This window comes from Callithrix jacchus, chromosome 7 (assembly GCF_049354715.1).
Source record: "Callithrix jacchus isolate 240 chromosome 7, calJac240_pri, whole genome shotgun sequence".
In the NCBI taxonomy this organism is placed as follows: Eukaryota; Metazoa; Chordata; class Mammalia; order Primates; family Cebidae; genus Callithrix; species Callithrix jacchus.
This window is the reverse complement of record NC_133508.1, coordinates 76,943,836-77,015,924: the sequence shown is the minus strand read 5'-3', so window position 1 is coordinate 77,015,924 and position 72,089 is coordinate 76,943,836. Positions and strand designations below refer to the sequence as shown.

The following is a 72,089-nucleotide window of genomic DNA, read 5'->3' as shown; positions in this document are numbered from 1 at the left end:
GTATTTGAAGGTGAGGCCTTTGGGAGGTGATGAGGTCATGAGGGTGGCGCCTTCGTGGGTGGGATTACTACCCTTATAAAAGAGGCCCCAGAGAGCTCCCTGTCCCTTCCTTCTACCATATAATGACACACCCAGAAGATGGTCTTTGGGAACCATCTGCTCAAACCTTGATCTTAGACTTCCCAGACTTTAGAACTGTGAGAAATAAATTCCTGTTGTTTATAAGTCACTCAGTCTATGGTCTTCTGTAATAGCAGTCCAAGCAGACTAAGATATTACTTCTAAGAAAGACTGTTTACAAAATAAATAAATAGCAAATGGTACTCTAAGTAGTTTAACAATAAAACCATTTCAAATAAAATCAGAAACTTGCCATCATATTAGTTTTTAACATTGCATTAGAGTATTTATCAAATAAAATAAGAAAACTAGCACAAATACTGGAAGAGATAGAGCTATGTCTTTTTGCTGATGACATGATACGGTATCTAGAAAAACCTGTCTCTAACAAAAACTGCTGGAATTAATAGGAGAATAGGTCTGAGATAGCTGCCTCCATAAGAAATACACACAAAATAAATATCTTCCTTGCTTTAGAAATAAGCACCTAGGGCCAGGCACTGTGGCTCATGTCTGTGATCCCAGCACTTTAGGAGCTGAGGCAGGCAGATCATGAGGTCAGGAGTCTGAGACCAGACTGACCAACATAGTGAAACACTGTCTCTGCTAAAAATACAAAAAATTAGCAAGGCATGGTGGTGGGCGCCTGTAATCCTAGCTACCCAGGAGACTGAGGCAGGAGAATCGCTTGAACCAAAAAGGCAGTGGTTTCAGTGAGCCAAGATTGCACCACTGCACATCTGCCTGGGCAGCAGTTCAAGACTCCATCTCAAAAAAAAAAAAAAATTCCATCCTCAGTAGCAGTGATCCTACCAATAACATATTTAGAACAAATTTAATAATAAGAAAATAAAGGTGGCTGGGCACAGTGGCTCAAGGCTGTAATCCCAGCACTTTGAGAGGCCAAGGCAGGAAGCGCATCACAAGGTCAGGCGATCAAGATCATCCTGCCCCACATAGTGAAACCCTGTCTCTACTGAAAATACCAAAAAATTAGCCAGGTGTCATGGCACACACCTATAGCCCTAGCTACTGGGGAGGCTGAGGCAGGAGAATTGCTTGAACCTGGGAGGCAGAGGCTGCAATAAGCTGAGGTCACTTCAGCCTGGCAACAGAGCAAGACTCCGTCTCAAAAAGAAAAAAAAAAGAAAGAAAAAGAAAAGAAAATTAAGGTGAAGAAAATACAAATAAAAAATTATTAAAAGACATAAAACAAGATTCATATAAATGAAAATGCATATCATTCATAGAGAAGATTTGCTATTATAACAATGTCAGAAAATATAAAATGATTATGATTCTCATTAGAGTCCCAACAGGGTTTTGTTTTGATTTTGGAACTAGATTTTAAAATCTTAAAATTTACATGCAAGAATAAAGGTCCAAGACAAGACAAGAAAAGTAAGGAAAAGAACAGTGAGGGGGGGACTTGCCTTACCACATAACACAACATACTAAAAATTTGGTTTCTCAGTCCATTTTGTACTGCTATAGTAGAATATCTGAGACTGGGTAATTTTTTAGTACAGATTTATTTCTTACTGTTCCGCAGTCTAGGAAGTCTGAGATCGAGGGGCCCATATCGGGCAAGGGCCTTCTTGCTGTCATCCCATGACAGAGGGCAGAAGTGCAAGACAGCTGGAGACAGCAGGAGATTGAACTCATAGCCTCAAGCTCTTTCATAATTGGCATTAATCCATTCATGAGGGGAACACCCTCACGACATACACACCTCCCATTAGAACCTACTTCCCAACACTTGCACTGGGAATGAAGTTTCCAACACCTACTTTCTGGGGGAAATTCAAACCATAGCAGTCACTATAGCCATATAATTATGATTCTGGTATGAAGGATGACAAAGAAACCAATAAAACGGAGTAGAGAATAATCCAAAATTGGTTCTAGTAAATCTGAGAATGTATTAAATGACGAAGATGGAGTCTCAATTCAGTAGGAAGTGAATGAATTGCTTAGTAAGTGAAGCCTACAGAATTTTAGTATTTATCAATCTAGAAGAAAATAAAGTTTTGACATGGGCCATCTTAAACTGTATTCAGAAATAATTCCAGTTAGGTTAATTCTAAAATATAAAATATAAAAATAGATCAAAAGTCTTTGAAAATCTAGTGGGAGAGATGCTTTTTACAGGCAAAAATGTCTTAAAGTCAATATACAGATGACACACTTGAAAAAAAATCTGTAGTGCAGATGTAGACAAAATCAGTACTTAATTGACTCTAAAACATCATTTAATTTGAGAAACATTATTATTTTATGTACTACTAAAAAAGAAAATTGCTAGGCTGTGCACAATGGCTCATGCCTGGATGACAGAGTGAGACCCTGTCTCAAAAAACAAAACAAAACAAAACAAAATAAAACTAGGCCAGCCACAGTGACTTATGTCTGTAATCCCAGTACTTTGGGAGGCAGAGACGGGTGGATCACCTGAGGTTAGGAGTTCGAGACTAGCCTGACCAACATGGAGAAACTCTGTCTCTATTAAAACTATAAAAATTAGCAGGGCGCAGTGGCAGGTTCCTGTAATCCTAGCTACTTGGGAGGCCAAAGCAAGAGAATTGCTTGAACCTGGGCAGCAGAGGTTGCAGTGAGCTGAGATTGCACCACTGCACTCCAGCCTAGGCAACAGAGTAAGACTCTGTCTCAAAAAATTAAACAAAAAATAAAAATAAAAATAAATTTAAAGGAAAAGTAAATTTTTTAAATGCTACAATTTAATTAATGCACAATATTTTCTTACAATTTAGAGTTTTATATCTAAAAAAGAGTTATTTTGGACTTTCAGGTAGAAATATTATCACATCTCATGCTGCTCTGCTTCTGTGTGTTTTAATGTACATGATTGTAGGAAGTAGAAAAGCAAAAAGTTCCTCTTCAAAGTTTCCTCTCTTATTAAAGAATAAATCATAAGTGTTAGAAATGATAGTTTGTTTTGAAGACTTTCTTCAAAGCCTTCTTGCTTTTTGCTAATAACTCTTGTTAAGCCCTATCCTACGTACCTGTTAGACATGCTCACACGCACGTAGTACATTCTATGTCCTTGTACTTTAACCAAGATATTTATGCTATTACTTCTGTAAGTCCTTTCTCAAGCAACTTCCTTTCCCTTCCTTATTTGGACTTCCTCTTTCCTTTTGTTCTCCATTGCTTTTACCTATTCAAGAAAGTTTTAAATTATTAGCCAATCAGCTTCAGTTTTAGATTGTGAGGTCTAGCTCCAGCCAACGGAGATCAGACACAGCAATAAGTACAACCCTGAATGTGTAAGGGATAAATATGTCTGGCTGCTTCTCCTTTGTTCGTTGTACTCTCATGGCAAGATGGCTAACAAGAGCACCCTTTCTGCAGAAAGTAAAATTGCCTTGCTGAGAGATCCTTTGTCTCAGTGCTGATTTTTCTTTGTGGCACTGAGCATCTGTTTCAACAATGATCTTTTTTTGTTGTTGTAATGTCAAGTCACCCTGTAACTTTTTTTGATGATTTGTTTTGAGACCAGAGACTCTGTCACTCAGGCTGGAGTGCAGTGGTGCAATTATGATTCTCTTAAGTCTCAAACTCCCAGGTTCAAGAGATCCTTACAGTTCACCCTCTGAGTAACTAGGACTCTAAGCACGTGCCACCAAGCCTGGCTAAATTTTTAATTTTTTGTGGAGATAGAGTCTTACTATGTTGGCCAGGATGGTCTCAAATTCCTGGGCTCAAGCAATCCTCCCACCTCAGCCTCCCAAAGTGCTGGGATTATAGGTGTGCCCAGTCAAAAAATATGTACTCTTTTTTTTTTAAGACAGAGCCTCACTCTATCATGCAGGCTGGAGTACAGTGGCATGATCTAAGCTCACTGCAACCTCCCCCTTCTGGGCTCAAGCAATCCTCCCACCTTAGCCTCCCAAGCAGCTGAGACCACAGGTATGTGCTACCTCACCCAGCTAAAAAAAATATATAGTTTTGACAAAGCAATCCCATTCCTAAGAATGTACCCCTTGGAAACAAAAGCATTTTTTCAAAGGACAGTTGTACAAAGGTGATTATTACAGAATTGCTCCTTCAAGCAGAAAATAGGAAAGTAAATGCTCATTCATAAGGGATTTGCTAAATATATGATACAGCCACATTAAGGACTTAAAAAGGGCTTTCAAAGGAATCCATTAGAACTATGCCATCACTTGGCAGGATTTCCATAAAATCTTTTCCAAGTAAGAAAACCAAATTGTAGAAAAATGTGTTAGATTAAACCATATGAACTTCCTAATATTGAATCAGTTTTAACATACAAAAGGGGCCGGGAGAGGTGGCTCAGGCCTGTAATCTCAGCACTTTGGGAGGCTGAGGTGGGCGTATCACTTAAGCTGAGGAGCAAACTCCAGCCTTGCCAGTAGATTGTGAAACCCTGTCTACTAAAAATACAAAAAATTAGCTGGGCGTGGTGGCACATGCCTGATATCCCAGTTACTTGGGAGGCTGAGGCAGGAGAATCTCTTGAACCCCGGAGGTGGAGGTTGCAGTGAGCCAAGATTGTCCCACGGCACTCCAGCCTCGGCTACAGAGCAAGACTCTGTCTCAAAAAAGCAAAATAAACAAAAAATAAACTTACAAAAGAGACAATTTCATGTGATTCAACCTAATAATTACCCCACAAATATGTATACTTATTATTTGTGTGTGTGTGGTGTGTGGATTATCTGAATACAGAGGCAAATACAAACTAGATTGTTCACATGCACAACATTTTAAAAATAAATACATTATCTGAAATCAGATTATTTTCTCAGAATACAGACTTTAGGGATTTATGCCAAATGATGTTGGCCGTATCATGATGAAGCTCTAGATTCCCTTTTTAATTTTAATAAATGTATTTAAAAGAGAACAATTTGTCTACTGTACATAGGAAACCATTACATGACATTAAAAAATACAAAATAAATCCAATAAATTCAACTTGTAAATAAAATAATGAAAAGAAGTATTAATAAATCCAATCAATTTACAAAAGCATATATCTGAAAACAAATTTCTCATTGAGAAGAATAAAACTTTATCAGTTTAAGGCTGGACATGGTGGCTTATGCCTGTAATCCCAGCACTTTCAGAGTCTGAGAAGGGTGGATCACTTGAGGTCAGAAGTTCAAGACCAGCCTGACCAACATGGTGAAACCTCATCTCTACTAAAAATACAAAAAAAAAAAAATTAGCCAGGCATGGTGGTGCATGCCTGTAATCATGGCTACTCTGGATGCTGAGCTGGGAGGATTGCTTGAACCTGGGAGGCAGAGGTTGCAGTGAGCCAAGATCACACCACTCCACATTCTAGCCTGGGCAACAGAGTGAAACTAAGTAAGTTTTGTAAGTATTTTTTTTCTTTTAAGATAAAACAAAACAAAATCTTTATCAGTTTTAAAGGGGGAGAGACAGCTTATTATCACTTATTTAAAACAAAACAGAAAAAGATAGGCCTTATTTAAGAAAAAAAAAAGATGGGCTCAAGCTAAGGTGAGAGGATCACTTCAGCCGAAGAGTTTGAGACCAGCCCGGGCAACACTGGGAGACCCTATCTCTAAAGAAATAAACAAAATTATCCAGGAATGGTGGTGCATGCCTGTAGTCCCCGCTTCTCAGAGGCTGAGGTGGGATGATCGCCTGAGCCCGGGAGGTCTAGGCTGTAGTAAGTCAAGACTGCACCACTGCACTCTATCCTGGGCAGCAGAGTAAGATTCCATCTCCAAAAAAAAAATGAGCTTCTATGTTTCCATTTTTCACCACTGGAAACCTTAATTTATAAGTATGTAAAGCTCATAAAGGCAACATACTAAACTGTATTCTCTGATAATTATAAACTAACCAAAATTATGAGAAATTTTTGTTTAATAAGCTATTTCAATAGGACATCTAATACAATATCTAGAATCTGTTCTTCAAAACGTGTCTATTTATTTGGTTATGTCTACAAACATAGTGAGGAAAGGGTTCCTTATTGACTCATTTTTGCCACTGGATTCAGAAAACCCCTATGATGACATTTTATGAAGTCATTTAAGTGTCTCTTTGTAATGTTCAAAAATACAGTTTCAGGGAGTAGTTCAGATGAGTTAATAACCATTATCATTCAAGCAAACGGAGCCCAACTCACCGCTATAAAGAGGCATGCACCACAACTCCAGTTACACAACACTGTAATTTAATGCACTTGATCTCTCAAGTGGAAAACTGGTTTAAACCTTGCCTTGCAGGACTAAATTTAGGTTGTTCACATGATATACATTTGCACCAGAGCCAGTTAGGCACATTCTCTTACAAAGGGTATGTAATCACGAAAGATGAAGATATTTTAGCATCTTGAAGAGTTAAATAGGAATGCTTCTGAACAAAAAGAGAAGCTGCTTGAAATCATTTCCCATCTCTTCATAGAACTGAGAAAAAAAGAGAAATCAGTAACTCACTCTTATATAACAGGCAATTTTAACAGCTTTATTAGATATTTGTCTTAAACCTTCATGCCCAGGTTCTCCCTGTGCATAATCAGTAAACTTTATTCAAATCACCACCTTGTTCAATTTCCATTACAATCTCCGGCTGTATCCTTTAGAAATACCATTTTCACCACTGATTCATGATACAATCAAAAGGAAATTAATATTGTCAATACTGATAGTTGTAGGGCTGTTGGGCCCCACAGGGTCGTGGGTGTTCCTTATGCTGTGCTGAAGTACGGGATCCAAGAAGTAAAGAGACAGGACACTGAAGAACTGGTGAAGAGCATCTGGATTTGGGAGCCATGAAACCTATGAGCGGAGAACAGTGAGAGCCCAAACGCACAGAAGCGTCTGTATTTATTAGGTACAGGCAGTGGGGAAGGGTCGTAAGTGAGGTCATCATCTATAGGCTTAGTGATGATAGAGCACACATAATCATGTGAGTCACAAGCGAGGAGGCCACCCCATTATGTCACCTGGGCAGAGAAGTGGGCCATGTGCGCCGTGCTGTACACAGTAGCAGAGGGTAGTGTACAGAAAAGGGGTCCACCCCCATTCGGTCACCAAGGCAAGGAGGTGGGCTGTGTGCAACAGGTGTTGTGTGCAACAGGTGTCATGTGCAACACTTCTTATCTGGGGACTGGAGACTTCAAAGGATTTCTAACAGAAGGATACTGTAAGCCAATGCAGTGGGAGCTGACAGACTTATGCTATTCTCTTAAGATATTTATGGGAGGATGATTTGACCTAGCACAGAAGCGAGAAAAGAATGACAGGGTGTATAGCCGCTGTGGCCGCTGTGACTGGTCACACCAAAGGGCTTCTTCTCCTTTGGTTATTTCCAGGATCTCAGGCCTGAGGCCTACTTTCCACAGGAACTGGATGCAAGGTACTGCAACTCCTTTTTCATGAGGAGAGGCTCTTGCTCTAAGCCTGCCATACAGTGTATACCCTTTCAGGCAGGGATGCCACCGCCTGGGTCTTTGGTTCTTGTCCTGTTCTGGCTGTTTTCCCATATACTGCTTCTGTTCTGTGACTGCTCTAGGCATTCCTCCTACTACAAACTACTATATGGTTATATAGAAGGATTATATAAATCAGCACTAAATGTGTCAGCACAGCTCCGACTACAATACCTAAATGATTACACAGAAAGATTATATGGGACTAAGTATGATTATATATACAAGCCAGATATAAGTAAGCAGTGAGTTATACCTCAGGCACTAATTGTGCCTGGGTCTGCTCAGCTCTCCTTCCTCGGTAATACCAGTAGCGGGTATTAGCCACAGATAGTGAGGTCCAGGTCCAATTTGCAATTATATATCCTCCTACATATTTTCCATGACTAATGATTGTCAACTTTCAGCAGAAGAATGCTGAAAACAATGCAGAAGGAATTCGCACTAGCACTCGGCATCATCTATACTGTCCATACTTCTGAGCACGTATCATGGAAGGTTTAATTACAGTAATCAATGCTGTTTCTGTCCTGTGCATATCCTTGAGACCGTCCAGTGCCTCCAGCAAATGCCAGAGGCCAGTATCTGTATCTCTCTGCCAGAAGCTGGGCTGCCCCAAATATCAGAGAATTAATACTGACCATTCCACCCTAGTGCCACCAACAGCCCTCAACCAACGACATTTGGTAGTTGGTATGAGAATGCCCAGTCTGCTCACCACTAGGTGGCATAACTCTGAATATTGTATTTTGCAGTTTGCTAGTTTCACTGAGATTAAGCTCTGGTCTCCTGTGATGGTACTAACTTCAAAGGGTAGCCTTTACTGGTCATTTTCCTTTCCCTGTCTCATTTCCCCTGCTCCCTATTGGTATTTCCTGTGTTTCCCAAATAAACTACTTGCACTGCAATCCTTGTCTCAGGGTCTGCTTCTGAGAAACATAAACCGGGCAGCCACTGAATGCATGACCAATGAGCCTGTAAGATATGGAGCTCTTGTAAAGTGAGTTATCATGTCTTACCAGCCTACACTACCCTCATCCCAAGCAATGACATCCTTGAAATGTCATATTTAAGGTGCCAGTTACATTTATCTGAGTACACATTAAAAATGAATACACAGACAATTCATCAAGGTATATATTTATAATTTGTATGCTTTCCCATATGTAGGATACACTTCAATTACACGGTTAAAGACATAAATATGCAATAAATGAAATCATCTTTCGGAGTCACAGTTACCTCTGGTTCTGAGCTTCTGCTTTCAGTGAGTTCATTCAGTTTACAGATCATCTTGCCAACCCACTTTAGCTAGAATTTTGCTGGAATCCTCTCTCTTCAAACAACCTTCACTAACACATGAAGGTAAACAGAAACTTACTGCTATTCTCTTGTCCTCCTCTCTGGAACAATCTACCAGGATCTTGGGTCACTTTGTAGCTACTGCTTTCACTCAGGATGGATACTCAAAGCTGATACCCTTCTCTCCTGAGAGACAATGGAACAGAACAAAGCCACAATCATCTTTCTTACCTTAAGCCCCCACAAAATTAATAAAGCAGACTGCAGTTTTTATGCTAATTTTAGAAGAAAATCAGGGGAATTCAGAATTAAAGCTATAGTTAACTTGGACTTTCCTAAAGAGAAAGTCCTACTCAATGATGTAGGACTTCACAAGGACCACAGTCCCCACCCTCAGCCCACAGGTGCCCTTTTTTTCTTTCTCTCTTTTTTTTTTTAGGCACAGTCTCCCTCTGTTGCCAAGCTGGAGTGCAGTGATGCTATCTTGGCTCTGCAATCTCCGCCTTCCAGATTCAAGCGATTCTCATGCCTCAGCCTCTTGAGCAGCTGAGGCACAGGCCACCACGCCCAGCTAGTTTTTGTATTTTTAGTAGAGACGGGGTTTCACCATGTTGGCCAGGATGGTCTCAATCTCTTGACCTTGTGACCTGCCAGTCTCAGCCTCCCAAAATGCTGGGATTAGAGGCATGAGCCACTGTGCCCAGCAAGTGCCCTTTTCTTTGAGGGACTTTCAGTCTACAATTCCCCTCCTTGGAAAACTGAATTCCTTCTCAAAAGAAGGGTCTCCTTCCCTGGCCTGTCTTCCTTCCTAGTCTGTCTTAAATTCTTTTTAAAGGGAGTAGTTGGAACATATGCATTTTGTTCCCTCATCAGATTCCATCGTTACTATAGAAAAAGGAATTTAAAGGCCAGACACAGTGGCTCACGCCTGTAATCCCAGCCCTTTTGGAGGCCAAGGCAGGCGAATCATAAGGTCAGGAGTTTGAGACCAGCCTGATCAACATGGTGAAACTCCGTCTCTACTAAAAATACAAAAATTAGCAAGGCATGGTGATATGTACCTGTAATCCCAGCTACTCAGGAGGCTGAGGCAGGAGAATCACTTGAACCTGGGAGGTGGAGGTTGCAATGAGCCGAGATTGCACTACTGCATTCCGGCCCGGGTGATAGAGTGAGACTCTGTCTCAAAAAAACAAAGCAAAAGAAGAAGAAGAAGAAAGAAAAGGGGATTTAAAGCCAGAGGCATGAACCCACAGGGACACATCGAATGGAAGAGAAGAAAAATAACAAAAACTTTGGGAAACTAGAAAAACAATAGATGAATGGTGACGGATTTACGAGAGCTGAAAAGGCTGAATCCTAACTGGGCAGAGGGGAAGGCCAAGAGGAACCCAACTTCCCTTGCAGAATCCTGAAAAGCAGAGAAATAAGTTGCCTGGAGTACCCCCTAAAAATGCAGAGTGAAAGCGATGCTAAAAACAGAATACAGGTTGCGTGCAGTGGCTCACGCCTGTAATCCTAGCACTTTGGGAGGCCGAGGTGGGCAGACTGCCTGAGCTCAGGAGTTCGAGACCAGCCTGGGCAACATGAAAAAACCCCATCTTTACTAAAAACACCAAAAAATCGCCAGGCATGGTGGTACGTGGATGTACCTCCAGCTATGCTGGAGGCTGAGGTAGGAGAATTCATTGAACCCAGGAGGCAGAGGTTGAAGTGAGCCGAGATTGAACCGCTGCACAGCCTGGGTTACAGTGCGAGACTCTGTCTCCTAATAAATAAGTAAATAAAATAAAATAAAAATTGAATACAGGTGGCAAATCTGCTGAGGAAGCAGCTTTTTTAGTAGAGACGGGGTTTCCCAGTGTCCCTCCACTACTCTATAGGTGACTGTTGTTCTTTTGCAAGGAGATTGGACGAGTAGTTTCAGGAGAGAATAACACAGAGGAGTCTCTGAACAGCAGGACACCAGGCACAGCTGAGGACAGGCTACTACACTGAAAAAGGTGGATGGGATGGGGTGAGGATAAATGAAAATTCACAGCCTCCTTGCCAGAATGCTCCCACCCAGGTCCACACTCTCTGGGAAGCAAATCTGAAGAAACATCTCCAGTGACTCCAGGTGGCCTAACAGAAAAGAGCTAAGCACACTGACACTGGGGTTTCCCTAGGAACATGGCCCACCCAGTTCATATGGGCAGCTCTGGTCCCAGGATACCAAGAGTGACAGTCTCCCCAGGGCCAGGTGGGGAAGTAGTTACTTGCCAAAGAAGGCATGACTTCAAAAATCGTAGTTGCCTCTTTTGTGATTCTTTCTTTGGGGCTTGTAAGAGTCTCTACAGCCTCCAGATCTGCTACTGATTTACTGAATCATCAGGGCTGGGTGGAAGAGCTGCCTGTTGCCTAAACAAGAAGAGACTTCCATCATTCTGTGCTCCACTTGAAGTAGGCAAGTTGTCCAAAAAATTGTTGGAGTCAACACACTCAAATATGACACATATGCTTCACAAATCCAGAAAGACTCACCACATACTGTACTTCTTTTTTAATAGAAAAAGATAAAAATTTCAGCAACTTGTCCCTCACTTTAAAGGGGTTAGCCTAACATGCCTAAGATTCTTCACTGGTGTGACAAGACTCCTTATAGATTATGACATATTATAGATTGCCCATTACTTCCTGCTTAAAATAATAATCATTTAATATCTCTCCCAGTTTCCATGAGACAGGGATTAGACAGGGCACTGTGCAGACAACTTGTCTTTGCTCCGTGATGTTGGAAGCCTAGCTGGAAGCCTTGAAGGCAAAGAGCTGGACTAATCTGAAGGCTTACTCATTACCGTGTTGGCCTTACTAAGACTGTTGGCCAGAACACCCACACATGACCTCTTCATGTGGTCTGGGCTCTCTGAATTTGGTGGCTGGGTTCAAAGGCAAGAGTCAGGCCTGATGTGGTGGCTCACACCTGTAATTTCAGCACTTTGGGAGGCCAAGGTGAGTGGATCACCTGAGGTCAGGAGTTTGAGACCAGCCTGGCCAACATGGTGAAACACGTTTCTGCTAAAAAACAAAGACAAAAATCAGTTGGGCATGGTGGCAGGTGCCTGTAATCCCAGCTACTTAGGAGGCTGAGGCAGGAGAATGGCTTGAACTCAGGAGGCAGAAGATGCAGTCAGCTGAGATTGTGCCATTGCACTCCAGCCTGGGCAATAAGAGCGAAACTCCATCTCAAAAATAAATAAATAAATAAAAATAAAAAGGCAAGAGTCCTGCGACAGAGAGAGGCAGGAAGAAGCCATCCTGCCCTTTTCTAGCCTAGCCTCAGAAGTCATGCAGTGTCATAGCTGCTGCATTCTATTGGTCAAGACAGTTACAAAGGTCCACTCATGTTCAGGGGGAGAGAAAAGAGACCCCCACCTTTCGGTCTCTTTTCTTTTCTCATAACGGCCAATGTCACGTTATGAGTATGAATGACGGGACATATATTAATGTGGCCATCTATGGAAAATACAATATGCCATAGTGAGAACCGAAGCCTCCATAGACTTACGGCATAGATCCAAGAGCTGACATATTCCCCAGATGGGATGGAAATCACACTGCTTTTCTACCAAGTGGAAGCAAACTGCGTCTGATTTCTTTTTATCAGGATAGACTGTCCCCCACCCAAACTGTCATATTAATAGCTGTATATCAGGTGTCTCACACTATCCTGATTTGATTCAATAGGAAATGTCTTCTGGAACAGCAGTGGCAATGGGTATCTGCTCCTCATGAAGTTACAGATAATCTACTGTTGTCCTCCCAAACCCACTCATCTTCTGCACCAGCTAGACTGACAAGTTAAAAGGCCATGTGATAGCAATCACCACTACCACACCTGTGAAGTCTTTTAAGCCCTGCAATTCCCCCAGAGATGCAGTACTATACCCATTTATTGTTTTGATGTGGAAGAGCTCCAGGAGCTTCCTCATCTCCATTGCTTTCTTTTTTATTTTTTCTATCAGCTACAGAAGACTCACTTAATCCATTCCTTTCTTAACAGGCTTCCCTTCACAGGTGAGCAAGCCAATGTGGGGATTCTATCACATGCTGAGGACATCTTTTCCAACTAGATGCTCAGGAACTTGGGGAACTTTGATATGTTAGGAGAGGTTTAAGTTTCCACTGGACCAACGGTGAGGCTGACTTAGGTAAAAACTCCATCATGGCCGGATGCAGAGGCTAATGACTGTAATCCCAGCACTTTGGGAGGCCAAGGCAGATGGGTCACCTAAGGTCAGGAGTTCGAGACCAACCTGGCCAACATGGCAAAACCTGGTCTCTACTAAAAATACAAAAATTGGCCAGGCATGGTGGCGCACACCTGTAATCCCAGCTTACTGGGGAGGTTGAGGCAGGAGAATCACTTAAACTTGGGAGGCAGAGGTAGCAGTAAGCCAAGAATGTGCTACTGCACTCTATCTTATGTGACAGTGTGAGATTCGGTCTCAAAACAGACAGACAAAACAAAACAAAATTTCATAATTACCTTGTCCCCATAGGAACTCTCAGAAGCAGACAATGACATGTGGGTATCTGGGAATGAGTAATAGCTAACAGCTAGTGTCCCCTTGTTGCCCAAGTGTTTGCACAGTTTCCCTAGTATACAGTTATCCAGACAAAATGGTAACATATATTTATCAGTAAAATAGTCATGATATACATTCTGCACTGGCAGCACTTTTACAAGCTCCCTCCTCAGGATACGTGGCCTCTCCATCATTTAAGAGGCTGTAAACTAGCTTAAGTCTAGCAATAGAATGCAGAGCTGAGTTTCCGTCCTGATGATATCCGCCTCCAAAACCAGAGAAATTTCTGGCTAGACAGACCAAGGAGGACTTCAGTGATCTGCCATTTATCTAGGACCCTATCTCCAATTAACCACCTCCAAAGATCTTTGTATTCATTTTGAATGTCATAATTGCATGGGGGTCATTGTGAAAGGCTACTGCTGGAATCATTACAGTGATACTGAAAATAGGAAATACATGGGCATGGGCATGTAGGCCCACACCTGTAGTCCCAGCTACTCAGAAGACTGAGGTGGGAGGATCCCTTAACCTCAAGAGTTTGAGGCTGCAGTGAGCTACTGCACTTCAGACTGGGTGGAAAAAAAAAAAGAAGAAGAAGAAACATTTGCCAACATTCTGTGAACTTGTACTAAATCATGTCATGATCCCAGTACTCTTGTGAACAAAGTATGCCTCAAGACTTTGGTAAACGGAATGTCTTCATCCTCCTGCCCGGAAGGGATAGGTTGGGAAAAGGTATAACATATTTGATAATTTGTCCCAGAATTCTTCTAAAATTCATTTCTTCACATTATACAAAGGCATTTCTGTCATCTCAGCTTTTAGAATAGTAGGTCAATATTATGTTCAGCTTTCTCTATGAAAAATATGCCCAGCAGCTAAACATAGGACATTAAATCCAAAATCTGTAGTAGGTGCATTCATACCTATACCGCCAGACCTTACATGATATCTGTCTCTTCTTGATTGAACACTCAATATTTTCATAAGAATTCCGTATGTTTTTTCCAATGACTCTGTAAGTCTCCTCCCTGTGTGCTTCCTGTTTGTTTCCTAGTGTGTACCCAAAATAAACTCAGACATTCTTGACGAAAATATTTAGCCTTAATCAAATCAAGTTTCTAGACCTAACCTCCAGCTTCCAGGAAGATTAAAAAACACAGAACTTTCTACCAAATTATTGGCCTGAGCCCTTCTAAAAGTCATTCTCACGAGGAAAAAAAAAAAGTGAGAGGCACTGTTCCAAACTTAAGGAAACCAAATAGACATAACAATCAAATGCCATGCATGAAGCTAGGCTGTATATTGATTTAAAAAGAAAAGCATCAAAAGACATTCTTGGGATAAATGCCAAAATTGAAAATGGACAGATTTTAAGTGATATAAAATTAAAGGGTGCAGGCTGGGTGCACTGGCTCATGCCTGTAATCCCAGCACTTTGGGAGGCTGAGCTGGGCAGATGGCTTGAGGTCAGGAGTTTGAGACCAGCCTGGCCAACAAGGTGAAACCTGGTCTCTACAAAAATACAAAAATTAGCCTGTTGGACCAGCTACTCCGGAGGTTGAAGCAGGAGAATTGCTTAAATCAAGGAGGTGGAGGTTGCAGTGAACTGAGATCGCCCCAGTGCACTTCAGCTCTGGGCCACAGAGTGAGACTCTGTCTCAATAAAGAAAAGAAAGAGAAGAAGTATGTTTTTTAATCTTCCTAGAAGCTGGAAGTTAGGTCTAGAAACTTGATTAGATTAAGGTTAAATATTTTTGTCAAGGATGTCTCAGTTTATTCTGGGTACATCATATCACTCTAGGAAAAAAAACAGGAAGCACACAGAGGTGGAGACTTATACAGCCGTTGGAAAAAAACATGAGGAATTCTTAAGAAAATATTGAGTGTTCAATCAAGAAAAGAAAGATGTCATTTAAGGTCTGGTGGTATTTACTGATATGAATGCACCTACTACAGATTTTGGATTTGATGTCCTATGTTTAGCCACTGTGGCCAGCCAACTATAGTTCGACCATTCCCATTGCTGTATAGTATTCTATTGTAGGACTATATTATAATCTATCCATTTTTCTCCTTATGGGCATTTGGATTGTTTCCAGTTTGAAGCTATTATGAATAATGCTTCCAGAACATTCTTGTGCATGTCTTTCAATGCTCAAGTGCATCTATTTTTATTTGGTATATACCTAGAAGTAGAACTGTTGGGTCATAGGTTTGTCTATCTCGCAAACAATACTATTAAACCATTCTCCAAGTAGTCATGTCAATTTACACTCTACTAGTTTCTGTTGCTCTACATTTGTCAACACTTAGAATGATCTTTTATTTTAGCCATTCTGGTAGGTGTTTCAGGATGTTTTATGTTTTGTTTTGTTTTGTTTAATTTCCCCAACTACTAATGAGATTGAGCATTTCTTCAATGTTAGCCATTCTTCAAAGTCAGTCTTCGTTAGTCTTCTTGAAGTGCCTATTTGGGTCTCCATTGTATATTTTTCTAATAAATTGTCTTTTTCTTATTTTGCTGGCATTCTTCATATATTCCAGATACAATGCCTTCATCACATGTTTCAAATATCTTATTTTACTCTGTGCCAAGTCTTTCTGCTCTCTTAATGGAATCTTTCAATAAATAGTTCTTAATTTTAATCTAATCAACTTTATCAATGTTTCCTTGATGATAAGTGCTTTTTAACCCTTAAGGCTTCTCCACACAGACATGAAGATATTCTCTCCTATTATCTTTTGGGAGCTTTATTATTTTAAGTTTCATGCTAGATCTACAATCTGCATAGAATTTATTTACTTATTTATTTATTTAATTGAGATGGAGTCTTGCTCTGTTGCCCAGGCTGGAGTGCAGTGGCGTGATCTCAGCTCACTGGAACCTCTGCTTCTGAGTTCAAATGGTCCTCTCGCCTCAGCCTCCTAAGTAGCTGGGATAACAGGCGCGTGCTACCACACCTGGCTAATTTTTGTATTTTTAGTAGAGACGTGGTTTCACCATGTTGGCCAGGCTGGTTTCAAACTCCTGGCCTCAAGTGATCCACCCACCTTGGCCTCCCAAAGTGCTCGGATTATAGGTGTGAGCCACTGTGTCCAGCCTAGAATTCATTTATTGTTATGGTATGAGATAGGGGTCAACTTTCATTTTTCTCTATGCTTATCTAATGTCCCAGTGTCCATTCTTCAAAAGACTACCTTTAATCCACTGTTTTGCACTGCCATCTTCACAAATCAATATGTGCCTGGGGCTGTTTCTGGGTCCTGTATTCTATTCCAGCGGTTTTTGTCTATCCTGCACTGATTCCCCACTATCTTAATTACTGTAGTTTCATAAGAAATCTAAAATCCAATAGTGTAATCCCCTCAAATTTAGTTTTCTTTTCCAACATTGTCACGGCTACTTTAGATCCTTTGCATTTCTATATGAATTTTGGAATCAGCTTTTCAATTTCCACAAAAAAAAAAACTGGTGGAGAATTTTCACACACTGATCTTCATTAAAGGAACTTCCAAAAGATATACTTCAGGTGAAGGAAAGTGATCTTAGATACCAGAAGGAATGGATTTTATTTTATTTGAGATAGGGCCTCACTCTGTCACTCAGGCTGGAATGTAGTGGGGAGATCTCGGCTCACTGCAGCCTCAACCTCCGGGCTCAAGAAATCCTCCCCCCTCAGCCTCCCAAGTAGCTGGGACCACAGGTCCATCACACTCAGCCAATTTTTTTGTAGATAATGGTTTTCACTACATTGCCCAGGCTGGTCTCAAACCCCTAAGACTCAAGTGATTGGCCTGCCTAGCCTCCCAAATTGCTGGGATTACAGGTGTGAACCACGGCACCTGGCTAGGAATGGATTTTTGTTTTTTTGAGACACAGTCTCACTCTGTCACCAAGGCTGGAGTGAAGTGGCATGATCTTGGCTCACTGCAACCTCTGCCTCCTGGGTTCAAGCGATTCTCCTGCGTCAGCCTCCTGAGTAGCTGGGATTACAGGCATGCGCCACCATGCCAAGCTAATTTTTGTATTTTTAGTAAAGACGGGGTTTCACCATATTGAACATGCTGGTCTCGAACTCCTATCCTCATGATCCACCTGCCTCAACCTCCCAAAGTGCTGGGATTACAGGCGTGAGCCACTGCGGCCAGCTAGGAATGGATTTTTATTTTATTTGAGATGGAGTCTTGCTCTGTTGCCAGGCTGGAGTGCAGTGGCACCATCACGGCTCACTGTAACCTCTGCCTCCCAGGCTTAAGCAATTCTCCTGCCTCAGCGTCCCCACTAGCTGGGACTACAGGCATGTGCCACCATGCCCAGCTAATTTTTGTATTTTTAGTAGAGACAGGGTTTGACCATATTGGCCAGGATGGTCTCAATCTCTTGACCTCATGATCTGCCCACCTCTGCCTCCTACAGTGCTGGAAGGCATGAGCCACTGCGCCCAGCTTTCTTTTCTTTTCTCTTTATTTATATTTTTGAGATGGAGTTTCGCTCTTGCTGCCCAGGTTGGAGTGCAATGGCATAATCTTGGCTCACGGCAACCTCCGCCACCTGGGTTCAAGCGATTCTCCTGCCTCAGCCTCTTAAGCAGCTGGGACTACAGGTGTGTGCCACTACACCTGGCTAATTTTTGTATTTTTAGTGGAGATGGGGTTTCACTATATTGGCCAGGCTGGTGTCAAACTCCTGAACTCGTGATCCATCTGCCTCAGCCTCCTAAAGTGCTGGGATTACAGGCATGTGCCACCGTGCCGGGCTAGAAATGGATTTTAAAAGTACAACTGACAATCTCAGTATTCCAACTGTATTCCATTTACATTGTATTTTTTGTATTTAGACTTTTTCAATCATATTACTTTCTAATTCAGTTTCGTCCACTTTTCTGAGCTTTAAAAAAAAAAATTGTTGGCCAAGCACGGTGGCTCACACCTGTAATCCCAGCACTCTGGGAGGTCGAGGCAGGCAGATCACCTAAGGTCAGGAGTTCAAGACCAGCCTGAACACCATGGTGAAACCCCGTCTCTCTGAAAAATACAAAAATTAGCCAGGCATGGTGGTGTGTGCCTGTAATCCTGCCTATTTGGGAGGCTGAGGAAGAATTTCTTGAACCTGGGGGCAGAGGGTGCAGTGAGCTGAGACTGTGCCTCTGCATTCCAGCCTGGGTGAAAGAGTGTGACTCTATTTTTTTTTTTTTTAATCTTATTCTGCCTTTTTCTTGGAGGTTAGGAAGATGGTTGATTTTTTTGCTTATTTGCATTTCTTATTCTAATTTTTTCCTGTTTATTGGTTTGGATTTACATACTCTATTTCCAGATTTTTTTTTTTTTGCCAATCAGTTTGAGCTTATAAGGTTGCTGAGGTTAGCCTTGAACTCATGACCTCACCTTCGCAAGCACCACGACCTCTGGTGGGAGCCACTTTGGACCCCTCTATTTCCATTCTTAAGGGTAACCCTTAAATCTTACCACCATGTATATTTGATTTTATAGAGCCTGTTTCTCTACTTTACAACTGCTTCAATTCACTCTTAACTCACTATCATCTGGTTTCTGGCCCTAGCACTCCAACAGAAGTTTGCAGTTTCCAAATGCTAAGTTCAGTAGTCCTTTTACCAATCCTTATCTCACTGAATTTTCCTACTGATCTGATGTTTGTGATCACCCCTTCTTCTAGATATTATAGTTCCTAGAGTTCCTTGACATTGTGCTTTCTTAGAGTTTTGTTTTGCATAACTTTCTGACTATTCCTCCTCATCCCCATTCCACCTGCTCTCCTTCTTGGGCCTTTCCTCCTTAGCTTCTACTAAAAATAAATTTTTCCCCACAAATTGTCCCAGCCCACTGCTGTTATTTTACAAATCCACCTATGTGATTCCCATCCATCTCCTATGGAATCAGTTGCCACCTCCATGGGCTAATTCCTAAATTAATTTCTCCAGCCTGACTCTTCCTTGAACTTCAGACTCTTAATTCCAGTTTCCAGCTGGCCAACCAGACCTGGATATAACACAGGCAACCCATATTCAACAAGCCTAAAAACAAACTCTTAATTATCTAATTCTCCCCTCCTAGAGAGAAAAGCCAGCTTCTCTTCCTTCTGTACATTCTTTCACATCATCTAGAAACATGGGAGATTTGACTGCCTCCTCCCTCTCCAGCCCACATCTTATCCAGTAATGACACCTCCCAATTCTACCTCTTAAAGCACGTTGTCTAGCCCTCAGCCCACTGGCCCAATGTGGCCCAGGATGGCTTTGAATGCAGCTCAACACAAATTCGTGAAACATTATGAGATTTTTTTTTTTTTTAGCTCATCACCTATCATTACTGTATTTTACATGTGGCCCAAGACAATTCTTCTTCCAGTGTGGCCCAGGGAAGCCAAAAGATTGGACACTCCTGTCCTATTCTTCTGGTTCTTCTGGTTGTTTTTTCCCCAAACAGAATTCTATGGTTATTAGATATACCAGAAAAATTGACTCTATGGTAAAGTAAGTGTTGGTAAGTGCTAGAAAACTAAGAAAAATGTTTATTACAGGACCTTTCAAACAGATAACTATGTAGATATTATATTCTAGATATCAGGTGATATAACTTAGTCTTTTCCACACTGGTTTTAGCATTTCTGTGGAACACCATTTAGCATCTCACATGCCTCATGATCAATCATTAACTGCTACTCTAAGGCCCTCCATTCTCCCCTACCCTCACCACCATGGCCCTAGGTCAGCTCTTGCCATCTCTGGTTCCCTAGCTCTGGTCTTGTTTCCTCAAACATGCTGTTCACAGTGATGGAAGAGTGAGCCACCTAAAACTCAAATCCACCATGTCTCTCTACCACTCACACTTGAGGCTAGGAAAGGCTCCGCGACCTGGTCCAGCTCCACCTCTCTCACTGCACACCACATTCACATCATACCTTAGAAACATGCTTGTGCCTCCCAAAATGCTCCATGCTCTTTTAGGTTTCTGCGTCTTTGTTCATATGATGCTATTTGTCTGGAATATTATTATCCACACCAATTCACTGGTTAACTGCTACTTCTCCCTTTAAGACTCAGCTTGAGTGCCACTCTGCTCAGGAAGGTTTCCTAACTGGGCTAAGTACCCCCTCACCTCAGCTCCCATAATCCACCTGTATAGGAAATTCTAGGCCAAGCACAGTGGCTCACACCTGTAATCCCAGCACTATGAGAGGATGATGCGGGAGGATCACTTGAGCCTAGGAGCTCGAGACCAGCCTGGGCAACATAGGGAGACCCTGTCTCTACAAAATATAAAATTAGCCCAGTGTGGTGGTGCATGCCTTTGGTCCCAGCTACTTGGGGAGGCTGAAGTTGGAGGAGTGCTTAAGCCCGGGAAGTTAAAGCTGCAGTGAGCCATGATCACACCACTGAACTCCAGCTTGAGCAACAGAGCAAGACCCTGTCTCAAAAACAAAAACAAAAAAAAAGGAAAAAAATTATAAATTTGCTGCCCCATGAGCTTCTTAAAAGCAGAAACTATGAGATATTCATCTTATTTCTCTTATTTATCCTTCCCAAACTCTAAATGCTGATGGGTTCCAAGACTCAGTTCTCTTCTATTTTCTCAAGTGACTTTCCATAACACCTGTACCCTCAGGACTCCCCAATTGATGCCCCCAGTCAAACTATTTCCACCTCTTTCCAGATCTCTATGGACTGGCTGCTTACTCAGGTCTCAGTCCAAATGTAACCTTCTACTGACCACTCCATCCAAATGGGCCCATATTCACTCTCTCCCTTACTTTGTCTTATACTGTCTGAATTAACTCTATTTGTTTATTGTCCATTTCTCCTTTCACACTATCCCATGAAAACGAAGAGTTTTTATTCACTGCTTTGGTTCTAGAGTCTAAAAGTGTTTGGCATATTAATGATACCTACTAAGGGTTTGTCGAATCAGCTACTGCCTAACACAGATCTGGCATGTAATACTTGCTTATACCTGAGCGCTTACTAAGTGCCCAATAGTGTGCTAAATACATCACAGGAACTGCTTCTTATCTAAGTATTACCGTCGTCTCTGTTTTACCCAGAGACACAGGAGTTCAGTAGCTTGCTCAGGTTCCAGCGTAGGAAGGGATAGGAACACTGGAGGCCTGATCCAGTGACTTTCTTAGCCACTGCACTGTCCTCCCACTTACATCTTTAAGGACTTAAAGGGTGTACTCAAAGAAAAGCAGGGAGGAAGGGTCCAAAGATCACATTTGTTGAAAGCAGAAAGGGAGTCAGAAGAAGAAGGAAACAGATTAAAGAAGGTCTCTGCCTTTTGTATTTCACACTGCCCCCAGGACCGAATGTTCTGTTTCTAATTCCTGACACAGATTCGGAAGGCTCAGTTCCAATAGCTCAGAGAGGGCTGAATTACCTTTACCAGCCAAAGCTACTGCTCTCTTGGACAAGAGAAATTTCAGCTCGCTAGTTAATTGCCATAGTATAGGGAAAGAACAAGGGGCTGGAAATCCAGACACTTGGAGGCTACTGCCGGCTCCGCCCAGGGTTCTCTAGTGGACATCTGGCCAAGCATGTCCTTTCTCCGAGTCTCAGTTTCTCCATCTGTGGGGGAAGAGGCATGCTGCTCTGATGATCTGTGACTCTAGCAGGTGCCGATCTCCGGAGTTCCCTCAGCTCAGCTCAGCTCTAGACGCCAGTGGAGAGAGGCCTCCTTTCTGATTGCTGGAGCCTGGGCCTCACCCTTGGGTATGACAAGTACAGAATTTTCTAAAATACAGGAAGTGAAAGAATTGCCTTTGGAAAACAGAAAACCTGAATGTAATGCACCCTCCTCCAATAGTGACACACAGTAATGGCCAAGCAAACAGTCCTTCCCTGCAACATTTATTAAGGAATTTACACATACAGAGGAGAAAGGCAGCCAGGAACTGTGGTTCCCACACATGAAATCTTGTAAGCAAAGTTTTCTTGTCTGAATTTTCAGGTGGGGTGAACAATGACTGAGGGGAATGCCGTTCCGGCCCTCTGCCTCATACACCTGGGAAAGGTGGGGAAACAGAGCACCTGGAATACACAGGCATGAGAGGGTGATCTGCAGACTGGAGGAAAGGAAAGGAGAAAGGGAGTTATTGATGACATGGCATTTTTTAAAAACCCTAAGAAAAACACAGCAGTTTTAGGCTGCTGATAAGTTAACTCCTCTCTGTTGTAAACCTAAAACTAAACAAAAACAAAAATACCCAGAGCAGATGGGGAGAGGGTGGGAGGCGGGACACACACCCATACACGCACACAAACACACAGGTGCACACACGAGCAGTACACGTTAAGCTCTGCATTCCCACTATAGGCTTGGTCCTCCAGCCATGGAGCCAGATCCTACTGAAGGTAGGTGGGAGGCGGGAAGGGATGTGTGTCTGTGTGTGAGATCTTCACAAAGTCTTTGGTGCTAATAAAGGCTGACTGAAGCAGCAAGTCCTGAAGCCCCAGATCCGGAAAGCAACTCAGGGCGAAGAGAGTAATATTTTTGCTCATCCTCACAGGAGGGGGCTTGCCTCACCCCAGGGCTAGGGTCAAACTGACCCAGGACCCAGGGAGTATTTAATATGATTTCGGTACTTGCTTCATTCCTATAAATCATGAGAACATGATGTCTCCTCTTCAAATGTGAAAACTTAGAAACAGCTTATTAACACATAGAGAAGGACCTCTAAGCTTTCCCCTCTTTGGCTAATACATAACACCTACAGACCCTTCTGAGAGTCTGATAGGAGTTTTAACCTTGAGGGAAGTTACTCAAAGGTATGCACATTTCTCCCACAGTTTAAGTGCCTTCTGCCAACAACTTCTAAGGTGCTGGTGCCAGGAGAGGACTGGGGAGGACGAGGGGATGGCTATGGGGCATGTACAACATAAAGCAACAGAGAGGTCTTCATGTTTGGGAAGTGGCTGGGCAGACTACCAAACCCCAAATGACTTATTGAGCAATTTTTAAAACAGAGAGGTAGGAAAAGAGGATGGGGGTCAGGGGTGGAGGCTGTGGAAAGGGGAGAGCGAGGGCTGAAGAGAATGGCAGCCTGGCAGCCACACAGGTGTTTGTTTTTATTTCCACATCTGAGGACTCAGAGTCTGATTTGCTGCCTGTCCATTTCCGCCACTCATTGACTGTCCATAGTTCATCATGCCGTTGGCTCCATAGAAGTTCATCCCAGCCATCTGCTGGGTCATCTGAAAGGGAGAGAGGAGACTTTCAGACCAGGCTGTGAGCATTCTGCCAATTAGTGCAAAAGGCAGGGTAGGACTCTCTTTCTCTCCCAGGATGGGGAGAATGAGACAAAGGGAAACTCTGTTATGGATAGTAAACCCTGGACCTTAGCAGTCAGATAATTTCAAGACCATGTACATGAACAACTTTTCAGGAGTGCCAGTTGATGGAGACTAATGCTCAGGGAGGGAAAGAAGGCATCCTGGCATCTGGATCCAGTGGACAGAAAATCAGCACACAATTTCCAGTCCCTCATCCTAAATAGAAGGGGCCTATTGTTAACTTGCCTGGCCAACCATAAAAGCGGAAAGAAAAGCCCCCTCCCCAATGCTCCCGCCTCATCTTCAGCACAGCTGTTACCGTCAGTGTCAGGGAAAGCACATGAGCAGGCTCGCTAGTTTGCAGAAGGGGAAAAAAAGGAACTGGACTGTTGAGAATGAACAAAGGCAGGGTCGGGGAGAAAGACCACCACCCTGTGTCTTCAGTGTATGAGACGGGAAGGAGCTGGGAGAAAGTCAGTGGAATAAGGCCTAAGGCAAGGGGGAGGATGGGTCCTTCATGAATTCAATTGAAAGACAGGCCCATAGCAGTGAACAGAAAATTACTTCATTGAGAAAAACGCCTTGAATTTCCTGAGCCTAGTATATTTTCTACATAAATTCTTTTTCTTTAGGAGAAAGTATTATGTTCTTGTACCAACTTTTAAAGTAAATTTCAAACTTACATAAAAGTTTAAAGAATAGTACAATAAAACCTATATATCTTCTTCCTGAAATTCACCAACTGTTAACATTTGCCATATTTTCTCTCCCTTCCTACAAAAAAAACTTACGTTTTTTGATGAGCATAAAAAGTTGCAGATATCAAAAGAAAAAAAAAAGCTGCAGCTGTCATGACATTTCACTCCTAAGTCAGGAGGCACCTCACAAGAATGAACGCTTTACCAGAATCACAAAACAAGGACACAGTCAAGAATCCTAACATTAACACGATAGTCTAACGTACATGGCATTTCAGTTTCAGATTTCCTTTAATCTAGAACAGCTTCCCTACCCCTTCCTTCCATTTCTTCCTGACACTGACAGTTTAAAGAACCCAGGACAGTTATTCTGTAGCATACTCCTCAATGTGGATTCATCTTATGTTTTTTTCATAATTGGATCCAGGTTAAATACTTTTGGCAAGATCTATGGAGGTGATATGATGTCTTTCTTAGTATGAAACATCAGGAAGCATATGATATTAATTTGTTCCACTGTCAGTAATTTTATGTTTGATCACTTGGTTAAGGTAGTGGCTATATATTTTTTCATTATAATTAATAAATAATCTGAAGGGCATTTCTTTGCAAATGTGTGAATCCCTTGTTCTTTTTATAATTACTATCATTCTTCTGTAAAGAAGGCTTTTCCTCCCTCCATTCCACACCCGGTTTTTAAAAAAATATCACCATGGACTCATGGTTATTTTTTTCCATTCAATGTGTCATAATCCATTAGTGTTGTTACTCTTTTTGGTGTTCAAATTGTCTCATTTGGCCAGTCAGAGCCACTGGAAGTTGGCTCATGTGCCACTCTGACATATTCACATCAGACTTATAGCACTCCACTACCTATACAAATAAAAATGAAACAATGAAAATACGTGAATGTAAGTCTCCACTGTGAAAGCCAGAAAATAACAAGGTAAACCCATAGAAAGCAAATGGAAAGAAATACTAAAGATACACCAGAAATTGAGGTAGAAAACAGAAAAATGTTGCACCAATACATCAAAATCCTGGTTCTTTGAGAAAAATTAGTGAGGCTGCTTGGCATAACTTTTGATAAATTTGAAAACCTTGGTGAAATGGAAAATCTAGGTAAATACACTTTTCCATAATTAACTTCCATAGAAGACACAAAAAACTATCAAAGATTTGCTACAAAAGAAAGCAAATAGGGCCACACAACTCCACATGGAAATTCTACAAAACCTTCAAAGACTCACACTACATAAATTATTCCAGACTACAGAGAAAGAAAAACATAAAAATACTTTTTCTAAATCAAGTATAACATTGATACTACGCTGATAAAGATAGCATATGCTGCTGGGCACGGTGGCTTACGCCTGTAATCCCAGCACTTTGGGAGGATCACGAGGTCAAGAGATCGAGACCATCCTGGTCAACATGGTGAAACCCCATCTCTACTAAAAACACAAAAAATTAGCTGGGCATGGTGGCGCATGCCTGTAATCCCAGCTACTCAGGAGGCTGAGGCAGGAGAATTGCCTGAACCCAGGAGGCAGAGGTTGAAGTGAGACGAGATCACGCCATTGTACTCCAGCCTGGGTAACAAGAGCGAAACTCCGTCTCAAAAAAAAAAAAGAAAAGAAAAAAAGACAGCAGCATATGCATGCACATGTGCAGTACACATGCACCACCTCTCTGGTAATCCTTTGCCTGTCTCCTGGTTGTCACATTAAATCACTTTGTATTGCTTTGTACCTAGTACAGAAGTAGTGTTGCTTTGTGAACCAATTTGAACATCATTTTCTTTTGATAGAAGAGTTGCCTACTGATATGATTGGTATGTTTGGTCTTAATTCCATCATATTATATTTTTACTGTGTTTATTGTATTTGCTGCACTTTGTAGTCTGTTTTTACAAATTCTTAGCTGGGCCGCTGTGGCTCATGCCTGTAATCCCAGCACTTTGGGAGGCCAAGGCAGGTGGATTACCTGAGGTCAGGAGTTCAAGACTAGCCTGGCCAACATGGTGAAACCCTGTCTCTACTGAAAATACAAAAAAATTAACAGGGCATGGTGGCGGGTGCCTGTAATCCCAGCTACTCAGGAGGCTGAGGCAGGAGAATCACTTGATCCTAGAAGTCAGAGGTGGCAGTAAGCCGAGATTCTGCCACTACACCCCAGCCTCGGTGACAGAGTCAGACTCCAACTCAAAAAAAAAAAAAAAAAATTCTCTTGGTATTCAGAACATTTCACATGTTTGTTCTAGTGATTACTTTTAGCAATGTCCTTGGTCTCCTTTTTCCTTATTCAAGCTTCCATGATTTGGTTTGTCAGCTTATTACATCCTTTGACTTCTACTTATTTCCTATACAATATTTATTATTCAACTTTTCTCCCTTCTCCTTCCATTATTTTTAGTTGTATTTGTTTGCCAGGATATAAGATATATCCTGCAACCCTTGTCATCACCTTTGTTTTAGTCTTAGATTCTCAATTAAACATTCAATTCTCACCATCAGTTCTTTTGCCAAAAATGAAAATGACCCCAGTCATCTCTTAGATGGATGAAACTTATCTTCTGTTAGATTCCCCAGGAAAGCCTTGTAAGTGTGATATTCGCTGAGTTCTTTCATATTTTTTACAGCCTTGATACCTTAAGGGTAGCTTGGCTGGGTTGGCCGTAAAATGCTTGTCTTGTCCTGCATATACTGGAGTGTCTTTAAACTACTACTCCCCTTGTTGTTCTTTTTGAATTTTGCTATTTGGAAGTCTGATGTCAACCTGGGTATTTTTTATTTGGTGTAAGTGACAGATTTTTGTGGGTAGGAGGTATGGAAAAGGCTGGAGCCCTAAACATTTTTAATGTTCTTTAAAGTCTGTAGGTTTACTGGGATATGTTTTAGAGTTGACTGTTCTGGGCCAATTTTCCCAGATACACAGTGGACTCTTTCCATACTATATCCAAGTCTTTTATTTCTAGAAAGCTTTCTTGTGTTATAGTTTGAAATACATTAATTCTGTCCCACGTTTTGTTTTGTTTATTTTGTCTTTATTTCTTTGGACATCTCCAAATACACATGTTAGGTTTTCTTTGCTTAACTTCCATATTAATTTGTCTGATTCTTTTTACTCTTTTCTATATTTAGTTTTCATACTCTTAGCTGTTTCATGCCTTTCCTCAATGCCAAGTATGTTTTCAGCTCAATCTATTGTTCTTTGGTTAACTCGTAATTCAGTCTTTATATGATAATTTTGGCTTTTTCTTCAATTTCTTTTCTGAGTTCAGTAAACTTTCATTTCACATGTTCAGTTTTTTATCCATTTTGGCTCTAAATTTTTCAATTTCTGATTTAAGGTGTTTTGTCTTACCTGCAAACATTTGTTTAGGGACATTTAGTTCAGGTTGGTAGATTGTGTAACAATTTTCTCTTGCTTCATGACTGTTTTTTGAGGGAGAATATTCATTATGTGAAATGTTTTGATTTTCATTTTCTATTTTCTTCTTGTAGTAGTTTTGCACAAATGTCAGCTGCCATGTTTGGGTTATTTTGTAAGGGCTTATTTTTTTCTCAATCAGCAATGAGAGGTGTAAGGGTTTGGGAAGGCTTACTAAATTTCTTAGATTAGGAGCATCATCTTTTGTTAGTAAAGTGGTTATTTTGGAAGAGGGAGGACACTGTATATCTGATTTTGTGATTTTCATTTTCATTTTCATTTCTAATGTCTTTCTTTCCCTTCACCACCAGGTCTTCCTAAGGGTACCTCCTTCTTTTAAGTCATGCCCATCTCCCCAAGAAGCAATGCTTTCCTAAGGTTACTACCTATACTCCTATAGATCTCAAGTCTCTTATTTTTGATACTCCAAGTAAACAGAGTTCTAACCTACCACATCTCATACCTGTTTTCAGTATGTCTCTAATAAGGGTAGGTCCTTTTCCTTCTGGGGAGTTACTTTATCTGTGCTGTTACTGCTAGGCCCCTGCTCCTTCTTTTCTTTTTATAGTCTCCTCTGTGATGCTGGCTCTGCTAGATTTGGTGTTTATATGCCCCTTGCCATGCCATTTAACCTTGTAGTATTCTGCCTGCTAAGTGAGACTGTTATGAGAATATCTGCCTTCATTGCTTGTATAGGGTTTATGTGTTTGTTTTTGCTTTTGAGAATGTGTGGAGAGATTCAGATTTAGGCAGTTGCCCTTATTCTACAGGAACCCAGAACTCCTCAGAAAGTCTGACTTTAGACAGACCTTCTAGAAAAAAAAAAAAAAGCAAACCTAACAGTGTCTCTGGCATTATCTCTTTTACACGGAAAGGATTCAAAGGATAGCAGAGACGTACAAAGTGAGACAACCTTGAGGAAGCTCAAAACTCTTGCCACAAGTAAAATGGGGTAGCTTACCTGAGTAAGGTTCCACTGCAGTTGCTGAGCTGGCTGGACCCCATACACAGTCTGGGGCATAGCTGCCATGCCTGCCATGTAGCCAGCCTGCTGGGTGGTCATCATGCCATTTGGCACACCCATCATTGATGCCTGCATGCCACCCATATATCCTGCAGGCATGGCCATGGGGGCAACCATCCCAGAAGCTCCTGGCTGAGCTACCATGCCTACTGGTGGGGGCATCATGCTCCCCATTATGCTGTTAGGAGGTGTAACCCCTGGAAAGCTGGGATAGGCTGTGGGATATGCCATCTGAGCGGGGGCCATGAACATTGCTGCCAAGAAAACACACATACAGGTCTGTTAAATAGGAAAAAACATACAGTCAGCCCAAAGTCTTCCTGGCTACCCTGTTCCAGCTGGAATTCTCAGGATTGCTCAACTCACAATGCTCTTTTACACAGCAAAGTAGTTAAAGTCTCTCCAAGACCTGCTATGGCTTACCAATGGGCTGCTGACCTAGCCACTTTCCCATTAGGGTCCAGATGCAGACCTTGAGTTAGACTTCATAGAAGTGTGACCCCAGACTCCACAGAAGTACGACTCTGGGTTACATAATTTCCATCTGCTGATACTTTGGTCATGTTCAGATTTGTCTGGTGTATGACATCCTGGCACCCAGAGCAACTGTCACAGTAAGTAATTCCTGCAAGGAAGCCCTCATGTGTCTACCTTGTACATGGCCATGACACCCATGAAATCTACCTTGAGTAGGCATCTGAGGCGTCTGGGATCCATACAGTGAAAGAATGGAGTCTTTAGAGAGCTGTTTCTTGCCTATTTCTTCTGATTTGCTCCCTGGTTCTGGAAACAGGTTCAGGTTTTCGGGAACAGAGCCAGCACTCCCTGCAGTTGGCATGGAACCTACAACCTTAGGGCAGAGAGGTCAGGGGGAGAATTGAAATGGTTCTGATGGGGGTCTCCTTAAGGATCTCCTAACATCTGCAATAAGAATTCACGACTTGAGTTAATAGCTTCCTGACATTTTTACCATTCAAATATCTGAAAACTCCTAATAGTTAAGCTCTCTTACAGTTCTTTCCTTTCACCAAAACATGTGATTTGGTAGAAACAAACAGATAAAACAACCCACAAATGATGCAGCAGAGGAACTGAGTTTCGATCCCACTGGAGCCATTTAGCAATAGAACCAGAGGCTAGTCACATAACTTTTATGAACTCATGTTTCCACATCTGTAAAATTCCTACTTTGCAGATTTGTGGTGAAGATGTGAAATTATTAATGAAATATACAAAATGATATTGAAAAACCACCCCACACTGTGCCTGAGGCATATCAGGCATTTCACAACTGGTGGCCATTAAGTTTCAAGTCTTTCCTACCTACAATTGGCAGTAACTCAGGCCGAGGAGCTAGCCTCAAGTATCAGCCTTCACAATATCACACACTCCATAGAGGCAATTCGAAGGGCCCACTCTTTTTTGAGCAGGAGACAAAATGATGAACAACCATCTTAGAATCTTAAGACTGTGACAGAAATGATAAAATGTTAAGGGAAGAATGAAGAATCAAGAAAACCGAAGTCCAGCCCCACCAAGGAAGTATGACTTGGTTCCATGATTAAGATACTGAAATCACTCATTTCAGAATGTTCTTTAATCCTCAGGAGCCCATAAGACTCACCTTTCTGGAACCTGAAGAAGGGGAGGGAACAGAGGCCAACAGATCTAAATCCTTCTCTAGAGTATTGCTGGTCTTACTATTTGCAATGGAGCAGGCCACAGGAGCATCTAGAAAGAGAGATCAAAGTTAAGATGCAGCACTGCTTATTAAGCCCATGCCTTCCTTCGATTCTAGACATAAAGCAAAGGTGGCCCATAAGCTCATGGACCTAGAAATCTAGACTTTTGGAACCATCTAGCGTGGATGGGGCTTCTCAAAAGAAGCTTCCCCCCACTATTCCCAGAGTGCTCTGGGGAAGCCTGTAGCCCAGCTATCAGGCACCAGGCAGCAAAAACCTAGGCCTGAAGGTTACTTCAGCACCACAGTGGGGGGGCTGGCTCCCTTCTGGCTATTTGAAGGGCAAGGTATGGAGGGTTCATTTTCAGAGAGCACGGAAAGGTACAGAAATTAGAAGCCTAAGTAGCCAATAACCTAAATCAGCAGAAGTGGATGGAAACAAAGTGCAACCATCAGTGCTGTGAAAGGTAGACAATAGGCTTGCTTTTTGAAAGGGCAGAATCACTAGTTCAGGATTTCAGGGATTTGGAGAAAAATGACCACAGGCCATCTCAGAAACAGTCTGCATTTGAAAAATGAAAGGAATCGGGGCAGGGAGTGGAGTACAGGTAAGTGACATGAGGCTCAAAGGTGCTGTTTAGCAAAACTGCTAACATTTATGGAGGGCTCAGTAGGTGCCAGGCATGGGGCCAAGAGCTTTAGAGGCATCATCTCATTAAACCCTTCCCACACCACCTTTGAAGTAGAGACTCATTCTCACTGCACAGATTAGGAAAGCAACAATCAGACGTTAAGTCAACTACCCAAGGTCACACAGACAGAAAGTAACACAGCAGGACACTGGCTCCAAAGGCCATGCTCTAAACCACTACACCACACTGTCGCTCTGAAAAGTGGCACAGTAAACACTTCCTTAGAGCATCTGCTCAGATGTGAAACATACCAGGAAGAACGTGAGAGAACAGTCTTAGCCATGAAGACAAAACTGGAGAAGCCCATCTCTACCTATCTGCCAGGGTCACTGAGAATTCATCAAAATGTGTAAGAACATGGAAGCTGAAAAGTCCAACCTTACCAAGGCCCAACAAATCCATGACAGGTGCTGTGGATTTCGGGGAGCTTTTCCGAGGTAGCTGTGGGTCTTCTTTTTTCTGTGGCTAAGGTGAAAATATGTTATAGAAAGAAATAAGCAGGTGTTTTTAAACTCTTTTTCTCCCATCTTCACTGTAAAGCCACGGTTTTCTTGTGGGTAGGGCTGCTGTTATTCAAAGAGAGTTACTGAAGAAACGAAACTCAGGAAGTGTCAGGTCAAAGAATCAAGTCAGGAGGCAGAAGTACATAAATCAAACCTAAAGTGAAAAACAAAGATATTGCCCGTGATTGTCTGGCTTCCTGAAGAGACAGATCTTTCTGAAACCAAGACAACCGCAGAACAGGGGATCCAACAGAAGCAATAGTTTTTGGTCCCAGGAAAAGCCAAGAATAAAGGTAGATATCTGATGGTCCAAGAGCCAAGAGCCAACACATCTCCCAGTGGTTAGAAAATCTTTTACTATAACACCAAAAGGGAGGTCGGTTTAAAGATTACCTAATTGACTCTGCCAATATCACTAGTGACTGTGTCCACAGACAATGTGATTCAGAACGATGATAAAAGACTCTTCCTTAAGCAACAATAAGTAAAGTTCTCTCTCCCAAGATTCCAAGTTTTTATATTAGAGATTCTACTACTACAGCCACAATACGTCCTGTGGAAAAAGAAAGGTGTCTGTTTCAATATGACAAAGCAAGAATATAAGAAGGGATCATGTAAAATGGACTAGTATGGCCTGACTTCTGGACTGTTCTAACAATAGAAGGACTAATGTGGAAATAGCATCTGTTCAGAAGGTGTCCCACAGCCTTGGCATTCTGCCTCTTGCTTAGATGGAACAGATGCATTTCCCAGGCTCCCACCTGGCCCCAAAGAGAAGCTCTTACAGAACAGATTTAGGCAACAACAGGTAATGGGAAAGAAACAGAGATGGCAAAAGGCAATCCAGTCCAGATGCAGAATCCTTTAGCCCAGGTGTGATGCTGCAATGGTACTTACCGCAGGGCCTCTTACTCGCCCTTTCACAAATATACACATACCTGAGGCTGCACATACAGTGCAAATACTTTCCAACTTACCATTTTCACCTTCTCAAAAACAACAGGTTCCAATTTTTTTTCTGGAACTGGTTCACTCCCTCTTTTCCACTTGTCATCTTTTTCTTTCTATAATTATTTAACAAAACAAGACAAAGAACACAGGGCCCAAGGTGACTAATAGTTCGATAAATCGTAATTTCAAGTGTCCAAAAAAGATACCCCAAATCCCTATTGATTCTGATGCAGGTGACTGACAAGCTTGGGGGACGGTGTCATGGTGTGGAGCATGAGAGTTGACCTCTTCCAAATTAGCCTCAATGCATCTTAGGCACCTGCCCTCCTAACCCACTCATGACTCTTGATATTTGCAGTCAAGGCTAGGTACAGAGGCTAAAACATTTTACCAGTATGCTGCCCATCTGTGCCCCAAATTTAATTTGCCCGTGCTTTGAGAGGTCTCCCCTGATCTTGGTATACCAGTGAATAAGTTCATGTGCATCTTACTCAGCTTATGTCCTTTGTGCTATCATAAATTCAATGATGGATCCTCTCAATATTCATTTCCTTTTTTAACAGTCAGAAAATAAACCTTAATTTCAAGTTTACAGATTAGAAGAACAAAAACTAAAGTCTTAAAATCAAATAAATATCTAAATGTAAAGCAAAACCACCAAACATGTTTTTCATATTTATGCTATATTCTGTATTCTTTTTTTTTTTTTTTTTTGAGACAGAGTTTCGCTCTTGTTACCCAGGCTGGAGTGCAATGGCGCAATCTCGGCTCACCGCAACCTCTGCCTCCTGGGTTCAGGCAATTCTCCTGCCTCAGCCTCGAGTAGCTGGGATTACAGGCACGCGCCACCATGCCCAGCTAATTTTTTGTATTTTTAGTAGAGACGGGGTTTCACCATGTTGACCAGGATGGTCTCGATCTCTTGACCTCGTGATCCACCTGCCTCAGCCTCCCAAAGTATACTCTGTAGTCTTAAGTTTATATTATAATACAGAGTATAGCATAAATATGAAAAACATGTTTGGTCTTGCCGGAGATAAAGAATGCAATTTAAAATGCATTTTATGCAGGGAGAAAGATCTTTATATAATTGGGAGGGATGATGTGAAACGAATACTCTTATACATGCTGAGAAGACAGAGTGTAATAGTACACTTCTGGAAAGTAGGGCAAAACTAGGAAGAGAAAAATGTTGAAATCCTTTTGACCTACATGATACCATATCTTGTAACGTATTTTAAGAAAATAGTCCAAAATATGAAAAAGGTTAAATGCATCAAGAAGTTCAGCCTGGAATTACTCATGCTAAGAAAAACCTTAAATAACTATATTTATGCCACAGAAGGGGAATGGCAAAATAAACTATTGCTTTCGATGATTTAGCTACTCACTGAAAGGTGATGCAACAATTAAAAATTATAAATACCATATAAGCAACATAGAAATATCAAGTGGAATGAAAGTGAGAGAAACCTACATAACTGTGTTATAATTACGCCTCCAAAAAGAAACTACATAGAAAAAAAGGGAACACAACAAGAAGATAATTATTAGCAAAGGTAGTGAGAGTATGCATGGATTTTTTCACTTAATTTTCATATTTTCTCTAAAATAATTTTATAATCCGTACATGCAGTTATCTTTTTCATACACAGTTTATGTCTTTAATGCAGATGTTTAAGTTAAAACATGTCCATTAAAAAGAGAATAGTTTTTAACAAAGCCAGTTTCTTCTCATTTGATATTAAATGTCTTCACTTAGCAAACATTAATTATTGGCATAAAAATCTTCACAAGAATATGAAAAAAAATCTAAGTACATTAAATAACAAAGTCTGAAATAGCTTTTTGGTAAAAACATCCAGTAACCGGGCTTGCTTTCATGGGTACAGTATACCAGCAACATAATCAAGAACACCTGAGGGCAGAGCTGTTGTTTCTACAATCGCTGTGTACAAACAGCAACTCCACTCCTTCATCATCTGAATTATCTCAGTTACCCTTTCTGACCTCATCTGAGTTCATATCTTCAGGCACGATGAACAGAGAGGGGCAGACAGACCACAGGTTTCTACAAATAAAAGGAAATGTGTGTGCTTGGGTTCTAAACTGTTTTTGATGATGCCATCCAAGCTGTAGCTGCACACTATGTTAATTCTTTCTTGTCACAGTTATGATACTGACAAGTCCCTTTTCTGGATAACTGTGAGGTAAGAGTCCTCTATACTAAGTTGAGAAGGAATCATGTTTTCCTAACTATATGTATTACCTTACACTTGCCTGTGTTGAAATTCACCCACCAGCTAATGCCCCTTTCACACAGCTACACAAGATCAGTCTGAAGGAGATTCCAATTAACTTACCTTTTAATTACTCAGAAGGTCTTAGAGCCCCATGCAATTTTCACTAGCTATTATATCATTATCACATAACTAGAATAGATGACAGACAGGTAGGACCTGCACTAGAACTGGAGAATCCCTTACTCTCAATACTTCAAAATGGCCAATTATTCCTAAGAGAGTTTTCTGTAGAATCTTGTCAAAAGTTATTTAAAGGTCTAAATAGTCATATCTATTGGTTCCCCAGTAGTTGTCATTAGTTAGGCATATTTTCTTCTTCCAGAAACCATGCTGTCTTTCCCCCTGTATGTTATATTTGTCCTAGTTATCGTATAGTATGCTGGAGATTCTAAATATGCCAAGGATGGAAAGTGTATTTGGCAACTGGTAGTCAGTCTCCCTCCGAAACCCTTCTCAGGAATAAGGGTCCCCCGCATTGGCAAACGTCCACCAACACACTAGTTATCAGCAGGTAATGCTGAAAATAAACATTGGTCAAACTGAAGGAAACTCTGGTGATGTAATTACACCTACTTTTGTTGATTTCATTTACAGAAAAAAAGTATATATGTGTGTATATATCTATGTAGATAGATATATCTGTAGTACACATACACACATATTATCATATTTGATCTAGTATATGCAACATGCCCATCCCAAAAAATAATTCCAAACTGGGAATCATCACTGACACCTTCTAACTACAGATTAAGGCAAAGAATTCACTGATAGTTTCCCCTGCATATCCCTGAGGCAGAAATTTCATGATATTTCAGGGTCTTGACTCAGTAACTGGCACTTTTTACTTTTGCTTTAAAATTTATTTTGAGACAGGGTCAAACTCTGTTGCCTAGGCTGGAGTGAAGTGGTACAATCACAGCTTACTGCAGCCTCAACCTCCCTGGCTCACGTGATCCTTCTGCCTCAGCCTCCCAAACAGCTGGTTACTACAGGTGTAGTACACACCATGCCTGGCTAATTTTTAAATTTTTTGTAGAGATGGGGGCCTTGCTTTGTTGCCCAGGCTGGTCTTAAACTCCTGGGCTCAAGCAAACCTCCCACCTCAGCCTCCCAAAGTGCTGGGATTAAGGGATGAGGCACCATACCTGGTCTACTTTTGCATTTTTTAAAAGATGGTTTTGGAGTGTTTTGGTAGCAGTTCTTCAAAGTGTTCTCTGGCCTAATTTAATAAGTAAATTCATTATTATGGACAAAACTTGAAAGATTTATAACTAACCCTAAAAGCATTGATGTCCAGACTTCGGTCCATGTACTTCTTCTTCTCATATTTATCTCGAATAAATCCTTCGACAGCTCTGCAAAAAGCTTATTAAGGATGAATCCCCTCAAACTCCAGGTAAGAATATAAAAGGTCAATTTGTGTTCCATGGAGCATTGCTCTCCTCCTTCCCTCTTGCCTGGTTTCCCCACATGGCTCATGCCTCTTTATATGCAATTTCTCTGACCAAAACCTTAAAATGACTCCTTCACAGTTAGAGCAGGGAATCATTACTTCCTATGATTTCCCTTCAGAGTGATGACAGCAGCAAGTGGAATTAACCTTCATATTGACATTAGAGGTGTCTGTGGCTATTCTAGAATATAGGTAAAGCAGTCAAATGCCTATTTTAAAGCACTTAGTTCAATAGACCTCAAAAAAAGGCACATAAGTGCTCTTTAAAAACATAAACACTTGTGCCCCACTGTCAGATTTTGACCAGTGGGTCTTCTGCAAGGCCCCAAATCTGCATTTAACAGGTTCCATATGCACCCATTAAAAAAAAAAAAAACCCTTAACAAGATGAGCTACAAACTACATTTTGAGAAGCACTGCCTCTAAGGGATTTGGTTTTGTGTCCCAGGTGCTATCCTCTGTTGAGCAGATGGTGGAAGAAAGTTACTGGTTTTTAATAAACTGGTAAAGAACAGTTAATTCTTTCACCCAAGAGATAAAAATGAATGGCAGTTTTGCTGACTGCCAGGGTTAATAGAGCACAGTAAACTACTCTTTTTATGAAACAATATTTCCAGAGATCCAAAATAAACTAGTGGAGACGTAACTTTATGGAAGAATTGGTAGTGAAATCACTGCAGTCTTAATTCCAGAGTGAGTCTTCCTCAAGTGACACTATATGACAATTCTGACATTAGCAAATACATGTGGTCTTTGTACATTTTTGTTGCAGGACAGAGGATGAGCAGGGACACTGACTAATCCACATAGAGATGACCCAGTCACAGTACAGGTCTTGAGTCTTGTTTGACTCTCCCCAAACATCAAAATAGCACTCAGCCTTCTAAGTTGCACCAGAAAAGATACGGGTCTATCTGGGGTCGCCGAAAGGTCTCAGGAAGATAGGCTTCATAAAGTCGGTTTGCCTTTCCATTTCCCATCTCTTGCATGCACTGTGACCAAAGAGAATGTAGAAACATGGAATGTCAGGTCAAGAAAGAACTGAAAAGCTTCTCATCCAATTCCACTACTGTACAATTGAAGAACCAACCTAGAGAGTATCAGAATCAAGATTTAAATTTGTGTATTCTGATTTCCAATTCATGATTCTCTCCACCTTACTAGGAATTCCCAATCATTTGCCCCAACCTGCCTTTCCCCCTACTCCGTAGGTTCCTTTTACTGAAAAATTTGTGTGCCAAGAAACATTTAACTCAGTAATAATTCAAGATCTCATTTGAAAGTCTTAGATACACAGCTACCAATTAAACTGTCTACTTGTCAGGCAATGATCAGTGTTACCATTCTGAGTTTATACTATTAATTAATCAATACTAATAAATGTGTTTCCCATTAGGCTTTTAAGTAGACCCCTTAACACTTGTGAGGAATAAATCCCAAGAGCTTTCTAAATCTCCAAATTCCCAAATATCTCCACAGCACATAATTTCCTTCCTAAGACAGAGTAAAGTGTAACTGAAAAATGTAACTCACCCTTTTAGACCTTTAATACACCTATAAATACAGTCTAAAGCAATTTCTAAAGCCATTTTCTGGTTAAGAGTAATCTCTTATTTCCATGACCAACTTTAGCAACTGGATTTTTTTTTTGGGAGGGGGGAGACTTCCCTTTTACTGCCAAGAAAGAAAAAATTAAAATTAATGCATTTCAATTTAGGAAGAGAATAAAGAATAATGAAGCTATATCCAGATACAGCTCTTAGGCCAGCCAGACTCATTAACTTAGGTGTCTCACTCCAAGCCCACCAAGCTAACAGCAAACAAGATTCATGCATGCATTTTAACAACAAATTTCTATAAATCTACAATTTGGAGGTTTTTAAAAAAAGGTGTTTTTTTGTTTTTGAGACAGGGTCTCACTCCTCACTCTATTGCTCAGGCTAGAGTGCAATGGCATCATCATGGCTAACTGCAGCCTCAACTCCTGGGCTCAAGCAATCCTCCCACCTCAGCCTCCCAAACTGCTGGGATTACAGTCACGTAACCAGGCCCAGCTAATTTTAAAATTCTTTATTTTGTAGAGATACATGTCTCACTCTGTTGCCCAGGCTGGTCTTGAACTCCTGGGCTCAAGCAATCCTCCCACCTCAGCCTCCCAAACTGCTGGGATTACAGGCATGTAACCAGGCCCAGCTAATTTTAAAATTCTTTATTTTGTAGAGATACATGTCTCACTCTGTTGCCCAGGCTGGTCTTGAACTCCTGGGCTCAAGCAATCCTCCCACCTCAGCCTCCCAAACTGCTGGGATTACAGGCACGTAACCAGGCCCAGCTAATTTTAAAATTCTTTATTTTGTAGAGATACATGTCTCACTCTGTTGCCCAGGCTGGTCTTGAACTCCTGGGCTCAAGCGATCCTCCCACCTCAGCCTTACAAAATGCTAGGATTACAGGCATGAGCCACCACGCCCAACCAAAAGTGAATATTTGAAACTATAACTTTTAGACCTGCAAATGATAAGAGTCTTACAAAATCACCCAAAGATCCCTCTTAATACTTTCATGGACCCAGGGAATCCTAGGCCATAGACTATTTCTGTTTTTAAGGAGGTAAAATATAGGTAGAATAAACTGTATCTTAAATAGAAAGAATAAAAATAGGAAAAAAAATAGAAAATTTGTTAAGGTACAAGAATTTGATATAAGTGTTTAACAACTATATTTTCTTTTATCTTCACCTTTGTGCCTGGTTTGACTGAAATTCATCTGGAATTCCTTTTACATGGATATATGGGAGCAGCTGACTCACTCGGGTTAAGTACCTGAATCTGTTCTTGAGTCCACTGGTCGAGGTTAACGGATTTTACCCTGGATATGTGCACCCCCAGATTCCTGTGGATTCCAGCACATCGAATGCAGATGAACACACCAATGTTCCAGGAGGCCCATCGTGGCCCTGTGAAAGCCAGGAACAGGGCAGTAAAGTACAAATTACAACATTCAAGGCATTAACTACAATATTAATTATCAGACAACATTTCTGCTAGAACGTAAGTGAAAGAATTTTTACCATAATCACCTGTTTATTGACTCTGCTCATTCCTCCACGTGTCAGCTTTTTGTTGTAGTTGTTTACATTTTTAAAGTGCACAATACAGTGGTTTTTAGTATATTCACATAGTTGTGCAATGATTACTATCTAATTCCAGAAAATTTTCATTACTCCAAAAGAAATCCCAAACCCACTAGCAGGCACTACCCATTTTCTCCCAACTCCTCTCTCCCCTTCCTGGCAACTACAAATCTACTTTTTATCTCTATGGATTGCCAATTCTGGATATTTAATATAAATAGAATTATATAATATGTGGGCATTTGTGCACTGTACAATTTTTTACACTGTCTGTTAATATGAGTGTTGAAATGCAGATGTTATAAGACTGTTATTTATATTAAGAAAAATCCCAGGAGTGCAAAGCCATGTCATATTCTATTTGACCTAGGACCTTACATAAACAGCCCTCTCCCAAGGGATGTTTTAGTGGTGATGGGGCTGTATTCACCACTTTTTTAGTGGTGGCCTGTATTCAGTTTTCCTATTAGGAAAAAAGATAAATATGGCATGCTTGCCAAGGCTCAACCTGTAACTGAAACTGTGTTTATCCTCCGGCCAACCCCAGGCCTATAAAATATGCATTTGCATTAACTCAATAGGATTCTTTCCCCTTAGGCTGATGTCCCTATTTTACCCAACTACTGAAGCATCTCGTTTCAAGATTGCCAAATAATAAAGATGCTTATTGCAACAAAAAAATCTCAAATACGAATTTTAATTCAAAACTGTTACAGAATCTCCCATCCCCTGCTGGATTTACACATCCTAATAATCACTCTGAAAAATTATCACACTCTTCTTCATAATTTTTACCCAGGAAAAAAATGACTCATATGAAACCTGCCAAAAACTTACTGAAAAACCAGAAATATTTCCTTCTCCATTCTCCATTTGGCAGAAATTTACCACATAAAATGAGAGTGACATAAAAATTAGAGGATGTAATAAACAGATGAAACGACACTAACTGATTTTCCACAGAGATAAATGGGGCCTACGTTTGAAACGACAAGGAGCACAGACTTCAATTCTTTAGGGAACAGACAATTATTTGGTTAACCAGCAGGTTTTTAATTTTTATTTTTAGAGTCTCACTGTCACCCAGACTGGGAGTGCAGTAGCATGATCATAGCTCACTGCAGCCTTGTCTTCCAGGGATCAAGTGATCCTCCCACCTCAGCCGCTGGTGTAGATGGGACTATAGGCGTGTGCCACCCTGTCTGGCTAATATTTTCATTTTTTGTAGACTGGATCTCATTCTGTTGCCCAGGCTGGTCTTGAACTCCTGTCCTCAAATGATTCTCTCACTTCAGCCCCGCAAAGTGCTGGAATTACAGGTGTGAGCCACTGTGCCTGGCCAGCCTGAAGGTTTTGACAGTAGTTTTAATGAAGGAAAGCCATAATCGTACGGCAGAAAATTATTTTTAGAAATCTGAATCAATGATTATTACAAATAAGAATGTAATTTTTTGACAAAGATACCACTTATTTACCATGGCAAATACTCCAAGGACAGAAGGCTCACATTCTCCTTATTACCACCAGGTGGTGCTCTCTGCCTGAAATTTTATCCCAATACCTTTCTGTTATCTCAAGCTCAGATTTATCTTCCAAAAAGATATTTATTTAACCCCTTCAGATTCCTAGATGGATTTACATAGTTGGGGCACCATGTATCTAATAAACACAAAAATTATTCACGCACTTATTTCTGATGGCAGAATGTCACATCAAACACAAATGAAAATTAAACTGATGTAAACGATGTATATCCATTTTACAGTTTCATAAAGGAACTCCAAAAAGATCTAAGTTATATATGATTTAAAATGGAACCAAGTTAATATTGCATGTTTCTTAAAGCATTTTTTCTTTGCTCAAGATTCCAGAGTCTGGAACTCATAAGACAAGTAAGATATATTTGTTTACTAACAAAGTCAGAAGCCAAAAACATTAGTTCAAAAATAAGTCAGCTGTGAAATGTTACACTGTTTGCCTCCTGGCCCTAAATTGGTAAAAGGCAATTCCCGATCATCTAAGCCACAGTTACAGCTCCCAATCCGGAGTACTTAAAGTCTTTTTGCTTCTGAGGAGTACAAGCCTAAGACTTGGTACTTTGGAGTGACTCTGGAGCCACTGACAAGGCCTCAGTACAGAAAAAAATGCAACTGTATTTTCATGAAAAGCCAGAGGATAGCCTCCTCTCCCTGCCAAATCCCCACCTGATATCCCTTCTGAAACCTTTTCCCAGTGAATACAGTGATAGTTCTATCCCAAATACTCAATTTCTTTTCATTTTGACCCACTAGATTTATTAGTGAATAATTACATGTTCCATAAAAGATTCTGAAATTGGAGAAAAGAAAAGTAAAAGAGACAAATGTTACATGGCTGAAAACATGAGGACATGGTGTACTTTTATTTCCTTTTATTTTTTTCAGACAGGGTCTCTCACTCTGTTGTCCAGGCTGGAGTACAGGGGCAAGATCACTGTAACCTCGAACTCGGCCTCAAGCGATTCTCCCACCTCAGCCTCCCAAGTAGCTGGGACTACAGGCATGCATCAACATGCCCGGCTAACTTAAATTTTTTTAAAGACAAGGTCTCCCTACGTTGCCTAGGCTAGTTGTGAACTCCTGGCCTCAAGGAATCCTCTCATCTCAGCCTCCCAAAGCACTGGGATTACAGGTGTAAGCAACCATGCTCTGCCAGTTGTAGTTACTAAAAGTATAATCTTTGCTACGAGAAAGCACTTAGGTTTGAACGCAGCTCCATCAATGATTACCTTTATGACCTTCTAAGAGATACTTAAACTTCCTGAGCCTCAGTTTCCTCATCTGTAAAATATGTACAATAGCATTCACCTCACAGTGCCTAAAACACAAAGGGGCAATAATAACTGAGGACTATATATAAGAATGTGGCATACAATGAGGTTTCCAGAACCCATTTCCCATTCATCTCCCCAATAAGGGCCAGTTAACTCATTCATATATGTAATACATACCAACATGATATGCAACACCATGGAGTGCTTCTTTTTAAATTTTTTTTTTTTTTTTTTTTGAGACAGAGTCTTGCTCTGTCATGTGTACAGTGGTGGGATTTCGGCTCACTGCAACCTCCGCCTCCTAGGTTCAAGCAATTCTCCTGCCTCAGCTTCCCAAGTAGCTGCGACTATACAAGCCACCACACCCAGCTAATGTTTCTATTTTAGTAGAGATGGGGTTTCGCCATGTTGGTCAGGCTGGTCTTGAACTCCTGACTTGAGGTGATCCACCCACCTTGGCCTCCCAAAGTGCTGGAATTACAGGCATGAGCCACCGTGCCCAGCCAGAGTGCTTCTTTTTAAAAAGGAATATGAGTTCTGTTCCTAAAATGTCAGAACCAAAATGAACTATCAGAAAGAAGAAATTTACCCTTGACCCGATTTCGAAGTCTTCTAGAAAACATGACATTTTAAGCAGCTTCCTTTATCTCTCTTAAACTATTTCTTGAAAATGTACTTTCTAAACCCTCACCTGTTCCCTTTCTCTGCTACATACCCCCATCCGCCCCTGTGCTCACATATGCCCCCATTACACATGCAAAGAAAGAAGGCCCAGGGTTGTCAGCCTAAGTGGTGGGTGCTTGGATTCCACAGTATCTGGTATCGCTGCTACAAGGCCAGTCTACTTTAATCTGGTAAACTTTCAAAAATGCAAGTGAAACCAATAGTTTCACTTAACATAATGAACTCCGCTTCCATCCATGTTGCTGCAAATGTCAGTGAGCTAAAAAAGTGGATCTCATGAAGAGAGAGTAAACCGATATTCTAGAAGCCAGGAAGCTAGTAGGGGGATGGGGAATGATTTCAGGTTAATAGGCAGGAAAATACAGTTAGCCAGCCTTGCCAACATGGTGAAACCTGTCTCTACTGAAAATACAAAAATTAGCCGGGTGTGGTGGCACGCGTTTGTAATCCCAGCTACTGCAGAGGCTGATGCAGGAGAATCGCTTGAACTTGGGAGTCGAAGGTTGCAATGAGCCAAGATCACATCACTGTATCACTGTACTCCAGCCTGGGCAACGGAGCAAGACCCTGTCTCAAAAAAAAAAAAAAAACACCCAAAAAACAAAAATACAGTTAGAAGAAATAAGACTTAGTGTTCAATAAATCAGTACTATAGTAAATAATGATCTCTATCTCAACATAGGTAGAAGAGAATAATTCAAATGTTCCCAGCATAAAGAAAAGATAAATGTTTAAGGTGATGGATATACCATTATCATGATCTAGTTATCACACATTATGTGAATGTATAAAATATCACTTGTGCTCTAAAAACAGGTACATCTATTATGTATCAATAAAAAAAGATAAACCGATTGTTTAATACACATTGGCCATGGCAATCAAGGAAAAAACATAAAAGATACCATTTTGAAATTTAAAATGAAAAGAGATGCTGAGAGGCAATATGCCAAACAATTTTGAAAGCAAAGAGGACAAGTGATGTAAACTGGTAGTGATTAGCACAACACAGAACAAGGCCACAGCTAAGTGAACAGATTCAGCAGGAGTCTAGGAGCAGCCTCCCGCAGCATCAAGCAATACCAACATTACCATAGAATCTCTCTGCAAAAAGGAATCAGAGAAAATAAAAAAAGTAGATGGAGATAGATTTGGTTGATCAGTCAAGTAATCAAGTGTCCTAAGTACCAGCTCCGTACCTGAAAAACCTGGGTTTACATGTACCTGTTGCATGTATTCTGACAAGTTTCTCTAGGGCTCATGTCTCCATTTGTAAAATGGAAAGCATATAAGTAATATCCAACTTAAACTCAACTTCTGGACAGCTTCGACATTCTACATGGAACTATTGCTGTGGTGCTGCAAATTCCCCTTGCTGCTGAAACTTCCCCCACCACCAAAGCTGCCAGGATTAGAAGGGTTCTGGGACTGAGAACTCAGCAGACAGAAAAGGGGAACTAGAGTGATGGAGGGCTTCAAGCTGCTATTAATATGATCATAATTACCTCATTGACTCTTAATCTTTGAAGTCCCAAACAAATAAAAGTTGAGGGAAAAAACTGGTAAGCATTCATTCTCTTAACATTATATATTGTGTATTTATGTGCCAAGCACTTTGCCTGCTAAGTACTGGGGATACAAAGGCAGAGAAAATAAAGACGAGATTCCTCAATTCAAAAACCTCACAGACTAACAAGCAACTGGTCTCCAGAATCCCACCAGAATAATCTTTCTAAAACACAAATCTGTACAGATCAGACCTCTAAATATAAACGTTCCATGCAGTCTCAAACACAGAGGTAAATATGTAAATTGGTGCACATTTTCTGAATAGCATATTCCAAACTAAGCTCTCAATCTCTTGCTACAAAATCTCCTCTTCCTTTTTTCATCTTAGTCAACTACACCTCCATCCATTCCATTGCGTCAGCCAGAAATTTATGCATCATGAAACCTCTCTCTCCTTCAGCCCCCACATTACCAAGACTAAAATATCTGTCAAATCAGTATCTCTTCTCTCCATCTGTATCACTATTTCTGTAATCTGAAACCATCACACTCTTTTGGACCAGTGCAATAACTTCCTAATAGCTCTCTCTTCACTTTTACATTCTCTTCTCCCTTGAGCCCAAACCAAAACCATTCTCCACAAAACAGTCAACTTGAACTCTTAAAGAAGCAAAGCCACCTTGGCTGCTTGAAATCCTTTTATTACTGTTGGATTAAAGAACAAAATCCTTAACATGGTTTCCAAGGTCTTAAAGGTCTAGCCATGCCTCGTTCCACAGTCTCTCAATTCCTATGACAGCAGCCTTCTTTCATTTCCTCAAGGCACCATCAGGTTCCTTCCTTAGGGCCTTTGTACATGCTGCTCCCGCTGCCTAAAAAAAAACTCTTTCCCTAACTGCCAAATGCCACTTGCAGCCTGGCCAACTCCTATACATCACGAGGGTCTCAGCCGAAATGCTTCTTCCTCAAAGGAGTCTTTCCTTGGCTCCCAAGTCTAAACCCGACTGTAATCTCTTTTCTACCCTTTGATTTTTACCTTATAGAAATTTTCAAACAAACAAAAACAGAGCATAATTAACCACAAGCTTCAGCAATTATCAACTCCTAGCCAATTTTGTTTCAGCTATACTCCCACCCACTGCCCCTCAGCTCCAACCTTGGATTATTCTAAAGCAAATCCTAAATATTACACCATTTTGCCTGTATATACTTCAGCATGTATCTCTAAAGTTTTTAAAGGTTAGAAACTTTCATTTACCCTTTACTCTTTCATTTCTTTTTATTTTTATGGTTTTTTTTTTAAAGAGACAGGGTCTTGCTCTGCCACCCAGGCTGGGGTGCAGTGGCATGATCATAACTCATAGCAGCCTTGGACTGTGGGGCTCAGGCAATCCTCCCACCTCAGTCTCCCAAGTAGCTGAAACTACAGGCATGAGCCACCATGCTCAGCTGAATTTTTTATTTTTGTAGACATGGGTCATTGTGTGGTGTTAAGAGTCAGGAAAAAAAAAAAGAAAAAGAAAAATAATAAATGGGCCAGGCATGGTGGCTCACGTCTGTAACCCCAACATTTTGGGAGGCTGAGGCAGGCAGATCACCTGAGGTCAGGAGTTCAGACCAGCCTGGCCAACATGGTGAAACCCCATCTCTACTAAAAATACAATAACAACAACAACAACAACAACAACAACAAATTAGCCGTATGTGGTGGCACATGCCTATAGTCTCAACTACTTGGGAGGCTGAGGCAGGAGAGTCACATGAGCCTGGGAGGTGGAGGTTGCAATGAACCAAGATTGCACCACTACACTTCAGCCTGGGTGACAGAGCAAGGCTCCATCTGAAAAATGAATAAATAAATGAAATGAAAAAGAGGGTCTTACTATGTTGCCCAGGCTGGTCTTGAACTCCTGGCCTCAAGCGATTTTCCTACTTTGGCCTCCCACGACACTGAGATCACAGGAGTGAGCCACTGTGCCTGCCACCCTTTACTTTTCCTAACTCATACCACATTTTGTTACTATTTGTTTGTGTGATTAACATCTCTTTCCCAATAAACTATGAGTGCCACAAGAGTTGACACCAGACCTGTGACATTCACTATCATATACGCACAGCATAGCATGGTTCCCTGCACATAGCAGGGAGGCAACATTTGTTTAAAAATTAATTAAAACTGGCCAGGTACGGTGGCTCACACCTGTAATCCTAGCACTTTGGCAGGCCGAGGCGGGCAGATCACAAGGTCAAGAGATCAAGACCAACCCAGCCAACAAGGTAAAACCCTATCTCTACTAAAAATACAAAAATTAGCTAGGTGTGGTGATGCATGCCTGTAGGTCCAGATACTCAGGAGGCTGAGGCAGAAGAATCGCTTGAACCCGGGAAGCAGAGGTTGCAGTGAGCCCAGATCATGCCACTGCACTCTAGCCTTGCAACAGAGAGAGACTACGTCTCAAAAAATAAAAAAATAAATTCATTAAAACTAAATATGCCAGGTGCAGTGGCACATGTCTGTAGTCCCAGCTATTCAGGACTCTGAAGTTGGAGGATCACTTGAGCCCAGGAGTTTGAGGTCAGCCCGTACAATGTACTGAGACTATCTCAAAAAAGCAAATGAACTAAGTAAATCTTTTGATCCTACTTGTAAGAATTCATCAGGGAAAAAACAGGTCAGGGACACAAAGAAATGTCAAGAATGTTCATTATTACATTTTTACAAAAATTAGAAACATCAATAGGTTACATAAAGGAATTATGTTATCACCATTTAATGGGGAAAAATTTTGGAGCCTCTGTTTGATACAGAAGTGTCTCCATAATATAGTAATTTTTAAAATCCAATCTTAAAAGGGTATACATGAAACAATTCCATTTTTGTTTAAAATATGAATAAACGAGCTGGGTGGGGTGGCATGCCCCTGTAGTCCTAGCTATTTGGGAGGCTGAGGTGGGAGTACTGCTTGAGCCCAAGGATTCAAGGCTGCAATAAGCCAAGATCGTACCGCGGCACTCCATCCTAGGGAACAGAGCAAGACCTTGCCTAAAAAATAAATAAATAAATAAAAATAAATGTACATGTATGCAAAGAAAATACATCTAGAAGAATATACGTAAATTACATCTGGATAATAGGGCTGTGAAACATCTATTTTCTTCTCTATATATACTCTCTAAATTGTTTGCAATGAGCTTTCTATTAATTTTGCAATGGGAAAAAACAGTACAGATGTCTTAAAACAACGCAAACATCCAGGGCTCCTTACTGGCTGCAGGATAAGTTGAAACTCCTTAATATGATATATGAAGTTTGTTAAGAGCCTTGTGCTTTACACATACTGAGGAAGTCATCGTTCTGAAATATGCTACACGCTCAAATCTCTTTGACTACACCATTCTTTTTAACTGGAATGGCTTTTCCCTCATTCCTTGCTTGACAAAGTTAAAAATCCAGTTCATCTGTGAGGCCCTCCAATGGAATAAACCTTAACTTTCTCTATTGCTAATAGGCCAGGGTATGCTTTGTTCTTCTAATACTTAATATCTTATTCCAGCTTCTTACAGGTTGCTCTTGTCCTAAACAGACTATGAGCTCTGGAAGGCGATGACCATGTTCCTTCATCATCTATCCCAAACACTTGACACATGCTAGCAAATGGAAGGTGGTACACAATAAATGTGTGTTAAATAAATTCATCAATAAGCAACATAAAAGTATTTTTTCCTGTTCTGCAAAATGAAGTAAGAAGAGGTTTTCAAATGCCTTAAAGGATAGGTTGTAACACAGAAAACAGATTAGGTTACTTTGGAGAGGCTTCAAAGGCAGAACTGGCAACAAGGAGTAGAAGTTGATTTTAGCACACTCTGGGGAAAAATTTGCTAACAATTAAGGTTGTGTAAAAACAAATGCAGTATATCCAGAAATTGTAGAATCTCAGTTGGTGCAATGTTCAAACAGAGGCTTGGTAATCGGTTCTCAGGGATGGCAGAGAAATGATCCCCGTGTGGTAAACTGGGTGAACAATGAGCCCTAAGGTTCTTTCTACTACAGTCCTACTACTGCGGATAATTTGCAGTAATTTTTAGGTCCCTTCCTGCTTACCATTCAATGGTTCTGAAAACATGAAATTAACAATTTATGAAGATGTTAGGTTTTGAGGAACCTAAAACGCTGGATCAAATTCAGTTCATCGAGTCCAGGATAGGCACTGAAAACTGGCTAAATGCAACATACACATAAGGAAGGACCTAAATCAACAAACTTGGATTTTATAAGACATTAATGTTATGTGATGCAGCTTGTCATTAACGCTGACCCAAAATTTGGAATTCAAAGTAAAAAAAAAAGTAGCATTTGTTTTAAGAACAAATCTAATGCCAGTTACCTCAGTTCCACTCATTATATCCCTCCATTCTTTGATTCACTACAAAGGAATAATACACAGAAATACCAGTGGAATCTTGGAAAAATTATGTAGGTCTCCTGAGAGGTATGTTTACCTCTTTGTTTTCATCTACACAAAAGAGAGTTCATCTAGTTCCTTATTCCAAAATAACAATAAACAGTAACTTTGAACTTCTGTTAAGTACAAACATTTTAAGGAACCACAAGACCAAAATAAAGGCTTATGCAATCAACCTCTGCTTTCAGAACACTTGCAAGAGAAGTCCCTTTCCATCTGGGCCATCTTGCAAGAATGTTGTTCCCGTTTGTCAAAAAGAAACACTGTCCACATTCGTACACTTGAAAAAAGAGCATAAGTTAAGCTTAAAAATGTCTAAGACAAAGAAAATTAAAACATTTCTGAGACTGATTAGAGAATAAAGGTAAATACTACACCAAGAAATTTAAAATTAGAAAATCTAAAATTTAAAATTTAGAAGTCCTCTTGGATCCAACCTCCCACTGAAAGCACCCTCCTCTGTGGGTGTCCACCTGGCTCGTCCAATGCTAAGTCAGTTATGTATCATTTCAAAAGGTAGTCGGTTTGTCCTTTAGATGGCACTGACTATTAGAGAGGCCTTCCTTATATTGAGTCCCATTAATCTGTCTTCTTACCATTTTGACATCCTGGTGCTGCCTTTTACTCCCTCCATACTTATGTAACAAAGTATGCAAGATAAAGATGGAAGTTTGGAGATTCTAGCAGAAGAGAGCAGCTACTTATATACTCAACCAAAATACAACCCTGCTGAACAAACTTAATCCAGGAGCTCAATGATAGAACAGATGTAGCAATTACAGACTGCTGTGATTATCAACAGAGATGAAGCAAAGCAACATTATCTCCCTACCAGGTAACCGGAAAAAGGAGGTTAAGGAAGGTAGAACATGGCTGAGTACTCACTGATGAAATGATTAGTCAATCTATGTCTAAACCGATTTCAGCAGTTAACTTCAAATGGCTTCTCTCAAAAAACATTAAAGCCTGTAACAAAGAAGTCAACAGGAAAGCAGACTGAGGCCTTCTAGGAGAAGGGAAGGAGACATTCTTCATCTTTCTCATGTTATTTAACTGGCCCTTCTTTATCTACAGAACTAAAGATATGGATTATCTAAACTATAGCACTAATTTCCTGTGTGACTTTACGCAGATCAATATACTTCTCTGAGAGACAATTTCCGTAACTAAATTAGATTACCTCAAATCTGCCTCTTCTAAAAGATAGTAACTGTATCTCGAAAATTCATTAAACTATTCTGAAAAGGTTGAAGGGAAGGCAATTAACTTTCAGTAAATTTGGCTCCACATTAACCTTACTTACCTGGTTTGTTATTATTATCATGTAGAGATGGAGTCTTTCTATGTTACCCAGGCTGGTTGTGAACTCCTGGGCTCAAGTGATCCCCCCACCTTGGCCTCCCAAAGTACTGGAATTACAGGCATGAACCACTGGGACTGGCCAGTGGGACTGGCCACTGGTTTATTATTAACAGGTAGGGATTTACTGTGACACTTCCTTGTCTCTCCCAGCAGTGGGAGGTAACTAGTGCATACTTGAGTGATGTTTCTGGGAATAAGGAACTATCAATCAGTCATCCGTATCATTATTATCAACTCAATTCCCCAGGCAACTTCAGGAGGGAAAGAATAGGATCCTAGTTTGGACTTTGTTGGCTTTAAAAAGGACATACTGCCAACATATGTTCTGATAATGTCATCACCCCATTCAAAGATATGTCACTGGACCCCACCATCAACTGAACTCTAAACTTCTAAGTGTGGCTTAAATTCTCCCACGATCTGGGTCTTTCTTCAATTCTTATTACTCCTCTTCTCACTTCCGTACACCAACGACATCACTTCCTCTTAAAACTGTAAGTATACATGCCACCTGTCATGTTTCTGCCTCAGAGAAATCTGAGTGAATCCTACCAACAAAGACCCACAGGCCTTTTTCTGATTTGGGGATGGGATACGGAAGGACTCTTGGGTGTAGTGAGTCACTGTTCCAACTAGAGGACCTCCTGACTGCCACAAAAGTCAATGTATACATATATAAAAACACCACATTGTATACTGCAAACACATACAATTTTCATTTGTCAATTATATCCTCATTAAAAAAAATTCTTTCCAGTTGGTCCAGGGGAAGCTATGCAGTCCTCTTGGTGGTGATGTCTGAAAGCTGAGACATGGTTCAAGTCTTTGGGGGTTTCCCTAGGAGATTCTGGTATGTTCCGCTATGATTGTTTTTATAGTAAAAAGCCAACATATTTTAAGGTGGGAGAAAGAGCTAGCCAAGAGATTTTCTGCTAGTATTGAAGATCTTGTAAAGTCAGTGAGGTAAGACTGATTGCATAAGCCAACGAAGCCCCCAGGTGCTTCCATTAGAGGCCAGTCCCTTGTTGCTACAAACAATGAATATGGCAAAACTTAAAAATCTGAACAAGTCCACTTCTTCCTTTGAGGACAATGGACTTTTTCAAAAAAAACAAAAAAACAAAAGTAGACCCCCCTAAGCTTTCATTTCATGGAGTGAACTGATGATGATGGCTCACCTTCAAGGACAGACATGGTCACTTGAAGATTCATCAAAATCCTTCCAATCCCTAGTGATTGGCACCCCAAACACCCTAAACGCACTCCATAAGAAGAGAGAACAACTTCTGAGGGAGATGGTAGATGGCGTGGTTGAAACCCTTATCTTAAGAAAGCCTAGAACTGTATTCCCAAGAAACTGCAGGATGGAAGCAAAGCGTTCAGGAACTGAAGGAAAAAATTCTTGAAAACTGGAACACATGAATGAACTCAGCTACAAATGATAAAGAGAGCCAGCTTAAAATCTATGACTAAAACTGCTGGAGAAAATAGATTTGCTTGCTCTCTTTAGAGCCGATTACATGGATACTGGTAACTTGGAATTGGAAAAAAAAAAGGTGAATCAGAAAATGGAGACCATTTAGACTACTTTCAGAAGTCAATTTGAAGAAACTCATTGATTCTGTTAACTAGAAGAGGCGCAGTGCCTCATGCCTCTAATACCAGCACTTCGGGAGGCTGAGGCCAGCGGATCACCTGAGGTCAGGAGTTTGAGACCAGTCTGGCCAACATGGTAAAACCCCATCTCTACTAAAAATGCAAAAATTGGCCAGGCATTGTGGTGAATGCCTGTAATTGTAGCTATTCAGGAGGCTGAGGCAAAGGAATCACTTCAACCTGGGAGGCGGAGGTTGCAGTGAGCTAAGATTGAGCCACTGCACACCAGCCTGGTTGACAGAGCATGATTCTGTCTCAAAAAAAGAAAAGATTAGAAGAACTACTTACCCTTTCTTGATCAACTTACAGTCTCTCACAAATAGCTTTACAGGGCCTTTTCCCTCTATTTGCAAAACATCTTTCTGTGCAAATCTTGCTCTGCCCACTTTCCCCATGAAGCCTTTTCTCCTTCCTATTCCAACTCCCACAGCACTCTGCTGCCTCTCCTGCGGCACTCACTCATTTGTGGTTGTTCTGTTGTTGGTTTTTTTGTTTGTTTTTCTAAGACAGGGTCTTGCTTTGTTTGTTACCCAAGCTAGAGTGCAGTGCAGCCTCAATCTCCTGTGCTCAAGCAATCCTCCCACCTCAGCCTCTCAAGTAGCTGGGACTACAGGCATGTGCTACCACGCCTGGCCAGCTTTTATTTTTGTGAGCTCCTTTAGGTAACAACAAAAATAAAAGTATACTAATTCATACTAGGTTTTAAAAAAGTATACTAATTCAGTATACTTTTATTTTTGTGAGCTCCTTTAGGTAACAACAAAAATAAAAGTATACTAATTCAGTATACTTTTTTAAAACCTAGTATGAGTATTTTGCTTATGTAGATTTAAGTTTTAGATCACTTATTATAGAAAATTACACAAAGGTAACTTAAATACCCTACACAGAAAGTCAAGGGAAAGGGTATCCTAAATGCTCCTTGTCTCCTGGTTAGCCGATGATATTTCAGCTCTAGCCAATTTCCTTTACACAAAGACCCTGCTTAAAGCATTTATGAATAAGCTAGAAGAGTTGTGGATGAGACATGGCTTCTCTGAATAGGGGAGGGAGGGCACAAAAAATAGCTGCTTTCATTGAGGGCAGGAAGGAGATTATTTCATTAGGAGCCAAACAGTGAGACTATCTCAGTACAAACAATTGTTTGGCTTGAAGACTCCATGTGGGTAATTACTCCAGCAAAGGCTCAGCTGGAATGGAACACGGAGCCTGCCAGGACTTAAGGATAGGGACTGACACAGACTCAAGTGTCTGAATCATGGCTTTGGAATCCCGGAGCATCCCAGCAAAGATGCTCACAGCACACACTCTGCCCCAATCAGCAAGAAGCACCATTCTGCACCCGACCCAGTGCAGAATGTGAATTTAAAAGAGAGGAGAAAAACTGGGGGGTACTGGGAACAAATTCAAAGTTATTAAACCTAAACTGATATTTTAGAGCAAACGTGTCAAGTCCAGAGATTGGATTTCTTGGGAAATCTAATGCATTTCAATCACTACTTCAATGGCTAAAAACAGGCTGGGTGGAATTAGTGTGCAGGGAGAGACTGCTGACCTAACAGCTGGGCAAATCATTTCAAAGTCTGCCAGGTGGACCTGATATTTCAAAACTTGACATTATAATTAAACCAATTTCTTAGTGATCTCACTTCAGGTAATATATGCACACTTGGTTCTCAAATTCCTGTCTTCGTCTTCTGGGGACACTCAGTTCTTTACATTTTTAGGTTACTTCAGGTTAACTTCCTCTTCCCCACAACCAGTATCTACTCATATATTTAAAAAAACAAACAAACAAAAAAAAGAACTAAAGCTGCAAAGTAAGCCTGCCCACTGGGGAAGGGAAGAGGCCTATGTTTAGAAGAAGCTACTAAAAACGGTGATATGGTCACTGTCCAATGAGATTGCTCTTCATCTTCCATCCCTTGGATAGATTCCCCACCCCACCACATTGATGAGGGATTAATTTTTTTCTCCTAGGCAGCTGAAGGGATAACCATCATAATACTAGATTCTGGATGCATAAGACCCAGTCCCAATCCATAACTCACAAGCCCAGGGCCTTCCCAGGTTGCTAACTGATAGCCTTTGCGAGTAAATGCTTTCATACATTTCAATCACTACCCCAACCAAGGCTAACAGCAGGCTGGTGGGTGTAGGCATGTAGGGACTCCTGAGCTAACAGCTGGGCAATCATTCCAAAGCTGGTCAGATAGAATCAACATTTAAAAACCTGACATCATTAAACTCCCTCATAATCAAGTGTTGGCATTCACCTATGTATAGTATACACTTAATACTTACTGATTAAACAGGTAATAAGCAAGAGAGGAACAATATGAAAACTGGTGTTAAAAACAGCCCACATTCACGTAGTCCCATCCTTCTCTCTCTAGACCAATGGCTCCCAACAGAATCAATTTCCCCGCAACGGGCAATGTTGATGTCTAGAGACATTTTTGGTTGTCACAGCTGGCAGGGGGATAGGTAAGGCATCTAGTGGGCAGAGGACAGGAACTATGGCTTCTAAACATTCTAAAATGCCCTGGACAGTGCCCACAACAAGGAATCACTCAACATGTCAATAGTCTGGGGTTGAGAAATCCTGCTCTAGAGGAACCATTTTTAAGCCACTTAGTTTGAAGTGAGACACAAGAATGTCAATTTTGTGGAAAATCTTCTCTTGTTCTGTAACAAACATCCACATTTAGAGCATAAAATTCTAAAATTATAACAAATTTAGATTTTTTTACAATTTGTAAAAAAATTGATCTAGGAATGATCTAGTCTAGGCACAGTTGGAGAAACTAAGGCCTAGAGAGCTCAAGTCATTTGCTCAAGTTCACAGAAGAAAGGATCAGCTGGACTTAAATCACAATCATCTTTACACACCCAAATGTGTGTTATACACAGTGGATGCTCAATGTTCACTAAATTGATACTTGGTTCTTTACGTGTTTTTTTTTTTCTTGTTTTGTTTTTTTAAGACAGAGTCTTGCTCTGTTGCCCAGGCTGGAGTACAGTAGTGTGATCTCGGCTCTCTGCAACCTCTGCCTCCTGGTTCAAGCAATTCTGCCTCAGCCTCCTGAGAAGCTGGGATTACAAGCACACACCACTACGCCCGGCTCATTTGTGTATTTTTAGTGCAGATGGGGTGTCACCATGTTGATCAGACTGGTGTCGAACTCCTAACCTTGTGATCCACCCACCTCGGCCTCCCAAAGTGCTGGGATGACAGGTGTGAGCCACTGCATCCGGCCAGGTGTTTTTTTTTTTTGTTTTTTTTTTTAATTACAACATACAATTCATTCTCTGCTGCTGGGAATCTGAGACTGTTTATGAAGACTTCCCATCCACACTCCCCTTCCTCAAAAAGAAGCCCAGAACGGAAAAAGAGTGTAACGTACTAGAGCTCAAGACCCGTGGCCAGGCAGAAAATGTTTCTGAATTGTTTCCAGGGAAGTTCGTGCCTTTCACCCAGGCAGAGGCTCTACACAAAACCTTCTATCTAAGTGAGCAAATAAGCCCTTGTGCAAGACCATGGACATATGAATTTATCTTCGCAACTCAGCACAGCAGCTTTCCTAACACACTGGGCGAGTCCCAACCTATGGCAAACAGATGGAAAATCAGTGCCAGTTTCATTGAATCACAACCACATCCAAACAAGCTGGAGAGCTTTCAGTTCTAAACAAACAGCAGAATCCAAATGAATTCTGGGATCAAAGTACAGATGGCTGGTTAATCCAGTGGCACGCTGAATATCAGTCATCAAAACAGCCCTGGCTTGAGGGAGGAGAGCAAAAGGTGGAGATTTGCCCTTTAAAAAGAAAACATTCACCACAAAGTTTCAAAACCTAGGTGTTTCAGAATACAGTACAATGAGGTAGAGGTCAAAAGACATGGCACAGGGGGTAGGGCAAAGATACCAGCCATGTGGATAGAAAGATCCCACAAAGGGAACATGAGGCAGATGAACCCAGGGCAGGTCTCCAGGGGGGGAAAAAAAATCACAATTTCAAAAGAGCCCACGTAAGAGTCTTTAAATTAAACAAACCTGTTCCAGTGGGCACAAGGAGAGCTTCTGAAAGTGCTGTAATGTTATTAATTTCTACAGCACCTGAGAACAATGTCTAAATATTTACTCTCATCTCACAAAAGGGCTAAAAGACTGCTATTTCAGCCCCCTGTTTCACATTTCATGCTACATTTTCCCCAAGATTATGTGTCACACTAAAACCTCCTCCTGAGAGGGCAGAGGATTAGCTTCGTGACTAGCTCCAGCTTTCAAAGCAGCACAGGTGGCAGAAGCACAGAAATGAAATGGCACAAAGAAGCAATTACCACAAAGCAACCATGAGATTCACCTGCTCAGCTTCCTGCAATGTTACAGATCTTCAGATATCTAGGCTAACAGTATGAGGATGACTATCAAAAAACAAAGTGTATGACCTCACAACACACATTAATAGAATAATGCTGCTCATAACAGGGACACAGACACTATGTGCCAGACACTGTGCATTAGGTATGCAGATAAATGTGAGAACACAGTCCCTGTCCTCATCTTCAGTCTAAGGAAGGCCCTTCTTCAAAAAAATAAAAATGCAGTAGCTGTTACCTCCTTTCTACTAATGTAGGACCTCTAATCCACCTTCCTAGTGGACTAAATTTAAGTGAATGAGGACTGTTTGAACGTAAGATGCTAGTCAATGGCACAGGGTATTTCTGCACATCAGGTATATAATGTGAAAGTGCTGGCCGATCTTGCTGTGATATCCATAAAACTGTTTCTCATGTTCCTTATGTACCTCATGGGGAAACCAGGGTTCTCCCAAGTTCCCCCTTCCTTGCCTCAGCAGACATCTACTGCAATGAAGCAGTTCAGGACAATGCCCACAGCAAAGCCATCTCTACGTGGGCTCAATCCAGAGAATTCCCTTGGTAACTTTCTAAATTAGAGGGCCCACTTGACTACTCCAATATAAACACATACACAAGTAACCCATCATTCTAACAACATAAAAATTTATACTGCCTTATTTGTATGGCTGAAAAACTGAAAACTCAAATATTCAACAATTGGGCAAGAGATAATAATGACATGTTGCAATGATGGGATACAATATAGGTATTTAAATGTTTTTAATGTCATGAAATAAACCTATAATAAATGTTAAGCAAAACAAGAATGATATGAAATCATTCCGGTATAAGCTCAAGTAAATGGGTGATAGAATTATGAAAAGTAAGGCTGGGCATGGTGGCTGATGCCTGTAATCACAGCACCCTGGCAGGCCGAGGCAGGCAGACGATGTGAGCTCAAGAGCAGCCTGGGCAACATGGCAAAACCCCATCTGTATTAAAAATACAAAAACTGTAGTCCCAGCTACTTGGGAGGCAGAGACAGGAGAACTGCTTAAGGCTGGCAGGCAGAGGCTGCAGTGAGCCAAGATCGAGCCACTGCACTCCGGCTTGGGAAACAGAGCGAGATACCTTGTCAAAAAAAAAAAAAAAAAAACCCAAAAAGAAAGGAATTATGAAAATTTCAGCATCACTATATTTTTCATACTTTCCAATGATTTTTATCATGAATATGGATAGGTTTCATAATCATAAAAGATAAAGTTTTAAAAAAAAAAACAGCATTTGATGATGTTTAGATTATAAGCACAGGGATCCTCCCATCTCCCCAGCTCCTAAAATCCCACAAGACAGAAAACAACTGGTCTGTTCCTATGGCAACAAATTTTTTTTTCCTTATATGTATGAGAAGTCTAATGAAACTGGGACCTATTTTTACTCTGCCCATAATATGGACCCTTGAACTGAACCACTTATGTCAGGCTACTTCCATTCAGACCAGGCTCAGACCAAGTTAGAATTCTCAGAGGAGCCAAGCCAGAGTCTTCCTGATTCCAATGCTGGATTTAATGAAGCTTCCTTTCTCTTTCATATAATCTGGGAATGTTAATACTGTAGTCACACAGTAGGAAAGACTCTCCTCAAGTTTCTCCTCCATCTGTAACAGTTCCTCTAAACTCTTCATGCCTACTTTCATAGAGACAAAGTCAATCCCTGTTCCAAACAGCTATTCTTTCAGTAAAAATGATTTCAACATAGCAGAAGAGCCTAAATCTCTTAATTCATTCTTTCTAAAATCAGCTGTCCCACTCAAATTGATTTCCGTCAGCTCTGCTGTTTACAGTTATTTTGAACAAAAACATCATGGTAAGTTTCCTTCCTATTTCTCTTCTCAGGGTTTGTGTCAGTTATAAAGAGTGATAAAGTGTCAACAACAACGAAAAGACACCAACACCCCCTTCCCCCACAAGCTTTACACTACAGCGTATGATGTCACCAGTTCACACAGAAAATTGCCTAAGAAATTACTTTTTGAAGGCATAGAACAAAAACCACCACCTAAATCATATTAAGACCAAATTTCCTTAACTCAAAACCAGAAACACTAGAGAACTCATTTCTAAATCCACACATTTGGGGACTTCCAGTTAGACAAGAAAAGAGGAAGTTAAACAACAAAATGTACTGTGTGTGCACTTCAGACTAATGAGGTGAAGTCACATTGTAGGGTTAACATGTAAACCCACATCCACAGATGTAAGCTCTGGTAGAGGCTTGGGGATTTATGGTCTTTCCATCACCAGCAACTGCTGCAAAACACAGCACAGCTATTTGAAAAAAGGGAAAAGAAAAGGTGATCTATTTGCTCAAATCACCATGCTAGGACAGGCTTAGCAGCTACAGCTGAGAGTAGATCTCTCTCCCTCTCAAATTTGCTTCACTATTTCAATATATCATAAAATGAGAGCATTACATATTTGGTTTGTGGTTGAGAGGAAATGACATGAGGCCTGAGGGGCCCAGTTCTCATTGTTTCAGATTAAGAAATTTCTTTTTGGAAGCTTTGACCCGAAATTTTTTTTAAAAAAGTATTTTCCAAGTGAGCCTATGAAATCCAGAACTTAAATAAATTGTATTCCATACGTATTTAAAAGCAAACCAGAATTCCTACAGGAAATCTATAAACTGAGGGGGAAAGAGGGATATGGTCAACAAAAACTATCAGAGAATCACTTAACATTAATTGAAAATGAAAAGAAGCAACAATAATAAAATTCTACTACTACTCAGGGACATGCTACAAAGGTGGGATTCCAGCCACACATGAGGGCAGATGGGGCATAAGGGGAAGAGCTGGACAAACTGAAGACAACCACCAGAGCAACCTTACGCTGACGGATGGCCACAGCTGAGGCAGATCTGGCTCATCTCTGGGGCTTTCCAATGGGGAGAGACCTGCAGTTCAGCCATCAGTGGACCCGCATTCACAAAGCCTGTGGGGAAACACAGGATCCAGAAGAGTGGGGTAGGGAAGGAGAAAGTGTGGGAAAGGGAAGAGTCAAACACAGCAGTGAAATATTACATTTACTAAATATGAAGCTTCAAAAATGCATAGATGGACCTCTTAAGTTGAGATGGACCAGGTGAAAAGAACCAGTACTCTGGGAGGCAGGCTGATACGCTTTTTCAAATCCCAAATTACATTTCATTACACCTGTGAATCAGAGTAACACCTGCCAAGAGGAAATGAGTTTTTTGGAGAAGAGAAACAAGGAAAACCTCTGCAATTTTTGCAGTTGGTAACTTCATTCAAACAATGAGGGTCCTTTATCTGTGGCCTCTGTGGGAAGTAACAGCCTAAAAGCAAACATACTCACACTGCACTGAAAATGTCTGCTGGCCTAGTTCCACCAATTCCATTAATATAGCAAGAGGCCAAATGCAGGTGACCTGATTGACATAAAAAGCATTTCTAGAAAGTGCTGAACTTGTCTCATATAACTCATTAGACACTTTTATAATCAAGAAGAAAACAAGTAGCCACAACTTGGAAAGCTCTACCCTTAAGTGGAGCAGCAGCAACATTCCTGACAACACAAAATATTTGTCAGGTCAGGATAGAAGAAAACAGACCCAGTGATCTTGCCTCCCTTACCCAGTGCAAACTTATTTGAAGTTGCGGAGTAAAACAAATCAATAAGACTAGTTAAACTGACATGTAGCACGAGATAAAACAGCCACACTACAGTTACCTTAACAATATAGTAAGACTGGGCTGAGGCCTGGGCTTGGTGGCTCATGTCTGTAATCTCAGCACTTTGGGAGGCCAAGGCGGGCGGATTGCTTGAGGCCAGGAGTTTGAGACCAGCCTGGCCAATGCGGTAAGACCCTGTCACTACCAAGAATACAAAAAAATTAGCTGGGCATGGAGGCGCATGCCAGTAATCTCAGCTAATTAGAAGTCTAAGGTAAGAGAATCACTTGAACCTGGGAGGTGGAGTTTGCAGTGAGCCAAGGTGCACTCAGCCTGGGTGACAGAGCAAGACTTTGTCTCCAGAAAAATGAAAGAAGAAAAAAAAAAGACTGAGCTGTACCATGTTTTAAGGCTGCAATCCTCAACATTCTTTGTGTATAGCTTGTGTTACTAACTCAAGCTGTCCAGTTGTAGATGTACTCAATGTTGAGGCACCATACCTAAGACTTCCCAGAAATGACAGGGTAGGAACTTATTTTCTGAGTAACCAAACGATAAGTTCCTCCTGGCAGCAGCCAACAGTTAAATAGAGATTCAATACAGAAGCCTATTTGCCTAGTCACACCCCTAAGTATACAGGCTATGACTGAGTTGTTACATTACTTCCTGGGACTAATAATTGTTTCAGCAACAGTCAAGATCCTTTAGAAGCATGAGACGCTGTATGTAACTGCTGGAAAGCCCTTCTGTTTGCTTGTCCAAAATAATTCAAATATTATTAAAGTTTTTGAAAGAAATTACATCTTGGAGAATTAAGTGCCTTTGTGTCTTTGCCTGTTTGTGCTGGGATCCCTTCCCTGCGTGGCTTGATCACAGGGAACTACATCTCCCAGGCTCCCTTTGCCCATTGATTTCGGAATAAGTTCCATCCATGGGAGGCACTGGTAAGGATAAGAGGCAAGGGCAGAGAGCAGCCAAGGTAATGTGCTCTCTCACTTGGCCTAGTTCCAGCTGTCACCAGACGCTCCTCTTTCCAAGCTCACACCAGACCACTCAGGGTTCTAACTCTTGGTGACACTAGTGCACCATCTATTTTCCTTGGGGGCGCAGTAGTTTCCAGGCATTGATAATCGCTGGTGTGCCTCACTAGCCTCTGTTTAGCTTCTTGGCTCTTCTAGCAGCGGAGTAACCTATTCCCTATTTTAAATTCCCTCTGCTTATAAGACCAACAGTGACTTCTGTTCCCCTGACTGGTCCTTGACTGACACAGGGCCTTCCAAACATATTTTAAAACTTACTTTTCAGAAAATGAATAGCTTTCCTAAGAATTAAAGCAATTATTCAGATAGCCTAGAAAAGATGTCTTCTAATATGAAACAAAATATTTACAGATGACAAAATCAATCCATGCATTCAAACAAATATTTACTGAGAGCCTGGTCTGTGCCAAGCACTGTACTAGGTATTAGGAATACTATAGTGGACAAAACAGGCATAAACCCCTACCTGCTAGCTTACATTCTAGGGACGTGTTAAGTATGGCACATTACGATTTTAAAAATTAACCAATACAAGACTCTCGCTTTAACAATAGAGGAATTTCGTAAAAGTGAATTAACTTTAAGGTGTTCTACTCTACATAGACTTTCCTACCTTTTCAATGTGGTCTGCTGAACTGTCACATTCCAGGGGCCAATATAGAACTTCTTCAAAGCTAGTATCTACATAAACTGGCCACTTGCTCAAACAGAAGTACAACTGTGATAAGGATTTAAACAGAACAATAACAAAAGTTAGGCACTGTATGCTTACAGTGTAAAGCATATGTGTGTCTTATGTAAATTCTTGCTTGGCATCATTTTTACAGAAAATACCATTTGGAGGAACTGAGTCCGACTCAATTTAGTAAGTCACTTTATTCCTTCTCTGTAGCGCAGGTAGAGTCCATCAACATAACATACAAAGCCAGTGGCCATGTACATAACAAGTAGAATGTTGCAGTTAGTGATTGCATGACACAATTTCCAAGATGGAATTTTCAGGCAGAAGAATAGAAACAGACCATGACTCATGCGATGAACAGTTATAAGAAAGCTGCCACCTACATACCACAATGACATCAGTTTAAAAATGCAGCAAGAAGGTCGTTCTCTGATTTATCTAGAAAAAAAAAAGATTTACTGAAAAGTATCCTGAGAGATGAGACTTCAGCTACCTGTTTATGCATCCTAAGCAGTGAACAACCAGGAGCACACATCAGGTATTCCAAATAGGACCTGCTTGAGCATAAGAGCATGTTCAGCCTCAAAAATCAACATCATGAGCTCCAGAAATAACATAATATCTACTGCTGGCACTTCACTAGACTTATGATAAAATAATTTAATGTACCCACAAATGTACATTTCAATGGAGAATTTATGGGCACAATGCTCAGACCTTTCTTACTATTCAGCTATTAAAAAGCATTTCATGCCTGCAATTTTATAATCCCATGTGAACAGCAGGTGGACCTACAATACTATGGGCTTCTGACACAACAGGGAGTCTAAAGCATAGTGCATATTCAAAATCTCAATGCCACAGAGCAAGTCACCCACAGAGCCCAGGTTTTAACCTCTACTCCTCATCATTTCTCAACATACAGTCAAAATATACTAAAGAATCCCCCCACTGTGGGCATATTGAGTGAAACAGGTTAATTAAATAAAAAAAAAAAAAAGAATCCCCCCCGCTACACACAAAACAGTATACGTTGGAAGCTTTGCACATTCTGTTCCTTCTTCCTACAATGCAAAGTTCCCTAAATTCACTTGACAAAGTCATGCTTATTCTTTAAGGCAGCCTACTTTTCTCTTTGAAGCCATGACTTCCTGAGGAAGACTTTTTTTTTTTTTTTTTTGAGACGGAGTTTCGCTTGTTACCCAGGCTGGAGTGCAATAGCGTGATCTCGGCTCACCGCAACCTCCGCCTCCTGGGTTCAGGCAATTCTCCTGCCTCAGCCTCCTGAATAGCTGGGATTACAGGCACATGCCACCATGCCCAGCTAATTTTTTGTACTTTTAGTAGAGACGGGGTTTCACCATGTTGACCAGGATGGTCTCAATCTCTTGACCTCATGATCCACCTGCCTCGGCCTCCCAAAGTGCTGGGATTACAGGCATGAGCCACCGCGCCTGGCTTCTGAGGAAGACTTCTTTGCCTTCTTTGATACTTTCATTTCTCCCTGTGTACCATGCCACAATGATAATTACTATATTGCATCATTCATATTTTTACCCACCTGCTTCCCCATTAGACTGTAAAATCGTTGAGAACAAAGACCCTTTCTTTTAATCTATAGGTCCTGGTACAATGTCTGACAAAAAGTAGGTAGTAAGTGCTTAACAAACATTTTTTGAATGGCTATATGTAGTGGGGGATCTCAGGCTTGCAAAGTTCCACCTAAAAGATATTGCATTTTCTATTCTTTATGTCACTAGCACAAAATGATATTTGAAGGGCAAGGAGAACACATATGAAAGTACCTCCCAGAGAACAGGTTTAATATGTTGACATTAAAAGACAATCTAATGGGGATTTTGATAAATCACTTTCAGTAAAACTATCAATCTAACCATGACTATCAGAGTTATAGTGCACTAGCTATAAAAACTCAGAAAGTGATGTGATCTTGGCTACAGAAGGGCATTTAGCAACTAGAAATGGAAGCAGAACTCCTTCTGTTGTCCAGATCTAATGGAATTTTTTTACTTATTTTATTTTTGTTGTTTGTTTTTTGTTTTTTGTTTTGAGATGGAGTTTCTTGTTGCCAGGCTGGGGTGCAATGGTGCGATCTCAGCTCACCGCAACCTCTGCCTCCTGAGTTCAAGCAATTCTCCTGCCTCAGCCTCCCAAGTAGCTGGGACTACAGGTGTGCGCCACCATGCCCAGCTAATTTTTGTATTTTTTGTAGAGACGGGGTTTCACCATGTTGACCAGGATTGTCTCGATCCCTTGACCTTATGATCCACCCGCCGCCTCGGCCTCCGAAAGTGCTGGGATTATAGGCGTCAGCCACCGCGCCCGGCCTTTTTACTTCTTAAAAGGTGACACAGGCTGGGCGTGGTGGCTCATGCCTATAATCCCAGCACTTTGGGAGGCCAAGGCGGGTGGATTACGAGGCCAGGAGTTCAAGACCAGCCTGGCCAACGTGGTGAAACCCCGTCTTCTACTAAAAATACAAAAAATTAGCCGGGCATGGTGGTAGGCTCCTGTAGTCCCAGCTACTCAGGAGGCTGAGGCAGGAAAATCGCTTGAACCCAGGAGGCAGAGGTTGCAGTGAGCTGAGAATGGTGCCACTGTACTCCAGTCTGGCCAAAAGAGCAAGACTCCATCTCAAAAAAAAAAAAAAAAAAAAAAAAAAGCCACAGATACAGCTAAAATAATTTAAAATTGATAGGAAAGTTCATTTCTAAGGAATATTTAACAAGCAATGACTTGGCTATCAACAGAAAACAAATGTAAGGCAAAGCTAAAGATTAATGTACATAAGTTAAACTTTAAGACAACTATTAGAAAATTTCTACACAAAGAAATTCCCTAGTCTAATCCTTCATACAAGTTTGAAATCAGGAAAAACCAGAGACCACCCCCAAGGGTACCATAAAGTACATTTGCAAAAATGCCAGAACTCCCATATATAGGAAATGGTTTTGGCTTAAAGACTAGGGAATTACTGGGTGAGTCATTCTAACTGTGGCTTCCAGTAACCAGACTATCTTAAGGGAATAAACTCAAAAGTAAAACTAATAAAATCAAGATAAATTATGATCAGCAACAATAAAAATAGATAATGCAGACATTTGAGTAACACATTACTTTACAAGGTAATTTCATATTTCAAACTAGGAAAATTAAGCTGAGAAAGTTAGGTGGTATGTGGAATCAGGTCGCCAAGATGCAATAAGCAAAGTAAAGGAGTTTGACTGGCTGTTCCAACACTAAGTCTACAGACTCTTTCATTAGTCTGTCTCTCCACCATCTTAAGAGTGGGCTTATATGTGTCTTTGGGCCTAGGACACTTTCTAAGATGCCTTCAAAGAGAACAGTGTCCGCTGGGTACGGTGGCTTATGCTGGTAATCCTAGCATTTTAAGAGGCCAAGGAGGGCAGATCACTTGAGGTCAGGAGTTTAAGACTAGCTGGACAACATGGTGAAACTCTGTCTCTGCTAAAAATATAAAAATTAGTGGGGTACTTGTAATCCCCGCTACTCAGGAGGCTGAGGTAGGAAAACTTGAACACAGAAAGTGGAGTTTGCAGTGAGCCAAGATCACACCACTGCACTCCGGCCTAGGAGACATAGCAAGACTCCATCTCAAAAAAAAAAAAAAAAAAAAAAAAAAAAGGGAGAGAGAGAGAGCAATGTCTTCCAAATCATTTAAGAATACCTTTCAGTTTAATCAGGATAACCTGGTCACAGCCTTAGAAAATACTTTCAAAGAACAAAGCACTCCTCAGTGTGCATGGAAAGTGAATGCTCTCCATGTTCTGTTGATTGAAAAATGCAGATGTCAGGAGCTGTGGGTAGTATGCTACTGTTTGTATAAAAGCACTGCAAAGGAATATATTTAAATGTAGTTGTTTGTCTATGCCTGTATTATCTCTTAAAAGTCAGATGAGAAATTGCCAAGAATGGGTTGGGCATGGTGGCTCAAGCCTGTAATCCCAGCACTTTGGGAGGCCAAGGCAGGTGGATCACCTGAGGTCAGGAGTTTGAGACCAGCCTGACCAATACAGTGAAACCCCATCTCTACTAAAAGTACAAAAATTAGCTGGGCGTGGTCGGGGGGCACCTGTAATCCTAGCCACTCAGGAGGCTAAGGCAGGAGAATCACTTATACCAGGAGGGAAATGCTGCGGTGAACCAAGATTGTGCCATTGTACTCCACCCTGGGCACCAAGAGTGAGACTCTGCCTCAAAAAAAATAATAAAGAAAAAGAAGAGGCTGGGCACAGTGGCTTGCGCCTATAATTCCAGCACTTTGGGAGGCCAAGGTAGACAGATCACAAGGGCAGGAGTTTGAGACCAGTTTGGCCAACATGGCAAAACCCCATCTCTACTAAAAATGTTAAAAAGTAGCTGGGCATGGTGGCGGGCACCTGTAATCCCAGCTACTTGGGAGGCTGAGGCAGGAAAGCTGCCTGAACCCAAGAGGCAGAGGTTGCAGTGAGCCAAGATCTCGTCATTGCACTCCAGCCTGGGCAACAGAGTGAGACTCTGAGGAAAAAAAAAAAAAAAAAACTGCCAACAATGTTTACCTCCAGGGAGGGAAAATGGTGGCTCAGACAGAGATGAAGGATAGCAGAATGACTTTACATTGTTCCTACTCCTCTTTGGACGTTTTGGATTTTGAACTACATGGAAGTGCTACCTTTTTCTAAAAGTAAATTTAAATGTAAATTTAAAAACATGTAATAGAAGTTGGAACAGAGGCAGTAGTTAGGTGAGTTGAGGTGAAACATTTCAGAGATAAGATGTAGCAGAAGAAGGGAAACGCAAAAAATTATTAGTTTCTGTCGGACTCTAGAATTCTGCGTGGTGTTTCAGTCTGAAGAAAGTATTCCTAAGATGTTCAGATTTCCTGTACTCTTAACTCTTTGCCCTACCCGCCAGGTATGGTGTGTCACACCTGTAATCTCAGCACTTTAGGAGGCTGAGATGGGAGGATTGCTTGAGCCCAAAAGTTAGAACCAGCCTGGGAAACACAGTGAGACCCTGTCTCATTTGTAGATAAGCCAGTAAATAAATAAATAAATCTTTGCCCATCAAACAGCTCTCAACTTCTCACAAAAAATGATACACTGAGAAAGAAGTGTCCCAACAGTGGACACAAATATTTAGGTCATCAGAAAGGTAGTCAGCCCTCCATGAGAAATGGGTTCTGCATCTGTGGATTCAACCAACTGCAGATTGAAAATATTTGAAAAAATGGCTGGGCCCCATGGCACATGCATGTAGTCTTAGCACTTTGGGAGGACAGCTTGAGCCCAGGGGTCTAAGCCCAGGGGTCTTGAGCCCAGGCTGCAGCAAGCTATAATCACACCACCATACTCCAGCCTGGACGGCAGAGCAAGACCTTGTCTCTAACAAAAATAAAGAAGAAAGAAAATATTCAGTAAAAAATGAATGGTTGTGTCTGTACAGAACATGTGCCCACTTTTTTCCTTGTCATTGTTCTCTAAATGATACAGAGTAACAACTACTGACATAGCATTAACATTGTATTAGGTATTAAAAGTAATCTAGAGATGATTTAAAGTGTAAGGGAGGATGTGTATAAGTTATACGCAAACACTACGCCATATAAATGCTCAGGGACTTGAGCATCTGTGGATTTTAGTATCCCAGCAGGTTCCTGGAATTAATCCCCCATGGATACCAACGGACAACTGCAGATCCTTTCATGGCAAATAAGATAGTATCCAGTTTAAAACACAGTCTCTGAAGAGGTAGCTTAGCAGTTATCTCTCACACTGATAAAATCTGGAATTGCAGAGCTAGAGGTTAAACCTTGGACCAGCATGACCTCAAGTACAAAGGAGGTATGACCCATACCCAAAAATGAAACCAGTCTCAACCAGCTAGAGTTACCGTTGACATATCTGGAATTTTCAGTTTTGTCCTCTGTTCTATCACTACCTAAGTCAGTCCAAAAGTTCACCCCAAAAGTCACATTAACCCCAGGGCTTTGGGTAATGAAGAAAACACATCTTGAGCCTAGAGCAAATCACAGCATTTCTTTAAAAGGCAGTACCAAAGTAGTTTCCTTTCCCACACTGAAATTACTGGAATGGCTTAGTGGTCCCAGAAACTGGTGAGACTCATGCTCAAGCAAGTTAAAAACCCCAGGATCAACAAAACTTATGCTAAGTAAAAAGAACACATGCTTGTTCTCTATTCTGACGTTTATTTGTTTTGTTTTGTTTTTGAGACAGGGTCTTGCTCTCTCGCCCAGGCTGGAGCACAGTGGCATTCGATCATAGCTCACTGTAGCTTTGACCTTCTGGGCTCAGGTGATCCTCCTGCCTCCACCTCCTGAGTAGCTGGGACTACAGATGCACACCACCACACCTGGCTAATTTTTTAATTATTGGTGGAGACAAGGTCACACTATGTTGACCAGGCTTGTTTTGAACTCTTGGACTCAAGTGATCCTCCCTCCTTGGCCTCCTAAAGTGCTGGGTTTACAGGTTTGAGCCACCACACCCAGCCTCTATTCTGAAGTTTAAATCACATATCTTAAAAGTCAATTAATAAATGTTCCTAAATAAGTATAAGAATTTAAAAATAAAAGTCATTGCCAAAGAGTTATTTTGGGACATTGCAAAAATACCTGCTCATAGGTCTATAGTCTGTGCCACATCATCAAACTGGATAATAGAGGAGCAATCACTCACCATATTCAGTTAACTTTCAATTTTTTAGGAAAGGACACAGGAATACAGGTAAGTAAACTCAAATCCAAATCTCATTTTAGCCAACACTTTTGAAATTCCTCCTCCAATGAAATGTATTTTTTATCAGAGCTAACAGGGAACAATCTATTGATGCAAATGTCTTTTCCTTCAACCATCTGACAGTTGTCCAAATGATCATTACGACAACCAAAATTAGAAAATAGGAGGGGAAAAAGAGAGGACTTGGAGGGGTGGAATGGCATAGATAATTCATAAGTTGCATAAACGGAGGTCTCAACAAATGCCTATTTGTCATAATTGAAAGATGACTGACCCATTGTCATCTCATTTTTAATACAATGACCAAGTCACTCAAGCCACTCCTGAAAATGTAAAACTAACTTTTGAAAAGAAATGGCTTGAGGATCCAAGATTCTATCATTAACAGTAGTTAATAAAGTTTACAAGCCAGCAGTTACTAGTTCTTATTAAGAATTCTGGTATTTCATAATCTGATCCCCAGTAAGGTTATTAATAAAAACAATGGAAATTTGGGGCTGGGTACAGTGGCTCACGCCTGTAATTCTGGCACTTTGGGAGGCCCAGGCAGGTAGATCACCTGAGGTCAGGAGTTCAAGACTAGCCTGGCCAACATGGTGAAACCCCAACTCTACTAAAAATACAAAAATTAGCTAGGCGTGGTGGTGGGCGCCTGTAGTCCCAGCTACTTGGGAGACTGAGGCAGAAGAATCACTTGAACCTGGGAGGCGGAGGTTGCAGTGAGCCAAGATCATGCCATTGCACTCCAGCCTGGGCCACAAGAGCAAAACTCTGTCTCAAAAAAATAAATAAAAATAAATAAAAAGCAATGGAAATTTGGAGGAAGAAGTAGTGAATCAGCCTCTCTCTTCCATATGCTATATTTTATTGGAATACGAGTAAGTATAAGAGTAATATGAGAAACGGGGGAGGGGGTGATTCTAATCATCAAAATGGAATCTGACTCTCCAACTGCAGCAATGCTCATTCCAGTGGGTTGCTTCACTGTGACTCAAGATCTGTCAAATAAGGACATAAGAAAATTTGAATAAAGCCAAGATACACTCCTAAGATAAAATTAATCTTCCCATAGATCTAACAGAAGATCTAACGAGAATCAACCTATAAGAAAGTAACCTACTCAACATAAATTGATTCCAAAATACTTTTTAAAATGAATTATTGCTCATGCAAAAATTCAGGAAAGAATTCTAGGAACTTATTTTCCTAATGGCACATTCCATTTATCTATTGGTAAAGGTCACTAAAATACATTACTAGGTGTCTACGTATCATTCCCCTGTTCTCCGTTTATAATCTTATTTTTCAAAAATAAAAGATAATTAAGTGAAAGCATCAATTAAGTATATCCTTCCTTTCTCAAAATAAATACAAATACAATTGAATCCTTTAATAGAATATACCTACTACACTACACGGCAAACAACCCTGGCAAATCCACTGCATTATGAACAAAAGTAAATTAATAGTCGCCCTCAAAATATAACTATCCATTTCTCCCCAACCAAAGGGAAAAGAATTTTCTCAACTCCTCCAATTAAATGCCAAAAGAATTAGAAAATACAGGAAAAAAATTATAGAAGCTCGTATAAATGTCAAGTGCCAACATTTCACTAATAACCAAGATTTCCTATTGCATTGCCTTTTAATTGTATCAAATCACGAATCTTTTAGGGCACAGAAAAAAAAGACTAAATGGTTCTGTCAATTTACAATGATCCTATTTCACCTTTAGAAGTGTGATCACCATGGAAGCAACGAATTCCTGTTGCCTGTTTCTCCGCTGATTAAACGAATCCGGCACTACAGGCAGAATCGGCTAGTTTCTGCCACCACTCATACATAGGCCTCCAACGCACTCTACAAGCCAGGGCTAGGCTGTCTAGAAATCCGCACTGTGTCACACTGCATAAGGCAGTTTCCCACTGTACACATACATAAAGCCACCTAAGCACTCTTGTCAGAGCTTAGCAAGACTGCAAAATGACATAAGTTGCTAACCAAATAGCAGGAAGCAACAATCACCACCTTTAGAAATCATTTAAGCAGTTTTCCTCTCCGCCATCTCACTTCCCTCCCCCTCCTCGTCATTCTCTCTCTCTCACTCACACACACATACACACACACACACACACACACACACACGAACGCACTGCAGTTCATCCCCAGCTTTGCAAGTGACATGCTGGGCGCTCTAGACTGACAGCGGCCCAGAACTCATTCAGAGCCCTCAAATACAGACATTCTCACCTGAACACGCCAGGCAACTTCCACCTGCACCATCACCTCCACCCTCCCCGACACACACACACTTGCTCTAGCAAGCTCTCCCCACATCAATCCCCGAGCTGCAGAAAGCCCAGCAGGCTCATTGCAAGCGCAGCATGCGTTTCCACTTATAAGCCGAGTTGAGCGACCTAAGCTCCAGAAACCTCCTCCTCATGCAGCCCACCTCAACCACCCCAACCCAGCTGGACCCCTGGCCTGCCAGGTGGGATGCGCTACCTTTAGACTGGCAGTCCGCACAAAACTTATTATCCTCCTCCAGCAGCAGGTTGGCCAGGACAGCCTGGTACCGATCCACGTCCTTCACCGACTTGCCTGTCATGGCCAGGGTGCCGGCGGGGGCAGAGGGCGACGCGCCCTCCTCGCCCCCAGAGACCCCTGCCTCAGTCCGGTGGTGAGGACTCCCAGTGCCCCGCCCAGGGGTACCTCCTGAGCGGGAAGAGCCTTCTCCGGCGTGGCCGGGCGCCCCTTCCCAGGTCGGCGGCGTCAGCCCCCCACTCCGCAGCCCCTCTGCGCGGCGCCCCCTGGCGGGCTTCGGGACAGGCCCGCGTCCAGGAGAGGCTGCGGGGCCAGGGACCCTCAGCCGAGGCAAAGGCAGACCTCGGGCCTCCTGGGTGCCTGACGCAGAAATGACCCTCCGGCCGGCCTATCTGCTGGCCGTGTGTCCCGCGCCTCGGTTTCCCTGGCAGCTGCCACCAGCTCCACCACCACCTCCGCAACCTACTTCCGGCAGCTCTTCCTCCCCACCTCCACCCTGCCCAGCCCGCGCATGCGCCCCGCCCCCACGGCGCCGCACTGGGCTTTTCCTTCGGCTCCGCCTCTCGGGAACCAATCCGGGGAGAAGCGGGGGGCGGGGCTTGGGTGGGGGCGGAGGGAAGGGGTGGGCACTCCCCCTGCGTGTCCTTGGAAGAGAATGAATGGAGCCTGGTAGAAAAGGAGTGGAGGGAATGGAAGAAAGTGAAGGAAGACAACAACTAACATTGACTGAGCTCTTACTATGCGCCAGGCACTGTATTAAGCGCTTTATATGAATTATCCTAATATAATCCCCACAACGACCCTATGAATTAAATACTTATCATCCTTATGTAACCTGAGGGTTGTGGATAACCCAAAGTCCTCCAGCTTGTTTTTTCCAACAGCCAAATA

The 72,089-nt window shown here is 41.3% G+C and overlaps 1 protein-coding gene and 1 long non-coding RNA gene across 11 annotated transcripts; both read right to left on the bottom strand.

Moving 5' to 3' along the window:
• Window positions 1-6,412: 6,412 nt before the first annotated feature.
• LOC144576979 (uncharacterized) lies at window positions 6,413-9,693 on the bottom strand. The gene is made up of 3 exons (XR_013519962.1): window positions 9,486-9,693; window positions 8,958-9,064; window positions 6,413-6,551 (listed from the first exon to the last, which is right to left on the bottom strand). It is a non-coding gene; the product is annotated as an uncharacterized LOC144576979 (long non-coding RNA).
• Window positions 9,694-22,296: 12,603 nt separating this feature from the next.
• Window positions 22,297-71,655, bottom strand: SMAP2 (small ArfGAP2). 10 transcript variants are annotated; one of them, XM_078331340.1, is made up of 13 exons: window positions 71,160-71,655; window positions 62,263-62,313; window positions 61,807-61,911; window positions 59,345-59,452; window positions 39,298-39,431; window positions 37,382-37,467; window positions 36,299-36,377; window positions 32,743-32,829; window positions 31,646-31,727; window positions 30,514-30,620; window positions 29,574-29,739; window positions 28,827-29,143; window positions 22,297-23,657 (listed from the first exon to the last, which is right to left on the bottom strand). In XM_078331340.1, the coding sequence occupies exons 6-13, from the start codon at window positions 37,462-37,464 to the stop codon at window positions 23,532-23,534; spliced, it is 1,047 nt and encodes a 348-aa protein (XP_078187466.1). In that variant the 5' UTR covers window positions 37,465-37,467; window positions 39,298-39,431; window positions 59,345-59,452; window positions 61,807-61,911; window positions 62,263-62,313; window positions 71,160-71,655; the 3' UTR covers window positions 22,297-23,531. The 10 variants fall into 10 exon arrangements, with proteins under 10 accessions (XP_078187466.1, XP_078187470.1, XP_078187465.1 ...); XM_078331344.1 differs by having other exon boundaries at window positions 59,350-59,452; XM_078331339.1 differs by lacking the exon at window positions 59,345-59,452.
• Window positions 71,656-72,089: the final 434 nt, after the last annotated feature.

Excerpts from the sequence above, each read along its gene's own strand:
- SMAP2 (XM_002750655.6), bottom strand. The coding sequence starts at position 71,262 with ATGACAGGCAAGTCGGTGAAGGACGTGGATCGGTACCAGGCTGTCCTG. Across the intron at positions 37,468-39,297 it reads GGACTCAAGAACAGATTCAG|TGCATGCAAGAGATGGGAAA; the intron begins GTACTTAACCCG and ends CTTTGGTCACAG. Across the intron at positions 31,728-32,742 it reads TTTTTGAGAAGGTGAAAATG|CCACAGAAAAAAGAAGACCC; the intron begins GTAAGTTGGAAA and ends TTTTCACCTTAG.